The sequence below is a fragment of the Leopardus geoffroyi genome, chromosome B1, assembly GCF_018350155.1.
Source record: "Leopardus geoffroyi isolate Oge1 chromosome B1, O.geoffroyi_Oge1_pat1.0, whole genome shotgun sequence".
Classification (NCBI taxonomy): Eukaryota; Metazoa; Chordata; class Mammalia; order Carnivora; family Felidae; genus Leopardus; species Leopardus geoffroyi.
The window spans coordinates 20084875-20138495 of NC_059327.1; the positions used below are offsets into that span (position 1 = coordinate 20084875).

The 53621-nt window shown below is 36.9% G+C and overlaps 1 protein-coding gene across 1 annotated transcript; it reads left to right on the top strand.

Moving 5' to 3' along the window:
• Positions 1-21904: 21904 nt before the first annotated feature.
• FRG1 (FSHD region gene 1) lies at positions 21905-43737 on the top strand. Its single transcript, XM_045454261.1, has 10 exons — positions 21905-21997; positions 22113-22187; positions 24430-24500; positions 32068-32193; positions 33437-33494; positions 34909-35023; positions 39041-39145; positions 41744-41835; positions 42330-42440; positions 43631-43737. Exons 2-10 carry the CDS (start codon positions 22126-22128, stop codon positions 43665-43667), a joined length of 777 nt encoding a protein of 258 aa, XP_045310217.1. The 5' UTR covers positions 21905-21997; positions 22113-22125; the 3' UTR covers positions 43668-43737.
• The last annotated feature ends 9884 nt before the right edge of the window (positions 43738-53621 follow it).

The window sequence follows — 53621 nt, forward strand, 5'->3', positions numbered from 1 at the left end:
CCCACATCTGAAGAGTCTGTCTCTGCTCCTCTGGGGTGCTTCTGTCTAACATAGACAACCAAAGAATGTTTGTTAGGGAAAGAAAACATCTCCATGCTCCTCACCCCAGCATCCGTAGATAGCACCTCTAAGACTGCTTAACCACGCCCATCAGAATGAGATCACAGAGTCACCAGAAAGTCCAGACTGTGGGTCAGCCCTGCCCTCAGGATGTACATAAGCATCGTGGTTAGCACTGAGCACTGAACATCTGGCCATAACGTCTGGCCAGTGAGAGGCCTCTCTCTCCATGTTCTGATGCCAGTCAGCCTGATGCCCAGTCGGCCTTGGCCTTCACTGAGTTCCAGTCCTGCTGTGACTCCGTCAAAGTCAGAACATGATCTGCTAGCTCCGAATCCAGGGTTTCCCTTCAACTCCATCAGTACATATATTAAACAACTAGGCTTGCTTTATTTTCGCTTTCTCACTCTGCTACTTCTTAGAATTCTACATTTCGAGAACCCTGACCTCCCTACATTCCATAATCCTCTGGAAAGTGACACAGCAAACATGCTGCATTCACAGTGCAAACAGAAGCTGATTTCATTTTTCCATCATCTGAAAAGCACATAAGGTAATTTCTAAACCAGCAGTAAAATCTATTTATAAAGAAAGCTGATTTGTTTTCTGCACTTTCTAGCACAGTGGTTCAATTTATTTCCTTACCATAAAAAGAGCCATTACTTTTTTTAAACAATCATAGTTAGTGCATTTTAGAAATGTTTTAATTTCAAAAAAAAAAATCAACTTGCAAATTACAGTGTAAATAGCTTTCTTAAAATGGTCCCATTTTAGACCCAGTTTGCTGATTGATGATTTTGCTATGCTTCAAGGCAGATGATTTCACAGTCATTGGGTATATAATATAATGATGTTTTTATAAGTCTGTTAGTATCACTAAAAACATAATAATTATAAATGAAATTATAAGGCAAAAAGGCATACCCTCACTCTAACAATGCTGAATTTGGGGCTAACTTATTGCTAAAATTTGTGTTTCTACAAGAAAAATCCTACACATTCTTTCTATGGGACAAACCTAATAGCACCCTGAAAACTAAATAACTATAAAACAGGAACTATGGCAATTTTTTAGAGTACCTTGGGTTCTTGGGATCTGCTGCCTTGTGTTACTGGAAAGGAAACAGCAGCCCCTTGTGGACAAATAAGAAAGTGGATACATTTTACTCCAGTAGTATCAGGTTGTATTTAAATTCCCATTTTTTACACGTGTGTAGTCCTTTCTCCAAGAGATGTAGGTCATATTTATATTTAAAGGGTAGCATAGGGGCGCCTGGGTGGCTCTGTTGGTTAGGCAGCCGACTTCGGCTCAGGTCATATCTCGCGGTCCGTGAGTTTGAGCCCCGCGTCGGGCTCTGTGCTGACAGCTCAGAGCCTGGAGCCTGTTTCAGATTCTGTGTCTCCCTCTCTCTGACCCTACCCCGTTCATGCTCTGTCTCTCTCTGTCTCAAAAATAAATAAACGTTAAAAAAAAATTATAAAAAAAAAAAAAAGGGTAGCATAGCGTTGCTTATAGATTTATAAATGATCCTAAAATGTATTCAGGGGGACACATCACCTGAATGTAGCTACATGGACTGTCTAAATTCCAAATTTGGGAGGGGAAAAAACAATACAGATTTCTTTGAATATACCGAAACTTAGACGACAGGAAAGAAAGACTAATTACTCAGACCCAGTGATGCCTATTCCCACAATTCCTAGTTTATGATAATATTATAATCTAAAAAGCAAATTCTAGCAACAACAGCACAAAAGGAAAGGGAAGGAAATGACAGCTGAAACTCCAACTGCACCCTCCTAAACTCTTCCTCCCCTCCCCCACCCCACAGTCAACAACAACAAAGCCCCCAACCTCCCCTTTACCCCTCATCTCCCCTCCCCTCTGTGCACATGCAGGCGGGGGAACACTGAGTGACTGGTCAGAACATTTGGAAGTTGCTTTCTAACCGAGGCATGAAAGAACGCTACCCTCCTGTCCAGTGGGAATTGCCCGTTACGTCATACCTTTAATAAGACATTCCCCTCAGCCTGACTAAACTTGAGACAGACTTCTTCCCGACACTAGGCCCCTGACCTCCCTTCTCTTAGAACGTTCACGTTAGAAAACTTGTCACTATAAATTATTTCTGTCCTTTTGAGATACAAATCATTTTTAAAGCTTCCTGCCACTTTTACAACCCAGGAATGTCTTTCTCAAGGATCTGGGAGCCATTCCTTTGAAATCTAATCCTCACAGGAGTATTTCTATCTCCCAGTCTCTGTGGAGAGTATGAGTCTAACTTTGGAGGTGCCTTGATCCATGTTATAAAACTACCTCCTGTTATGGAGATACAAGAAAGCTTGTGTTTTCCTTTGGTTAAACTCAATTAGCAAACACAGATGGCCCATGATCTCCCTTGCACCCTACCTCTTAAAATCCCCAAAACCCTTTGTTCCAGTGAGATGGAATTCAGACTGGATTCTCATGTCTCTCCCTTACTGCAATAGCCTTGCATAAAGTCTTCCTTACTGGTTTAGCTCTGATGCCATATTTTCTTTGACACCTTCCACCCTCTCCAACTAAAATTTATAATCCAATCTTTATAGGATGCTATGCAACCAACCTTGACTCTTGAACATGTGAAAAGTATCTTTTAGGCTTTTAAAAACCAGATCAACCTCAGTAAGTTGTTTCTCAGAACTATCATCAGGTTATGGGTTTCAAGTTCTTATCTTGGAATTGATAAGAACACTGATTTTTAATAAGTTCCTACCTACTTTTAATTTCTGCTATCATACTCCTAATGCTTTCCATGGCAATGGATGCCTTGAGTTGAGCAACAGAAAAGTCAGAACAGAGCACAGAAAAAAATCTCACCAATATATTTCAAAAAGTTACCTTCATTTAATATGGAAAGCTTCACTTAACATTCTTAACATTCCTATGAGGTATATGCTATTATTATCCCTATTTTACAGGAAGTTAAGATTTATAGTTTGTAAATAGCCAGGTTAAGGTCATGTAGCATGATACATATGGCAGGAACGCAAAGAAGCAGTTGCACTAGAAGTGGGGGAAGGAAAAGGGTTGATGGGATTTATCTAGGTTGGTTAGGAAAGGGAAAAAAAACAAAACAAAACTAGGAGGAGCCATATTCTTGTTACAAAAAGGAATTGTCAGAATCCTGGGGACTCAAAAAGATAGAGGAGAAGGTGAATTGACAGTAAGAAAAGCAAGAGTGGAAAAGAACAGGGACATTAGAGACCTCAACATTGGAAGTAGGTTTCGGTTATAGAAGAGTTAAGTTTATAGCCAAGGGAGCGTGTGGTTCAATTGAAGAGGAAGTAAAAGTCAATGGAGGATTAAATTATAAAGCATAATACATTGCTCGACATATGGTAGATTCTCCAGAAATGTTAATAACCTTAAGAAAATCAGGAACTTCAAGTCTACTTACAGATAGTAAGCCATTTTCATCATATTCACATACATGGACATATTCGTATTCTCTCTAATGGGGGAAATCATTCAACAACTTTGATTACAGGCTATTAAAAGGATACCTCAGATCATGACTCGTTAACCACAATGTATTAGAATTGCCAGAGCAAAATATTATAGGGAAAAATTGTGAAAAAATTTCAAATGGACCAAAGAGATTAACCAGATGTCTTTGGTGGCAAACTCCACCTTGGATAGCAAAATCTTTAGGGTTATCTGATTCTATGGGGTCCCTGAGCCTTTCTTGTGTTTGAGGTATTTGTAATTCTGTAAATTGCAGACCACTGATGGCAATATAAATGATTCTTTTTTTTTAATGTCTATTTATTTATTTTTGAGAGAGAGAGAGAGAGTGAGAACACAGGCGAGGGAAGGGCAGAGAGAAAGAGGGAGACACAGAATCCAAAGCAGGCTACCATCTCTGAGCTATCAGCACAGAGCTTGATGTGGGCCTCGAACCCACAAACTGTGAGATCATGGCCTGAGGGAGAGTTGGACGCTCAACTGACTGAGCCACCCAGGTGTCCCGCAAGACAAATGATTCTTGTGTATAGACAAGAAAATGACTGACTTCTGATGGAAATATAATTAATTTTTTTCTTCCCTCCACCTTGCATCAGGAAGTCACTTTTAACTCTATGGAAGCAAATCTATTTCAGTGTTCCTTACTGCGTAGATATGTGTAGACTTTTGAATTCTTCATAGAACTCATTGTAACATCCTATTAGATTGTTCATTAATTACTGAGTTAAATAAAAACCTTTTACAAGTGTTGTTGTATATATAAATATACACAATTTTTATTATTCTTTTATTTTTTCTTTAGTATAAATGGCTGAATTTTATTTTTTTATTTTTTTAATATAATTTATTGTCAAATTGGTTTCCATACAACACCCAATGCTCATTCCAACAAGTGCCCTCCTCAATGCCCATCACCCACTTTCCCCTCTCCCTCACCCCCATCAGTTTGTTCTCTGTATTTAAGAGTCTCTTATGGTTTGCCTCCCTCCCTCTCTGTTTGTAACTTTTTTTTTGGCCCCTTCCCCTCCCCCATGGTCTTCTGTTAAGTTTCTCAAGATCCACATATGAGTGAAAACATATGATATCTGTCTTTCTCTGACTTATTTCACTTAGCATAATACCCTCCAGTTCCATCCACATTGCTGCAAATGGCCAGATTTCATTCCTTCTCATTGCCAAGTAGTATTTCATTGTATATATAAACCACATCTTCTTTTCCATTCGTCCGTTGATGGACATTTAGGCTCTTTCCATAATTTGCCTATTGTTGAAAGCACTGCTATAAACATTGGGGTACATGTGCCCCTCTTCATCAGCACTCCTGTATCCCTTGTATTACCCACTTTTAAACAATTGCTCTCATTTAAACAATGATTATCCTCTTTTAAACAACATTCCTTTAATGTTACTAAAAATGTAATTCCTGTTCCCCACTGGACCTATTGAATTAAAATCTCAGCCTTAAAACCCAAGAATGTGTATTGTTAGTAAGCTCTTCAAGAGATTTTAGGCATACTAAAGTTTGTTCACTGCTGAGGTCTATTAATATAATCCCTTAGGATCAAACAAATTATTATATTTATAAATCCATTCTCACCAAAGTATATTTTTGGTTAGCAAAAAATGGAAAAAAACCTTTTATTCAATAAGAGTGAGATCAGTAATGGGTAGCTTAATCAAACATTTCAGTTAAGAGGAGGAATCATTAAAAGTATTACATGTATACCTACAAAACTTATTTTTAACTTAAAAGCTACCTGTGTAAATAAATTTGCCAATATTTTGATACAGGTTCAAAGCTTTGTATAGATTCACTGGAGTTTCTTCTTCCAGAAACCATGCCAATGATGCATTGTCCTTGCTTTCTAGCTTCACGTTCTATAAAGTGAAAACTGGGGCAAAGCAATCCAAGAACTGAGTCACAGATTTTACAGTTTTTTCCCATTTGTTTCCAGTTGTTTGCCTACAATTTAATCTAGCAGCAACTGTTTTATTGTCTCATCTTTCCAATGTATCCAGCTTATTTTTTAGAGAAACAACAGTACTCTTATTATATTCATTTTCTCAGCTTATATACTATTTAATTAAATTATCTAATTATCTAATCATCTAATCATGGTAGCAGGAACAAATGACATAAATACATTTGCAACAAACAGAACTGTGTTTTAGAAAATATACAAGGTGTATTATGGGAGCAGAAATATATGGGCATAAGAGATAAAAAAAAATGAAGAGTACCTCAAGAGTTTTCAGTTTGCAGTGGACATTAGTTAGTACGCTTTATAGGAATACCAGAGAACATTGGTTTGTTGGGTGAATCAGTTAGTGGAGCTCAACTAAAGGAGTACCTACTGTGTCCCAATTTTTGAAGGAGATACTCTAGGACAGGAAGTTGTTTGAAAATCTTTTTTAAAGAAAGTATATTTACTTAGTTACCTACTTTATTTTTAATTAATCAAAGATTTATAAGGCTATGCATTAGAGATTCTAATCAGTATGAGATAACCAACATTAATATACTGTGTTGACTTCATACTGAATAGAATTAAAGAAAATCATCCATAGTTTAAAAATCTGTATAGCTTTATCTTTTATGAATGTATAATTTGTTGACATTCTAAAAATATTAAATACAACTTTTGGATATCGCCAGACCTGACTTCCCATTCTTACATTAAAGGATTCCTTAGGAGTTTGGGACAAACAATAAATATGGACACAATGGACTTGAACTACACTTCAGACCAACAGATATTCCATACATACTTTAGACTTAGTAGACATACACAGAACATCCATCCAACAGCAGCAGAATGTTTATTCTTTTCAAGCACACAGAACATTCTCCAGACAGATCAAAAGACATAGCAAATTTAAGAAGATTGAAATCAACTATCTTTTCTGACCAAAATGGTATTAAACTAGAAATAAATACAAGAAGAAATCTGAAAAATTCACAAATTTATGGAAATTAGGCAACACACTCTTAAATAACCAATGAGTCAAAGCAAGAATAAAAAGATAAATTGAAAATATCTTGAAGCAAACAAAAATGAAAATACAACATACCAAAACCTATGGAGGTAGCAAAAGCAGTTCTAAGAAGGAAGTGTATAGTGATAAACGCCTACATTAAGAAAAAAAGAAAGATCTCAAATAAAGATCCTAACTTTACATCTGAAGGAACTAGAAAAAGAAGAACAAATTAAGCCCAAAGTTTTCTGAAGGAAGAAAATTACAAAGATCAGACCAAAAGTAAATGAAATACAGACCAGAGAAACATTAGAAAACAACAAAAAAAACTAAGATCTGGTTTTTTTTAAAGATAAATAAAATTGACAAACCTTTAGACAGACTAATAAAGAGAAAGAAAATTCAAATAAATAAAATCATAAATTAAAGAGGAGACATTGCATCTGACCACAGAAATACAAAGGATCATAAAAATCACTGCAATTATATGCCAACAAATTGGATGACCTAGAAGAAATGGCCAAATTCCCAAAAACATACAACCAACCAAGACTAAATCATGAAAAAATAGGAAACCTGAATAGTCCAATAATAAGATTCAATCAGTAATCAAAAATCTCCCAACAAAGAAAAGGCAAACACCAGATGGTTTCCCTGGTGAATTCTACCAGAAATTTAAATAACTAACACCAATCCTTGTCAAACTCTTACAAAGAATTGAAGAGGGGGGAATACTGCCAAAGTCATTTTGTGAGGCCACAATTACCCTGCATCAAAGTCAGATAAAGACACTACAAGAAAAGAAAACTATAGGCCAACATCTCTGATGAATACAAATACAAAATTCTTAACGAAATATTAGCAAACTGAATTCAACAATACATTAAGAGAATCACATGTCATGATCAAGTAAGATTTATCTCTGGTATGCAAGAATGTGTTAACATACAAAAATCAATATATGTGATATACCACTTTAGTAGAATGAAAAATAAAAATCAAATAATCATGTCAGTAAGATGAAGAAAAAGCATTTGACAAAATACATCCTTTCATGACAAAAACTCTTGATAAATTAGCTATAGAAGGAATGTACCTCAGATAAATAAGCCCACAGTGAACATCAGTCACAAAGGTGAAGGTAGAAAGCTTTTCCTCTAAGACCAGGAACAAGATAAGGGCTCTCACTCTTGCCACTGCTATTAAGCATACATAGTACTTGAAATCCTCACCAGAGCAATTAGACAAGAAAAAGAAATAAAAGGCATCTAAATCCGAAAGGAAGAAGCAAAACTGTCTTTGTTTGTAGATGACATCATCTTATATATAAAAAACATACAGAAATCAGTTGCATTTCTATATGCTAACAACAAAATATCTGAAAAAGAAATTTTTAAAAATCCTACTCACAATAGCATCAAAAATAATAAAATACTTTGGAATAAATTTAACCAAGGTGAAAGATCTATGTGTATACTGAAAACTACGAGACTTTGATGAAGGACATTGAAGAAGACACAAACAGGGGAGCCCGGGTGGCTCAGTTGGTTGATCATCCAACTCTTGATTTTGGCTCAGGTCATGATCTCATGGTAGTGGGATGGAGCCCTATGACAGACTCTGTGCTGAGTGTGGAGCCTGATTGGGATTCTCTCTCTCTCTCTGCCTCTCTCTCCTTCTCTCTCTCTCTTTCTCAAAATAAATAAAAAAGCATTTAAAAAATTTTTTTTAATTTAAAAAGAAAACACAGGGCACTTGGGTGGCTCAGTCAGTTAATTGCCTGACTCTCGATTTCAGCTCAGGTCATGATCTCATGGTTCATGAGATCAAGCCCCATGTCAAGCTCTGATCTGCACACTGATGATGCAGAGCCTGCTTAGAATCCTCTCACTCCCTTTTTTTCTCTCTGTCTCTCCTCCTCTCACACTGTCTCTCTCAAAATAAATAAATAAACTTTTTAAATTAAAAAAAAATTTTAATTAAAGAAGATACAAACAAATGGAAAGAAATCCTGTGTTCATGGAGCAGAAGAATTAATATTGTTAAATGTCTATACTACACCAAAGCCATCTATAGATTCCATGCAATCCCTATCAAAATTCCAATAGCATTTTTCACAGAAATATTTTTAAAAATCCTAAAATTCATATGGAACGACAAAAGACACCAAAGAGCCAAAGCAATCCTGAGAAAGGAATAAACCTGGAGATATCATACTTCTTCATTTCCAACTGTACTACAAAGCTATAGTAATCAAAACAATATGGTACTGGCATAAAACAGATGTAGACCAATGGTACATAATTGAGAGCTCAGTAGGAAACCTTTGCATATACTACGGTCAACCAAAGTTTCGCAAGTGAGTCAAAAAAATTCAGGATAAAAGGATAATCTCTCCAATAAATGATGCTGGGAAAACTGTATAATCAGATGCAAAAGAATGAAATTGGACCCCCATCTTATGTCATTCACAAAATCAACTTGAAAGAAATTAAAAAATTAAACATAAGACCCGAAGCCAAAAAACTTAGGGAAAATATAGTAAAAAGCTCCTCAACATTGAGCTTGGTAATGACTTTTTGGATATGACATGACACCAAAAGCACAAACAACAAAAGCAAAATAAATGGGTGAGATTATATCAAACTAAACAGTTTGTGCACAGCAAAAGAAACAATCAACAAAATGAAAGGGCAATCTAAAGAGAGAAAGAAAAATATTCGTAAATTGTATATCTAATAAAAGGTTAATATCCAAATATATAAGGAACAAAATATATAAGGAACTCATAAAATTCAATAGCATGTAAAAAAATAAATAAAATCCTATTAAGTGGGCAGAGAAACTAAATAGACATTTTTCCAAAGAAGACATACAGATGGCCAACCGGTACATGAAAAGATGCCCAACATGTCTAGCCATCAGGGAAATATAAATTGAAAGCATAATGAGATACCATTTCACACTTTTTAAATGGCTATTATCAAAAAGACAAAAAATAACAAGTGTTGGGGAGGAAGTAGAAGAAAGGAAACCCTTGTGCTCTGTCAGTGGGAATGTTTTCCACTATAGAAAACAGTATGGAAGTTCCTGAAAAAATTAAAAATAGAATTACCATATGATCCAGCAATGCTGCTTCTGAGTATATACCCAAAGGCAATCAGTATCTCAGAGATATCTGCACTCCATGTTCATTGCAACATTATTCATAATAGCCAAGATATGGAAATAACCTAAGTGTCCATCTGTGGATGAATGGATAAATAAGATGTGATATATATACACACATACACAATGGAATATTTACACATACACAGTGGGATATTATTCAAGCCATGAGAAAGAAAGAAATCTCCCGTCTTCAACAACATGGATGGGTCTTGAGGGCATTACGTTAAGTGAAGTAAGTCAGACAGAGAAGACAAATACTGTATCATCCAACTTATTTGTGGAATTTTTTTAAAAAGCAAACTCATAGCAACAGCAGCATGGTGGTTATCAGGGGCTGGGAGAGTGAGGGAAATGGGGAGATGCTGGTCAAAGTGTACAAACTTCCAGTGATATGATATAAATAAGTTCTGGGGATCTAATGTACGGCATGGTGATTATGGTCAACAATAGTGTATCATCTCCTTGCAAGTTACTAAGAAAGTATATCTTAAATGATCTCACTGCAAAAAACAAAAACAAAAAACGTAATTATGTGAGGTGTTGGAGGTCTTAACTAGTGATACTGTGGTAATAATTTATCAAAATATAAGTGTGTCAAACCAACAACTTAAACCTCTACAATGTTGTATGTCAACTACATCTTAATAAAGTTGGATGGATGGATAAATAAATAAATAAATAAATAAATAAATAAATAAATAAATAGCAATGTTGCTGTGATGCTTTAATGAGAAACAAAAATAACAGAGACTTTGAGAATAGATTAACACCAACAAAAAAAGTCTTCAGGAGCCTCAGGATCTTAGATTGGAAGCCACTGCTCCATGTAAACAAATGAATAAACAGACGAATAAATGAAAGCCGGAGGGAAGAAGGATGAGCACATCTAAAAACTGTAAACTCATCAATGGAAGCATATTTTATTAAGTAATTTGTCAACTTTGGGGTGCCAGATCCAACAAGATACCAAAATGGATTCATGGTGATACCACATTTAGTAAGATTTTATTATATCTCACTGACCAAATTACCAACATCATCCTGAAATGTTCTGAACATCTGACTTAATTCTGTGAGCAATTCTCTTACCAGTCACCCTACACACTCCTTAATAGAAGGAATGATGCTGGGAAGGAAAAAAATTACAGAATAAAAGTTGTTTATTGTTGTTTTGGGCTCAGATGAGACAAAAGTAAACAATATTTCTTAAAGGATTCTGAAAATCAGGATGTCAGAAAAAACTTAATATAACTACAGATGTAAATTGAATGGATGCTATTTCCTGGTAGCAGCAGGATGTATAACAACTATAGCTTTAATTTCATTAAATAGAGTGAAAAGTCACTATAGACTTGTAGCCATTATGGGCTACCTTCATGTAGTCTTTTTTTTTTTTCCTTCTCAGTAAAAAAACTTAGCTAATCCAATTTTAAAAACATAGTATTTTTTGTTTGGTTGGTTCTTTTTATCATTTTATTTATTTTTTTAATTTACATCCAAGTTAGTTAGCATATACTGCAACAATGATTTCAGGAGTATATTTCTTAATGTCCCTTACCCATTTAGCTCACCCCCCCCCACAAGCCCTCCAGTAACCCTCAGTTTGTTCTCCACATTTATGAGTCTCTTCTGTTTTGTTCCCCTCCCTGTTTTTATATTATTTTTGCTTCCCTTCCCTTGTGTTCATCTGTTTTATATCTTAAAGTCCTCATATGAGTGAAGTCATATGATATTTGTCTTTCTCTGACTAATTTCACTTAGCATAATACCCTCTAGTTCCATCCACATAGTTGCAAATGGCAAGATTTCATTCTTCTTTGATTGCTGAGTAATACTCCACTGTGTGTGTGTATATGTGGGTGTGTATATATATATATATATATATATATATATATATATATATATATCCAAAGGCAAGGAAATTAGTATCTCAAAGAGATATCTGCACTCCATGTTCATTGCAACATTATTCATAATAGCCAAGATATGGAAATAACCTAAGTGTCCATCTGTGGATGAATGGATAAATAAGATATGATATATATACACACATACACAATGGAATATTTACACATACAGTGGGATATTATTCAAGCCATGAGAAAGAAAGAAATCTCCCGTCTGCAACAACATGGATGGGTCTTGAGGGTATATATATATATATATATATATATATATATATATACACATATACACACACACACATACATACCACATCTTCTTTATCCATCCATCCATCGATGGACATTTGGGCTCTTTCCATACTTTGGCTACTGTTGATAGTGTTAAAAACATAGTATTTGTAACAGTCCCATGGCTTTTGACATAATTATTGCCTATCAATTCCAATAATCTCAGCTCTATTTCCTCCATTTTTCCTTCTGCATCATAAATACTTGCTGATTTTTTTTTTTTTTTTTTTTTTTTTTTTTGTATCAGATCTAAATGTTTCTCCTCTGGGCGCCTGGTTGGCTCAGTCAGTTAAGCGCCCGACTCTCGGTTTTGGCTCAGGCCGTGATCTTGTGGTTTCGTGAGTTCAAGCCCCACATTGGGCTCTTCACTGACAGTGAGAAGCCTGCTTGGGATTCTGTCTTTTTCCTTCTCTCTCTGCCCCTCTCCCACTTGTGCTGTCTCTCTCAAAAAACAATAAACTTAAAAAAAAATTTTTAATAAAAAATAAAAAATAAATGTTTCTCCTCTGTTTTTCTTTTAATCCAAACAACAGAACGGGATTTTAATGAAGTTAAAGGAACTGATCTGGACCCAATGCAGACTTTACTGCTCTCATGCCGATTTCACTATTAAATGTAATCTTTTGCCACCAGAAAACTGAGGGAGAAAGTCCAGTATCCCTTGTCGAATGAATTGTTTTACCTTGCTTTTAAAAAATCAATGGAGTAGTTTATTCCTTCCAGAAAAATCAAGAGATAAAAACTTGGAAATGTGAAACATGTTGTTCGGTCTCTGCATAAGGATGCTAATAGAGCATAAATAACAACTTAAATTTTCATTTCAAATGAAAGATCGTTTTTAAGAGGAGAAGGGTTAGTAATTTGTTAAAAGCCTTCGATTTAAATTGCTGCAGCCACATACAAGGATTTTCATTCACTTAAAGCCTTTTACAAGAACACTTTAAAGCATAATTGGTTTCTCCCCTAAATCTAGTCCGAAGACACCGTTTACAACTGAACATCAAAGAAGATTTCAGACATGATTCTGAAGCTCTTGCACTTTATAAAATGCTGTTTGCAACATTAGATTTCTAACATTTTGGCTTCCTGTTTTATCGCAGCAGTAGGCTGCATCTCTCCACCCCTACACACTCCTCTTCTCATTTAATATACAATTTGTCTGACTATTCTTACCTATCTTTAGTTATAAATATGACAGAAGTATACAATACATATAATATATGTATAAATATTTTATCTAGTCATATTTTCCTTTTAAAAAATATTTTATTTTTAGGAGGGATAGAAGTTTGGGAAACAGGCTTCTCCAGCTGCCAGCAATGAATACACAAAAGTAGGTCAGTGTTTCCCAATTTGCGTGACCATAAGAATCACTTTTGACATTTGTCAAAAAATAGGGGCGCCTGGGTGGCTCAGTCAACTAAATGTCCAACTTTGGCTCAGGTCATGATCTCACAGTTCGTGAGTTTGAGCCCCGCGTCAGGCTCTGCGCTGACAGCCCAGAGCCTGGAGCCTGCTTTGGATTCTGTGTCTCCCTCTCTCTCTGCCCCTCTGCACTTGTGCTCTCTTTCTCTCTTAAATACTAAATAAACATAAAAAATAAATAAATATAAATACATGTTCCTGGATCCCAAGGGTGATCTTCTGAGTAAGAATCGCTAAGTGAAGGCCCTGGGAATCAGTATCTTAAACAAATATCTTCAGTGGTTCTTACCAGTGAAGTTTGGAAAATTGCGCAAGGATCCCTGTCATTGAATAACCTTGAAAACTTGGAACTGTTACTGAAAAACACGTGAACAGAATTTCAAAATCCTCCCTGTGCTGAAAACAGTGTTTCTTCACACCTCCTCACCCTCCTCAACTCATCAAGAACCTAGAAGACTTACTGAAAACCACTGACACTTGGGAGGAGCTGAAAATGACATTAATGAAGAAGAAAAGCAGCTGTTTAACTTAAAAACTGAGGATGAGAGTAGAAGAGTCATGAATTTATCTTGATTTTCGGGTAAAGTATTGTCTCAGGTTTCCACAAATGAAGTTGGTCTCATTTTGTTTTTCTGTAACTGTGTGCTGTACCTCTATGCATATATAGTGGCTGAGCAAGACCGAATGAAATCCAGAAGTGCAGAATGTACCATCCCTTACTTACCTCCTGTGCAGCCGAACAGTCAACAGCAAACTGCTCATACCTCCTCTCCACCTACTCTCTAGGTCAAGCCAACTTCCCTCTCCACTGCTCTGCTGAAAACGCTTCCCCACACATCACTTGTAGGTTAACTCAGGGGCCGTCCCTCCATCCTGCTCTCCTGAACACCTTCAATATTAAGTAATATTGTTCTTTCTGGAGTTTTTGATTTCTGTCATTTTACTGTAACCCTGTTATTTCCTTCTTTTTCATCTTCCTCTCTTCATTTTTCTTTCTCCCCCCTTGCTATATGGTTGTATGGCTCAGTTCCTGCTCTTCTGGTTTCTCCACATTCATTCCCTCAGAACAGGCATCCATTCCATGCTCCCAACATTCCTGAGAATGTGATGACAACCACATAATAACAGGCTGGTGACAGTCACAACTAATATCTACTGAGTGCTTGTAACCACTCTACATGGATTACACCATCAAATCCTCATAACCTTCAGAGGTACTATTACTAACCCAAGTTTTAAGAGATGAGGAAATTGAGGTTTTGCCAAATGTCACTTAGAAAAGCCAACATGAGCACCCTCTTATCCTGTCTCTTCTGTTCATGGCTCTGGGAACTTTTTCATCACGACACAGATTGTTATGGTATAAGACAAAGGGAAGTATTGTGAAAATATTGGAAAAGATGTGATAATAGTACACAAGGATACTAACCTACTAAATTATTGGCTGTGGTTTTGTTTTCTGAGTCAGGTAAGATGGACCCATCCTGAATCTATGGTGCCACCAGGAATCATGAGTTTAACTATGTCTCCTAAGATTTTGAAGCCAACTGGAGCCCTACATTATGTAAAGAGCCACAGCTCCAGTGAGAAGGTTTCGGTATCACTTACACAACTCGTCACTGCTTTGAGCTGGTCTCAGCCTATCAACAACCAATGTTGTTTTGGAGCGGCCCTTGTGCTTTCTATTATGATTGCTAGATGCCCTTCAACAACAACAGGAAACTTTGAAAAAAAACTAGAAGTTTATTATTTATAAGACTGGAAATTACACAGCACATCTGGGGCACACAGCGAGGTCCCACAGGGTAGGGGGAGTGGGGATGGTGAGCACGCACATATGTACAGGTCAAGGGATTCTGCTTTTATTGGAGTCAGGGGTGGCAGCCTAGGGTTTTTGTAGGCTCCCTCTTTGTTGGAGAATTTAAAACCTAAGAGTTCAAATTTCAAGAGCAGGAAGAGAAAAGGAAAGTGGCCCAAGTGATCAGTTATTGAAATCAACCAAGATCATAAAGGAGTCTCAGTGGGGGGCCATGGCATGGCTCTTTATCTGGTCTTGTGGCTGTCAATGTGTTTATGTGAGATAACTGTCTTTTCTCAGTTATTTGTATTACCAAAAAAAAAAAAAAAAAAAAAAAAAAAGGCCAAGGCTCAGGGCTTGCACTACACATGCTGAGTGTTGCAGAATAACCATCCTGCAGTACTGCTCTATTCATCTCACCCCCTTTATTTAATCCCCCATGACTGCTTTCTGATTTCCTGCAAATTCTTTAGCTACAAAATGACCCCAGTCTGCCCTCTCACTTCTGGCTCCCACCATGGTACTCTGCAAGTCCCGTGCTCCGATCAGCAAGGCCACTGACTGCTCCTTTCACAGCCCTGCACTATTCCAGCTCCATGCCTTTGTCCTTACTGTTGCCCCTATCAGACATGCCTATCCTCTCCCGTCTCCATCTGTTAAAATCTCACCCGCACTTCTCAGATGTCACTTTGACTATTAAGCTTCTTCTGAACCCTAGAACAAGATAGGAGCACCTAACTCCTGCAACATGTGGCCACTACATCCTGCTATAGTATTTTGTTTGTCTTTCTCAGGGCACTTGGATAGCTAATAACAGCTAACATTTGTGATGCAGTTACTATTTTTATCTGGAACTTTGAAAAGGGTTTTACTGACTCTCTTAATCTTCATCATAATTCCAGCAGGTATCATCCCATTTTATAGCAGAAGAAATGGAGATACGTGGAAGTTAAATAACTTACCCAAAGTCTCATAGAAAGCCAGGTATGACTACCTGATCCGTCTGCCTCCAGAAGCTATACTACATGCTACACTGCTTCTTGTTGCATAGTATTTACTTCAATGAAGGCCCTGAAGACCAGGCCTTCCTCTGAAAGAAGGAAGAAATGTCTCAAATACACAGCCTAACCTTACAGGAAAAAGAACAGCAAATAAATCCCAAAACCAGCAGGAGAAGGGAAACAATAAAGATTAGAGCAGAAATCAATGATATTGAAATTAAAAAAAAATAGATTGATGAAACTAGGAGATTGTTTTTGAAAAAAATTAACAAAATTGATAAACCCCTAGGCAGGTTTATCAAAAAGAAAAAGGAAAGGACCCAAATAAATAAAATCACGAATGAAAGAGGAGCGATCACAACAAACACTGCAGAAATACAAACACTATTAAGAGAATATTATGAGCGATGATATGCCAACAAACTGGGCAATCTAGAAGAAATGGATAAATTCCTAGAAACATATAAACCACCAAAACTGAAACGGAAAGAAATAGAAAATTTGAACACACCCATAACCAGTAAAGAAAATTGAATCAGTAATCAAAAGTCTCCCAACAAACTGAAGTCCAGGGCCAGATGACCTCCCAGGGGAATTCTACTAAACATTTAAAAAAGAATTAACACATATTCTTTTGAAGCTGTTCCAAAAATTAGAAATGGAAGGAAAACTTCCAAACTCGTTCTATGAACCCAGTATTAGCTTGATTCCAAAACCAGACAAAGACCTTGCTAAAAAGGAGAACTACAGACCAATTTCCCTGATGAACATGGATGCAAAAATTCTCAAAATACCATCAAATCAAATCCAACCATACATTAAAAGAATTATTCACCACGATCAAGTGGGATTTATTCCTGGGATGCAGGGGTGTTTCAATAGCCGGAAATCAATCAACGTGACACATCACATTAATAAAAGAAAGCGTGAGAACCACATGATCCTCTCAACAGATGCAGAAAAAGCATTTGACAAAATACAGCATCTTTTCTTGATAAAAACCTTCAAGAAAGTAAGAACAGAAAGAGCAGACCTCAACATCATAAAGGCCATATATGAAAGGCCCACAGCTAATATCATTCTCAATGGGAAAAAAACTGAGAACTTTACCGCTAAGGACAGGAACATGACAGAGATATTCACTTTCACCACTTTTGTTCAACATGGTACTGGAAGTTCTAGCCTCAGCAATCAGACAACACAAAGAAATAAAAGGCATCCAAATTGGCAAGGAAGAAGTCTTTGCAAACAACATGATACTCTACATGGAAAACCCAAAGGATTCCACCAAAAACCTACTAGAACTGATACATGAATTCAGCAAAGTCTCAGGATATAAAATCAGTGTACAGAAATCAGTTGGAATTTTACACACCAATAATGAAGCAGAAGAAGGAGAGATCAATCGATCCCATTTACAATTGCACCAAAAACCATAAAATACCTAGGAATAAACCTAACCACAGAAGTAAAAGACCTGTAAACTGAAGACTGTAGAAAGCAAATTAAACAAGTTGAAGAAGACTCAAAAAAATGGAAAAACATTCCATGCTCATGCATTGGAAGAACAAACGTTGTTAAAATGTCTATACTACCCAAAGCATTCTACATATTCAAAGCAATCCCTATCAAAATAACACCAGCATTCTTCCCAGAGCTAGAACAAACAATTCTAAAATTTGTATGGGATCCAGAAAAGACTCCCAAATATACAAAGTAATGTTGAAAAAGAAAACCAAAGCTGAGGGATCACAATTATGGACTTCAAGATGTATTACAAAGCTGTAATCATCAAGACAGTCCAGTACTGGCACAAAAACACACATATAGGGGTGCCTGGGTGGCTCAGTCGGTTAACCATCAACGCTTGATTTCAGCTCAGGTCATGATCTCATGGTTCATGAGTTCAAGCCCCATGTCAGGCTCCATGCTGAGACCACAGGGCCTGCTTGGGATTCTCTGTCTCCCTCTCACTCTTTGCCTCTCCCTCTCTCTCTTTCAAAATAAATAAACTTAAAAACAAACAAAGGAGGGGCGCCTGGGTGGCTCAGTCGTTAAGCCGCTGACTTTGGCTCAGGTCATGATCCCATGGTCCGTGGGTTTGAGCCCCACGTCGGGCTCTGTGCTGACAGCTCAGAGCCTGGAGCCTGCTTCAGATTCTGTGTCTCCCTCTCTCTTTGACCCCCCGCCCCCGTTCATGGTTCATGCTCTGTCTCTCTCTGTCTCAAAAATAAATAAACATTAAAAAAAATTAAAAAAAAAAAAAACAAAGGAAAAAAAAAAACAGACACAGCGATCAATGGAAAAGATTAGACAACCCAGAATTAAACCCACAACTGTATGGTCAACTAATCTTTGACAAAACAGGAAAGAATATCCAATGTAAAACAGTCAGTCTCTTCAGCAAATGGTATTGGGAAAACTGGACAGCGACATGTAGAAGAATGAACCTGGACCACTTTCTTACACCAGACACAAAAATAAACTCAAAATGGATGAAAGACCTAAATGTAAGACAGAAGCCATCAAAATCCTAGAGAAGATAACAGGCAACAACCTCTTTGAAAAAGCAAGCATGAACTATTGGGACCTCATCAAGGTAAAAAGCTTCTGCACAGCAAAGGAAACAATCAACAAAATTAAAAGGCAACTGATGGAATGGGAGAAGATATTTTCAAATGATATATCGGATAAAGGGTTAGTATCCAAAATCTATAAAGAACCAAAAAACAAATAATCCAGTGAAGAAATGAGTAAAAGACACGGAAACTTCTCCAAAGACATCCAGATGGCTAACACACACATGAAAAGATGCTCAACATCACTCATCATCAGGGGAATACAAATCAAAACCACAATGAGATACCACCTGACACCTGTCAGAATGGCTAAAATTAACAAACTCAGGAAACAACAAATGTTGGTGAGGACGCAGAGCAAAGGGAACACTTTGCACTGCTGGTGGGAAGGCAGACTGAAATGCAAACTGGTGCATCCACTCTGGAAAACAGTTTGGAGATGCCTCAAAACATTAAAATAGAGCTATCCTATGACTCGGCAATTGCACTATTAGGTATTTATCCAAAGCATACAAAAATGCTGACTCAAAGGGGCCCATGCACCCCGATATTTACAGCAGCACTATCAATAATAGCCAAATTATGGAAAGAGCCCAAATGTCCATCAATGGATGAATGGATAAAGAATATGTGGTATATATATACAATGGAATATTACTCGGCAATCAGAAAGAATGAAGTCTTGCCTCTTGCAACGATGTGGATAGAACTAGACTATATTATGCTACGCGAAATCAGTCAATCTAAGACAGATAAATATCATATATTTTTACTCATAGGTGGAATTTAAGAAACAAAGCAGATGAATATAGGGGAAGGGAAGGAAAAATAAGATAAAAACATAGAGGAAGGCAAACCATAAAAGCCTCTTAAATACAGTGAACAAACTGAGGGTTGCTGGAGGGGGTTTGGGTGGGGGGGTGCTAAATGGGTTCTGGACATTAAGGAGGGCACTTGTTGGGATGAGCACTAGGTGTTACATATAAGTGATGAATCACTAAATTCTATTCCTGAAACCATTATTACGCTATATGTTAACTAACTTGGATTTAAATTTTTAAAAATCAAGTATGAATTATACATATTTAGATATATGACATAGACTATGATAACCCATAAGAATGTTGATATTTAATCTAGTTATTAATCATCTTTAATAATTTGTTTTAGTGGGAAGTCGTTTCTGGCATATTGAAATTCAGTAACTCGATAAGAATTGTCTATCACATATAGGTATACTGAGATAATTTTGCTAACTTCAGTTTATCACTATTTACTGATATAATTGAATAGTAAATAGTATCTAATTATGCATTTTTATAGGCACACTGTTTAAGTAATCTGTTACTAGCTAATAATTTTATTATGGAAACCAACTATCCAAACATTACAAACTATAAGATATAAAATTATAGATTTGACTTTGAAAAAAAAGATCAGGCCTTGAGTCGAAGCATCTTTTGTATTCTCTATCACCAAGCACACAGTGTCTTTGCATCGATGGCTGATATATAAATAAGTAATGGCCCTCCAGTGGCCTCCATGATATGATATTCTTTACCCATCGAATTTTCTTCCTCCTGTTTTTCTACCACAACCCCTCCTAAGTAGTCAAGTCTAACTCCTAAATGCTCCACTCTCTTCATTATCCCACAGCTAAACTTCAGGCTTCAGAATCTTAACACGTTAACAGACATTTACATAGGGTCTACTCTGAAGCAGGCATTGGGAGGGGTATAGGTGAAACAAAGATGGATAAGCTACATATGTTCCTGCCCTGAAAAAGCACACAATTAGCTACAGAACGAGTAATGCAGGAGATCATTCGAAGATGGTTTTTGGGAGTGTTAATCTGAAAAATAAAAATGGATTTATTCAATAATAATTTATTCAAGAATTGCAATTTGGGGTACACAAGCTATGGCAAAACCATGGGCAAGTCCAACAAGCAGAGAAGAGGAACACTATTTTGTGCAGAAGGAGGAAGCTGGAAGGCATTGTTCTGAACAAAAGGCCACTGGGGGAAAAAAGCAGAAGTCCTGGTGATGATGGTTTCTAATGGGCTGAGTTGCAGGGGTAGTGATATCTTGTAGGAGATGCAAAGTACATCTTTCCCTTGCTGGGGCCTATAAGTGGTGATCTTTCCTGCTGATGATTCTTCTTTTGGGTTCTGTAATTGACAATTCTTCCTGTAATTGAAGTCGAGGGGTAAGGCTTCCCCTTCTAACTTGCTCTACTCTCCTCCTTTTTCCATTTTAGTGAGGCTTATCTTTATTAATATTCACAGGAACAAATAATGCCTGAGTTCGTCTTAAAGACTGAAAAACAAGGCCAAGGGAAGAGTGTGGGAAAAGAGGAAAGGGCAGCATTCGAAGCAAACAGAAGTAAACACAGAGCGTTCAGACATTTCCAAGGATTTGCTGTAACCTGAACTAAGATGGCAAAAGGTTAAGTGGTGGGAAAAGAGGCCAGACTGTCAATAGTTTATTGAGTGATTCCAGGATTTTCCCTCCCAACGGTAATAGGCTGCCTTAAATAGATTTCAGATAGGAGAATAAGCAGCTTTTTCTCTAGAAAGATCATTCGGGTAGCATTATAGGAGATGGTTTGAAAGCGGGAGAAAATGGAATCAGAGAGGTGAACTATAGAACTGTCGAAGAGATTGGAGCAGGCCGGAGAACTAGTGACAGACACTGTGAAAACATCTCTCAAGACCCACCCTACACAGAAAGACTTCTATGATTCTGTTAGTTTTCAGCGTCCACCTCCCACCCCACCTCCACCCACATTCCTACAGCGCTTGTGAAATCTGTGGGCCAAATTTATGTACGTGATTATCTTTTATTTTACTCCCTATTTCCTGTACATTACTCAAGTCTCCCTAGTTAATACAAGAAAAGTTTATGGAATTGAAATGGCTTGTAAGTCGTCCAAGGCCCAAAAATGCATTCTGCCGCGCCAGATAGTCAGGCCCAGTTCATAGCTAGTAGAAAGAGGAGCACTGATTGAGTCATTTCACCCTCTTACCCATCAAACTGTCGCCCACCCGGGTGACCTAGCAGGAGAAAACCACAAGAGGAGCTGAGGTGCCAACCACAGCTATTAGACCCTTTTCGCCCACCAGAGGGCGCTCTCTCCTGGCGCTCTTACTTCGAGAAGCCCCAAGTAAACGAACCCTGACGTATTTCGGCCCTCTGCAGTTGCCGTAGTCCCAGAGAGTAAACAGGAAGTAGAATTCAATGGTCGGGTGAAAAACACCGAGGACTCAGAAGGGATTCACTCCCGCGGTAACTTGCGCTTTCCAGGGAGTCTACCCTCTGTTTCTATTTTTGGCACTCCCGCGCACGTGCCTACTCCAGTGTAGGTATTTTGCCCTGAGCCCGCTCTCACCTCTTTATACAGTGTCCCCAGAACCATGGCCGAATACTCCTATGTGAAGTCCACCAAACTCGTGCTCAAGGGAACCAAGGCTAAGAGGTAAGACCAAAGTTTGTGCGGGAGTTTGTGCGTACTCCGCCCTCCCCTCCCCCGCGGAGACTCTTGCGGAAGCCTTAAGAGATCTGTTATTCATGCTCCCAGCCCCTGGGCCTGGCCCCTGGTCCCACAGGGATTGATGCTGCGACTCCGTTCCTGGCACCTGGACAGACCTGGACAGACGCCGCCCCAGAGACGCGCCATGACTGTCGCGCCTTCAAAAGGGAGGAGACAGGAGAGCGAGACCCAGGAGCCACGAGTTTGGGTGCCTTGATAAGGTTCCCCTCCAGACCTCCGCATGATGGGGTCTTAGTCTTATGATGTAGGCCATAACAATGAATTCCTTTATTAAAAGCCATTATTTTCACTCTTGTCTCCCGCTTCCCCCAAAAGATTAATTTTTTTTAATTTTTTTTTAACGTTTATTTATCTTTGAGACTGAGAGAGACAGAGCATGAACAGGGGAGGGGCAGAGGGAGAGGGAGACACAGAATCCGAAACAGGCTCCAGGCTCTGAGCGGTCAGCCCAGAGCCCGTCACGGGGCTCGAACTCACGGACCGCGAGATCGTGACCTGAGCCGAAGTGGGCCGCCCAACCGACCAAGCCACCCAGGCGCCCAGATTCTTAATTAATTTAATACAATATGCAGATGTGCGTTTTGAGAGGGATATGGGCTCACATCTCGACTGCCACCAGTTGCGACTGGCACCAGTTTTGCGATTTGTGGCAAGTTCGTTAACATTCTTGAACTTCCATTTACTCATTTATTAGGAAATATTAGTGGTACTATAAAAGAATTCTTAGGATTAGATACCATGTACAGTAACTGGAGCCAAATGCAAGCAAAGGTTGTAGTGATTTATAATTAGTAGATTTTTAGGAAAAGGTATCTGCCCATTCCAATCTCCACCTCTCTTTTTACCTGGCCGACTTGCTCAGGATTGATTATTCATACAAGCGTAAAGCATTTCATCCTGTCTCAGGGACAGTGTTTGGTACTTTCAGGTAAGATGAAAGTGTCAAGGAGCAAGCTGAAACCTCTGCCGTTGGGAACTCTGCCTCGGAGTCTGGAATCACAAAGAATTTATCCGGAATAAATCTGAAACTTGTACTCTCTGATTTTACAGGAGAGATGGGAGTTAACTTCTGAAAGTTTATGTTATGGTGAAAATACAAACAAGTGTATCTTATAATTATCACAATTCTATCTTAACACACATACAGCACTTACTATGTGCCAGGAACTATTCTAAGCACTTTGCTTATAACTTTTTTTTTAACCACCCCTGGATTTTTTTCTTTCTTATTACTGAGATATAATAGATATACCATAAAATTCACCTTTTAAAGTACGGTTTTGTGGTCTTCACTGTGTTCACAAAGTTCACCACTATCAAGTCGCAGAACATTTTCATCATCTTAGAAGGAAACCCCATAATCATTAGCCGTCACTCTCCATTTCACTCTTCCCCTAATCTGCTTTCTGTCCATATCAGTTTGTCTGTTCAGAATATCTCATATAAATAGAGTCCTACAGTATGCGGCCGTTTGTATCTGACTTCATCCACATTGTAGCATGTATCACTACTCTTATTTTTATGGCTGAATAATATTCCACTGTATAGATACAACACATTTTGTTTATTCATTAGTTGATGGACATTGGGTTGTTTCTACTTTTTGGCATTATGAATAATGCTGCTATGAATATTGTTATAAAATTTTCGTGTCGACATGTGTTTTCATTTCTCTTAGGTATATACCTAGGAGTAAATTGTTAGGTCATATGGTAACTCTGTATTTAACTTTTTGAAGAACCCCAAACTGTTTCCTAAAGTGGTTATGCCATTTTACATTTTTACCAGCAATATATGAAGGTATGAGTTAACTCTCAGTCCTCACGGTAACCTTAAGAGCAGTTAAATTATTATCCTCATTTTATAGGTGAGAAACTGACAAGAGATTAAATAGTTTTCCAAAAGTCAGAGAGCTCAGAAATGACAGTATCAGGATTAAAAAGGCAGTCTGGTTCCAGAGTCTGTTCTCTTAACTATAACACAATACATACAGGATCAGAAGTGAGTTCTCAGGATTAGAAGTAAGAGGTATATCAGTGTAGATAACTGTAAATCAATAACTCATAAATCTATGGTCAGCTTAAAAGATTCCTCTATGATTCCATTTTGTGATACTTAACATCAAATTCATATTTCTAAACTCATCTGTATGAATTATCTCCTGCAGTAAGAAGAAAAAGAGCAAAGAGAAGAAGAGAAAAAGAGAAGAGGATGAAGAAACTCAGCTTGATATTGTTGGTAAGTTTTCTCTACTTTTTAAAAATTTTTTACGTTTAGATTTACTTTTGAGACAGAAAGAGACAGAGCATGAGTGGGGGAGGGGCAGAGAGAGGGAGACACAGAATCCCAAGCAGGCTCCAGGCTCTGAGCTGCCAGCACAGAGCCCGACACGGGGCTTGAACCCATGACCACGAGATCATGACCTGAGCCGAAGACTGACGCTCAACCGACTGAGCCACCCAGGCGCCCCATCTACTTTTTTTTTGAGAGAGAGCGAGAGAGAGAGAGAGAGAGAGGGAGAGAGAGGGTACGAGCAGGGGAGGGGCAGAGAGAGAATCCGTGGGCTTGATACCACTAACCGTGAGATCATGACCTGAGTCAAAATCAAGAGTCAGATGCTTAACTGACTGAGCCACCCAGGTCCCCGAGTTTTCTATACTTTACTCTGCAAAAAGTTAACACAGGTTGAGATGCCTTTAAAAATATTTTCTTAGGGACACCTGGGCGGCTCATTCAGTTGAGCATCCAACTCCGGCTCAGGTCACGATCTCTCAGTCTGGAAGTTCGAGCCCCGCATCGGGCTCTGTGCCGACAGCTCAGAGCCTGGAGCCTGTTTCAGATGCTGTGTCGCCCTCTCTCTCTGACCCTCCCCCATTCATGCTCTGTCTCTCTCTCTGTCTCAACAAAATGGATAAACATTAAAAAAAAAAAAAAAAAATTCTTAGTTAGGGATTAAGTAGTATAAAGAAAGTCAAAAGAACTTATGACCTGTTTATAGTTTTCTTAAAGTGTTCAATATTATTTACAGTTGTGGATCCCTTTTATTGTCTGCCACAGTAGATGTCACTGATGCCTTTTTTTCATCATCAGAACAAAACACAGAGAAAGGAAACGCAGCTCTCTGATTTAAAATAACGATAATGCCATAATATCCTAGAGATTCTGAACATAATTTTAAAGACCTGCTATAAATATTATCTAATCAAATATATTTCACAAATTATTTTCTTTGAACGTCCATGCATTTTAATTGTAGAAGCCAGTGATATGCATGTCCCTAAAGGAACAGTAATGGATAGCAAAAGTGATTATTTTGTATACCGTGAAATGAATGAAAATTTTAATTGAACAGAACAGAGCATCTCAGTGGCCTGTAAATGGTACCAGAGATAAACTGACCCAAACACATTTAACCAGCCTGTTTTCTATTCAGTCCTTCTATCCTTTCCACATCTATACTTTAAGGCAGTTTTTTTCCTCTTTTAAAACTGGGCCAGTTGCATTTTGAAATTTCATAAATTATGGCTCCTTTACATTTTATATGAAATGGTATAAAGCTAATATTCTAGAAAATCTCACTTTATTTTGAAATAGCAAATCAACAATTCTCAAATTAGAGTAAATATTTTGGCTAGATATCTAGACATGGAGCTGCTATGTCAAAAGATAGGTGAATATTTAACTGTATAAGAAACCACCAAGAATTTTTGAAAGTGGTTGCGCCATTTTATACCCCTCACCAAGAATTAATACAGTTCTGTTATCAGTCTTTGCTCCCAGTCTGTGGTTTGACTTTTAATTTGCTGAAATGGAATTTTTCTAAAGGCAAAAGTTAGAAATTTTTTTCAACTGTAATAAAATTCACACGTAACATTGTGTTAGTGTTAGGTGTACACATCATGATTTGATATATATATATATATATATACATATATATATATGTTTTTAGTTTTTATAAAACTTTATTACCTTTTTTTTTCTATTATGGCTACCACCTTATGTCTTCAGTCTAAGAAATTAACACTTACCCCAAAGTCATGAAGAAATTCTTACATATTTTCTTTAAAAATCTTCATAGTTTTAGCTTTTACATTAGATCTGTGATCGATTTCAAATTAATTTTTGGTATGGTGTAAGGAGTCAGGGTTCTTTTTTTTATGTTTATTTATTTATTTTGAGGGGGGTGGTGCAGAGAGCGAGGAAGAGAAAGAGAATCCTAAGCAGGCTCCACACTCTCAGCACATTGCCAAACCTGGGGCTTGAACTCACAAACTGAGATCATGACCTGAGCTGAAATCAAGAATTGGATGCTTACTTAGCTGTGCCACCCAGGCGCCCCAGAGGTTCTTTTTTCATTTTTTCATATTGATATCCAATTGTTCCAGCACCACTGTTGAACACTTTCCTTTTCCATTAAACTTCTTTGATATATTTGTCAAAAATAAGTTGACTTTATATGTGTTGACATATTTCTGTTCCATTGATTCGTCTGTTATTCTACTGATAGGTTTGTCTTGATTACTGTCACTTCATAATGTTTTGAAATCAGGTGATATCTTCAAGGTTTATCCATATTGTAGCATGTGTCAGAATTTCCTTCATTTTTAAGACTGAATAATACTCCATTGTGCACATTGACCACATTTCGTTTATCCATTCATCTTTCAATGGACACATGGGTTGCTTCCACTTTTTGACTGTTGTGAATAATTCTGCGATGAATATGGCTGTACAGATACCTCTTCAAAGCAAAGCTTTCAATTCTTTTGGTCATATATCTGGAAGTGGAATTGCTGGATTATATGGTAGTTCCGTTTTCAGTTTTTTGAGGAAACTCCATACTGTTTGCATAGTGGTTGTACCATTTGACATTCCCACCGACAGTGCATGGGGGTTCCATTTTCTCCATATCCTCACCAACACTTATTATTTCTGGTTTCATGATAATACCCATCATAATGGGTATGAAATGGTACCTCATTATGGTTTCAGTTTGCATTTCCCTAGTGATTAGCAATATCAAGCAATTTCCATGTGCTCATTGGCCATTTGTATATCTTCTTTGGAGAAATATCTATTCAAGTCCTTTGCCCATTTTTTGAACTGAGTTTCAAGTGTTCTTTATATATTCTGGATATTAATCCCTTATAATTCTGGATAGATATGTGATTTACAAATATTTTCTCCTATTCTGTGGGTTGTCTTTTTACTCTGTTAATAGTGTCCTGTGGTGCACAAAAGATTTTCATTTTGATGAGTCTAATTTGTCTTAGTTTTCTTTTGTTGTTTGTGCCTTTGGTGTCCTATGAAAGAAATGATTGCCAAATCTAATATCATGAGGCTTCTACCATATGTTTTCTTTTAAGAGTTTTATAGTTTTAACTCATAAATTTAGGTCTTTGATCCATCTTGAATTAATTTGTATATATGATATCAGGTAAAGTCCAACTTCATATAAGTGAAAATTTTACTAATTTTTTTATTGGTTACAAAAAGTCTTCCCTGTTTAGATGAATAGGAAATCTTGTGCAGTGTGATAAATTCAATTTTTAAAAACTTTGTTGTAGGGAAATTTTCAAACTAATACATAAGTAGAAAAAAATAATGAATTTCCCATGTGCCCATACCCCCGTCATTAGTAATGATCATTATTTTGACAGTCTTGTTTTATTTACATACTTTACCACTCTGAAATAATACCCTATACGCACTTCTTTCTGGAGAATTTTTATTTTATTTTATTTTATTTTATTTTGTTTTGTTTTCTTTTGTTTTCTTTTTTTAAATGTTTTATTTATTTATTTTGGGAGAGAGAGAGTACGCACGAGCAGAGGGAGGGGCAAAGAGAGGGAGAGAGAGAATCCCAAGCAGGCTGTACACCATCAGCGTGGAGCTTGACACAGGGCTCTGTCTCATGAACCATGAGATCATGACCTGAACTGAAATTAAGAGTTGGACAACCAACTAACTAAACCACGCTGGCATCCCCTGGAGAATTTTAAAGTAAAACACAAGTATTATGTCATTCTATCCATGTATATACATAAATGTACATTGCTTATAAAGTCAGTCTCTCTCTTCTGTTTTGCTCTGCCTTTTAATACATAAGAGTATGTCATTATCAGACCTAACAAAATTAATAAGAATTCCTTAATGTCCATCTAACATCTAATGACTGATACATTTCTTCTTTAGCTAAAGTACAATTTAGTTTCATACTCAACAGAGAAAATGTGAAAGCTTTTCCTCTGAGACCAGGAACAAGACAAGGATATCTACTCTTGCCGCTTGTATCCAACACAGTATTGGAAATCCTAGCCAAAGCAAGCAGGCAAAAAAGAAAAAAGAAAGAAAAAGCATCTAGATCAGAAAGGAAGAAATAAAACTGTCACTATAGACTGATGATATGATCTTATATATAGAAAACCCTAAAGACTCTACCAAAAAACTGTTAGAACTAATAAATGAATTCAGTAAAGTTGCAGGATACAAAATAAACATACAGAAATCTGTTGCATTTCTGTATGTTAATAATGAATTACCAGAAAGAGAAATTAATCCCATTTACAATTGCACCAAAAAGAATAAAATACCTAGGTATAAATTTAACCAATGTGAAAGACCTGTACTTGAAAACTATGACAGTGATAAAAGAAATTGAAGAGAACAGATAAATGGAGAGATCCCATGCTCATGGATCAGAAGAATTAAACTGTTAAAAGCAATTACCCCAAGGCAATCTGCAAATTCACTGCAATCCCTATCAAATTTCCAGTGGCATTTTTAACAAATAATGAATAAACAATCCTAAAATTTGTATGAAACCACAAAGACCCCAGATAGCTAACAAGCTAGAGAAAGAATAAGGCTGGAGGAACCGTACTTCCTGATTTCAAACTATTACAAAGCTGTACTAATCAAAAAGGTTGTGTATTAGCATAAAAACAATACATAGATCAATAGAACAGAAAGAACAAAAAGCCCAGAAACAAACTCATACAATAAACATAGAAATGCATGTATCTTATTGAATTAGTGTTTTTGTTTTCTTTGAGTAAATACCCAGTGGTGGAATTCCTGGATGGCATGGTAATTGTATTTTTAAGTTTTTGAGGAAACCCCATACTCTTTTCCACAGTGGTTGCTCCACTTCGCATTCCCACCAACAATGCGCAAGGGTTCATTTTTCTCCACATCTTTGCCAACACTTGTTATTTCTTGTCTTTTTTAGTTTAGCCATTCTAACCGGTGTTAAAATCCTATCTCATTGTGGTTTTAATTTGCGTTTCCCTCATGATTAGCGATGTTAAGCATTTTCTGCGTGTCTGTTGGCCATCTTTATGTCTTATTTGGAAAATTTTCTATTCAGGTCCTCTGCCTATTTTTTAATTGGATTATTTGGATTTTTTTGGTGTTCACTTGTGTAAGTTCTTTTTTTTTTTTTTTAATTTTGTTTTTTAAGGTTTATTTTTTGTTTTTGAGACAGAGAGAGAGCATGAACAGGGGAGGGTCAGAGAGAGAGGGAGACACAGAATCTGAAACAGGCTCCAGGCTCTGAGCTGTCAGCACAGAGCCCGACGCGGGGCTAGAACTCAGACCGCGAGATCATCACCTGAGCCAAAGTCAGATGCTTAACAGACTGAGCCACCCAGGTGCCCCCCCCCTTTTCTTTTTTAATCTTTTTAAGGTTTATTTTTTAATTTTTAGACAGAGACAGAGCATGAATGGGAGAGGGTCAGAAAGAGAGGGAGACACAGAATCTGAAACAGGTTCCAGGCTCTGAGCTGTCAGCACAGAGCCCGTTGTGTAAGTTCTTTATACAGTTTGGATATTAACCCCTTACTGGATGTATCACTTGCAACTAGTTTCCCCCATTCAGTAGATTGCCTTTTTTGTTTCGTCGATGGTTTCCTTCACTGTGCAAAAGCTTTTCATTTTGGTATAGTCTCAATAGTTTAATTGTGCTCTTGTTTCTTTTGCCAGAGGAGACATCTCTAGAAAAACGTATCTATGACTGATGTCAAAGAATCAGGAGGGATGGATACTTGCCTGTGTTTTCTTGTAGGAATTTTATGGATTCGGGTCTCACATTTAGGTCTTTATTTTGAATTTATTTTTGTATATGGTGTAAGAAAGAGGTCCAGTTTCCCTAGTATCGTTTGTTGAAGATTGTCTTCCCCATTCTATATTCTTGCCTTCTTTGTCATAAATTAATTTACCATAAAAGTGTGGCTTATTTCTGGACTCTATTTTGTTCCATTGATCTATGTGTCTGTTTTGATGCCAGTGTCATGTTTTTATTACCACAGCTTTGTAATATATCTTAAAATCTAGGATTGTGATACCTCCAGCTTTGTTCTTCTTTTTCAAGATTGCTTTGGCTCTTCAGGATCTTTTGTGGTTCCATAAATTTTAAGATTATTCTAATTCTGTGAAAAATGTTAGTATTTTGATAGGGATTGCATTTATGTGCAGCATGGATAGGGGAATAGGTGAAAGAGAATTAAAAGTACACTTACCTTGGGGCATCTGGGTGGTTCAGTCGGTTGAGCGTCCAACTCTTGATTTCGGCTTAGGTCATGATCCCACAGTTTGTGAATTCAAGCCCCACATTGGGCCTCTGTGTTGACGGTGTGGAGTCTGCTTTGGATTCTCTGCCTTCCTTTCTCTCTGCTCTCTCTCTCTGCTCATTCGTACTCTGTCTCTCAAAATAAATAAACATTAAAAAATTTTAAAAAAATAGTACACTTATCTTGATAAGCACTGAGAAATGTATAGAATTACTGAATTATTATAGTGTACATATGAAACTAATGCAACACTGTATATTAATTACACTTGAATTTTAAAATGAATAAAAAAAACCCATTTCTATTTGTATATCTAGTGTATATAGCTTCTCATTTTGTTTCTAATCTAAAATCTTGGTTAAGAATACTGTGCTAGACCATAAAAAAAAGAATGAAGTCTTGCGATTTGCAACCATGTGAATGGAGCTAGAGAGTATCATGTTAAGCCTAGTAAGTCAGAGAAAGACAGATACCATATGATTTCACTCATATATGGAATTTAAGAAACAAAACAGATGAACACGGGGAAAAAAGAGAAAGGGAGAAGCCAGAAAACAGTCTCTTTAACTATAGAGGACAAACTGAGGGTTGCTGGAAGGGAGGTGGGTGGGGGCATGGTGACAGGTATTAAGGAGGGCACTTGTTGTGATGAGCACTGGGTGTTGTATGTAAGTGATGAATCACTAATTTATACACCTGAAATGAAGATTACACTGTATGTTAACTAACTGGAATTTAAATAGAAACTTGAAAAAAAAATACTGTGCTGGGAAGTCTTTCTGGAGGGTTACATAAGAAACAGGTTATAACAGTCATTGCCTCTGAAAAGTAATCATGGATGACTGGGGGATGGAATGAAAGAGACTATTCTCTATCATTTTGTGTCTTCACATGCTCTACTATTTTATGTTAGAAAAAAAAAATGTAATCTTCATTGTGGTGGTAGTCATATCTATACACATACATATATAAACACCCAGATGAGTATGTGTAAAACTGATGAAATCTGAATAAGGCTCATGGTTTGTATAAAGGGTAATCTCCTGGTTTTGATATTGTACTACATAGTCATACAAGGTGTTACCACTGGGAGAAATGAATAAAGGGTATAGAGATTGTTCTGTATTGTTTCTTACAACTGCAAAGTCGAAAGTTTTAAAAAATGAGTTACAACAGCAAGAACAAATAACTCGTATCAAATCTAACAAATTTAAAATACTGATTTTACTTTTTAGGAATCTGGTGGACAGTAACAAACTTTGGTGAAATTTCAGGAACCATAGCAATTGAAATGGATAAAGGAACCTATATACACGCACTTGACAATGGACTTTTTACACTGGGAGCTCCACATAAAGAAGGTTTGTGTCTAGTAGAGGCAATGAAAGGGAAAATACCACTGACACTATATATTTTATGACATTCATTCACTTAGGCCAAATTCTAACTAATATCCAGTATATTCCAAAGAAACAAATCCATTGCATTTGACTTTTCACCTTTTTTCCTTCCTTAATATTTACCACATATTGACAGATCCTTCTTTTTTAGTTATAAGCATTTGAAAACATTCTATATGGTTCCAGAAGAGTATCTCTAGAAATTGAAAACAATATGAATAATTGAAATTGAAAGGGAAACCTGGTTGAGTCAAAGCTTTGATTCCTTTATTCTTTAGATCTTTTACCAAAACTAACCTGGAGCATTATTGACAACTTAAAGTTTTGTTATTCCTTCTAGCACATCAGAATAAGCACTAATGAGATATGAAGTAACTGAAGATAAAAAGCAGTATGTTTTGGTCTGAATGTCCATCCCTTGAATAAGTTAAAGCATTTACTTTTTTAAATATTAAGTGCTTATTTGTCTATGTACTGAGTGCATTTTATATATATATATTTTTAAGTTTATTTATTTTGAGAGAGAGAGAGCACACAAGCAGGGGAAGGGCAGAGAGAAAGAGAGACAGAATCCCAAGCAGGCTCCACATCGTCCATGCAGAGCCTGATGCGGGGCTCGAACTCACTAACTGCAAGATCATGACCTGAGCTGAGATCAAGAGCCAGACACTTTTTCTTTATTTATTTAGGAGCCGGACACTTAACCAACCATGCCACCCAGGCATCCCTGTACTGAGTGCATTTTAAAACACAAAAAGAAAATAACTTTTTTTAATGTGTATTTATTCTTAGAGCACGATGTGGGAGGGACAGAGAGAGAGGGAGACACAGAATCCAAAGTAGGCTCCAGGCTCTGAGCTGTCAGAGCCCAACACAGGGCTCAGACTCATGAACTGTGAGATTATGACCTGAACTGAAGTTGGATGCTTAACGCATTGAGCCACCCAGGTGCCCCAAAAAGAAAATATCTTATAAGCCTAAGCATCATGCTGACTTACCTATTCAGGATGTAAAACTATTATTGTAGTTATAAGGAGATAAAGTAGATCTTGATACTTTGAATCTGAATAGTATATTGTATCAAAATATCAAAATACTCTTAATTTAATTTTAAGAGAAAATATTTTTTTTAAGCTGAAGAATATCTTTACATGTATATTTGTAACAAATGTCAAATTATTTCAAAATGCTTTTTTCTCCATAGTTGATGAGGGCCCTAGTCCTCCAGAGCAGTTTACAGCTGTCAAATTGTCTGATTCCAGGTAACTAAGTTGAACTATAATTAATAACCTTTTATTTTTTTTCATTTTATTCACTGGAAAATTCCAATATATAGCTAATTAATTAAGTCAACTTAATTCCACAGAGTAATTTTGAGGTAAAAAACAAAACAATCTTTTTGAAGTGTATTTTGTGAAATTTTAAACTTTCAATATGTATATATCCCATATTTAGGTATTATTAAATTTCATTTGCAGTTACTGTGTCTTCGAAAGAGAATTAAAGCTCCAAATAAAAGCATACACGATGATTCCTAGCAATATATAATATTAGGCTAGAAAAAAATGAAGATTAATACTGTCACAGGCCAAATAAGATGTAGATTAGAAGAAAGATCATGTGAAGAAAACAGATATAAGACACAACGGAGTCTGATGTTGCCGTGATACGTAAACTCACTGGTCAGAAGTCAAGAGATAAACAGGAAGATAGAAGAAAGGAATATTGTTAAAACCAGTAGAGAATGTTACATAGTCATAAAGGGCAAAAGAATATTTTACTCACTAGTTTTACAACCATTTCATAAGCTGACTTTTTATATTCTCATAGTGCAAAAGTACAGAATGATACTTTGGGTAGTACACGCAGAAATGGAATTTCAGTATTCTAATAATTAGCTGCATCAACATGATGATTCGTATTATATTAACTATAAGTGAATATAAAATCAATCCCTTGGCATCATAAAGGATTGGTAAACTAAGAAGTTAGAAACCATATTTTTTTCTTTAAAAAAATCACATTATTACTTCTATACTTTCAGTGGCACATAAGTATGGTGGAAGAATAAAAGCAGAAGAATAATCAATAAACACTAACTTCTTTACAATTGGGGGAAAAAACATAAAAAGGGCAAACGAAAATATTTGCAATAACCTTAACAAGCAATGAATTTTTATTCTTCACATGTGTGTACAGGATTCATAATACTAAGAAAAAAAATAGACACCAATAGAAAAATGAACAAAAAGATAAAAACTAAAAAGGAAAGAAAAAGAAGTACAAATGTCACTTACAATGATTAAAATATAAAATAGGATACCACTTTTCCTATATCTGGTATTCCAGTTTTTTTAAAGTTATAATATTAAAAGATCTGTGGTAAAACAATACTCTCCTCTTTTGAGGTGAGAATGTTAAGTTGATAGAATTTTTTTTCTGGGAAGTGATTTGATAGCATGCAACGGGAGCTTTATAATTAGAATATAAAATTATGTCAAGAGAACTACATTTTCTGATATGGTAGTCACTAGGCACATATGCTTTTGATAATTTTCATTTTTAAATTTTTGGATTTTTCTGGAATTTTATTATACACACCCACATTTATTTTTATGTTCCATATTTAATTTTCTTTTTCTTAGTCTGTAACATTTCTTTTCTGTTAATCTAAAGAATTGCCCTGAAATCTGGCTATGGAAAATACCTTGGTATTAATTCAGATGGACTTGTTGTGGGGCGTTCGGATGCAATTGGACCAAGAGAACAATGGGAACCAGTCTTTCAAGATGTAAGTGCTATTGTTGTTTATAATAAAGCTTCTTGTCAAGGTAAGATACAGTCTTTAACAGTCAGTGAGAGTATATATTCTAAAAAACAACAAAAAAAGAATGTAATAATATACATTAAATTGGAGAAAACCAATATGAACTCATAACCTTAAAAAGATGTCACAAAAAAAGATGTCAAAAAATAGTACAACACAGCAAAAGAAATAATCAACAAAATGAAAAGACAACCTATAAAATGAGAAAATGTATTTGCAAACTGTATTTCTGATAAGGGATTGATATCCAAAATATATTAAGAACTGATGTAACTCAATATCAAAAAAACAACCCAGTTTTTAAAAATGAGCAAAAGACCTGACTAGACTTTTTTTTCCCAAAAAAGATACATGAAAAGCCAACAGGTATATGAAAAGATGCTCAACATCGCTAGTTGTTAGGGAAATGCGAACCAAAAGCACAGTAAGATGTCACTTCATGACCCTTAGCATGGCTATCTTCAAAAAGACGAGAGATAAATGCTTTTGAGGATGTGGAGAAAAGGGAACCTTTGTGCATTGTTGGTGGGATTGTAAACTAGTACAGCCAAATGGAAAACAGTGTGGAGGCTCCTCAAAAAATTAAAAATAGAATTACCACATAATCCAACAATCTTGTGTCTGAGAATATATCCAAAGGAAACAAAAAGACTAACTTGAAAAGGTATCTGCACCACCATGTTCATAGGGGTATTATTTACAAGAGCCAAGACATGGAGACAAGTTAGGCATCCACTGACAGACGAATGGATAAAGAAGTTGTGGTGTATATATATATATACACATATATACATACGTACACACAATGGAATAGTATTCAGCCATAAAAGATGAGTAAATCTTGCCATGTGCAACAGCATGGGTGGACCTTGAGGACGTTATGCTAAGTGAAATAAGTCAGACAGAGAAAGACAACTGTAGGATCTCCTTTACATGTGGGATCTTAAATAATAATAATAACAATAATAAAATAAATAAATCACTTAAACTCAGAAAAAGACGTTGGACTTGTGGTTACCAGAGTGAGAGGTGCTGGGAGCAAGAATTAGAGGAGGAAGGTGGCCAAAAGGTACAGACTTAAAGTTACAAGATAAATACAATAAGTGCCAGGGATGTAATGTGTAGCATGAGGACCACAGCTGACCTTGCTATATAATAAAGTGGAAAGTTAAGAGAGTAAATCCTGAGTTCTCATCATAAGGAAAATTTTTTTTTTCCATTTTATGCTTTCTTTTTTTGTAACTGCAGGAGATGATGGGTCTAACTAAACTTACTGAAATAATCATTTCACAACATGCCTAAGTCAAACCATTTTGCTGTATACCTTAAACTTATACACAGTGATTTTGTCAGTTATATCTCAATAAAACTGGGGGGGAAATAGTGTAACCAAAATAGCAAAAATACTTTTGCCCACCATCATTTCTGTATACCCTTGGTGCCTGGATTCAGTTCTTATTTTTCATTAAAGATTCCAGATTTCTCAGAGGATAGCCCATTTTATGTCTTGGGGCAGGAAAATAGGATAGTTCAGGAATACCTTCTTAGGAGAAATTATGGATGCTTTCAAAAACATTAGAAACTGTGGTAAGAGAACAGTGGAGCAAGCTTATGGCCAGCTTGTGACAATCTGTGCATAAAATAGTAAATAGTGATAATAATGGTTCACTGAAATCAAATTAGTCTATGAACATCTGAGTTCATGGTAAAACTCAAAAACAAATAGTGTACAAAAAGTTTTAGTACAAAAGAAGCATGAAGATAATATATTAATTTTTATTGATCTTAGTAAATAGGCACTTAGCAATGGAAGGATATTTTGTTAAGTCTATGTCTGTTTATTCAGAATACCTAAGTTCCAAAAAAAAATAATAATATATAAGTTCCTTTTTCTGTTTGTGTAAGGAGTAAGCATTGAACAAAAATATACCAGAGCTAAAACAGTCTCCTAGCTAAAGGAGATACTATATCAAGCTCTATACAGAGTTCTATATAGCTCTATATATTTAGATCTATACAGAGCTAAAAGGAGATACTGTATTGAGAACAGGAAGGATAGGTAGCCACCAGTAGAAGAGGAGTTTGGTAACTGGGTAGAACCATTGGGAATAGACAATAACGAATTCAAAATAGGATCCCACGGTGTTTCCATATGCCAAACATCCCCCCAAAAGAGAGAATTATTTATTTTTTTTATTTATTTTTTTTTTTTATTTTTTTTTTTTTAACGTTTATTTATTTTTGAGACAGAGAGACAGAGCATGAACGGGGGAGGGTCAGAGAGAGGGAGACACAGAATCTGAAACAGGCTCCAGGCTCTGAGCTGTCAGCACAGAGCCCGACGCGGGGCTTGAACTCACGGAGCGCGAGATCATGACCTGAGCCGAAGTCGGCCGCTCAACCGACTGAGCCACCCAGGTGCCCCAAGAGAGAATTATTTAGACTCATTCCCTCATCCCCTAGGATAAAATCTCTGGGTCAGTAACTTTCAAACTTTTTTTGACCTCAGTCCAGTGAGAAAAACATTTTTACATTGCAGCCCAGTACACACATTGTACTTAATACCTATTTAATCTTCGTGTTGTGCACCTCAATATTTTCTATTCTGTTGTACTTTGTGTCTTTTTTTTTTTTTTTTTTGTAAATACTGGGTAGAACCCACTAAACTGATTTCATGAACCACTTATGGATTGCAACCTCTTCTAGGTGATCTTACCACTATAATAAGGTACTTTCAATAAAAATTATATCAACAGAAAAGACCCGTGTATCATCAGGCCAGCGTGATGATAACCCAGATACTACCACTCATACAGAATGTTTGGGAAGTTCATTGCACTTTGTTTTGGGGAAAGACACTAACTTTTAATATTTAAATGAAAAAGACACATTAAAGTTCCTGATGGAACAAGGAAAACTTGATTGCTAAGAGGGATTCAGCTTTAAATTACGAGTTTAAATTACACTGGACGATACAGCCATACCCCGCACACCAAGAGTCGTCCAGATGGTAGAAAGCCCAGCCCTGGCCACCTTAATAAGAAAATCAATCACATCCACTGTTACTAGCCCTTTTGTAACTGAGTGTGATATAAAGTTATTAATACATTTTGTAATGATTGTATTTGTAAATATTTTGTCTGTTTAAGGTACTCAAAGTTTTGCAAGTCATAATTAAGCCTTATATTTGTTAAGGAAATTTAATTAAATCTCGGTTTAGATACACGAGAAAATTCGTTTTCACATTTTGCCTTTTAGAATCTGTATAACACAGTGGGCATTGAACAACTGAAAAGAGTATGACAAGGCGTGTGGGTGGCTCAGTCGGTTAAGCGGCCAACTTCGGCTTGGGTTATGATCTTGTATTTGAACCGCGCATGGGGCTGTCAGCACGGAGCCCACTTCAGATCCTCTGTCTTCTCTCTCTGCCCCTTTCCTGTTCATGCACTCTCTCTCTCTGTCTCTCTCAAAAATAAACATTAAAAAAAATAAAAAGAGTATGAATATTTCTGGCCACATAAAAAAGTCCCTCAGACATTAATTCTTAACATTCTGAGCAGTAAATTCAAAGGCACCAAAAGTTAGCTTTTATTTTTATATTTTCTAATTATGAAGAAAATTTTACTTAAAACAGTACTATTTGAGTAAACTACTGTGAATTTTATAACTTGTATTTTAAAAACTATTTTTCAAGCTGAACTAAATCATTTATATTCTCAATAGATCTTTGAGGCCAAAGGAAACAATTCTATTTCATCTTATTAACAGAATGAATATACTAAAAATGTTTATTGTGGTTATCTTTGAATAGTAAGATTATAGGTGATTTGGTTTTCTTTTCTGTATGTCTTTATTTTCTATGTTTTCTCCAAATTCTTTTTGCTGATTACTTTTAGACTTGGGGGTAAGAGTAGAATTTCATTCTCAAGGTATAAGAATTATTTTGTAGGTATTCCTGTGACTTTTTTTTTTGTTTTACAGGGGAAAATGGCCCTATTGGCCTCAAATAGCTGTTTTATTAGATGCAACGAAGCAGGTGATATAGAAGCGAAAAGTAAAACAGCAGGAGAAGAAGAGATGATAAAGGTAATCATGACTTTTTATACATTAATACATGTCACATATATATCTCGTTAAAATGTTGAATAGTCATTTGCCATCACTTTTAAAGATGTAATGCATAGTTTTTTATACTATGATCCAAATAACCTTTATTTTTAATTATAAATCCCATAACTGGTGGCTGGTTTGTACCATGCGGTAGAAAAATTACTCTGTATCTTACCCCCATGTATTAGTATTTTGCCACATGCTTTTTATAAAGGCCTATATTTTCTTTTTAAAGCCTGAATTTTAAAATTTAGTTTTTTAAATAGGTACGTTCACATGGTTCACAATTTTTAAAATACAAACATATTAAGACATCACTGCTATCCTTCTGTACCTTCCAGAGTTTATAAAAATATGGATATGTTTATAATTTTCTACCTTTTTACACTAACGTAAGCCTCCAATACATACTCCTTTGGAACTTGAGTTTTTTCCTTAACATTGTCTCTTGCAAATTTTCCCTTATCATGATGTATAAAATTTTTTCTTGCTTTTTTAAAAATTAATTAATTTTATTTATTATTATTGAGAAACCGAGTGTGAGTGGGGGAGGGGCAGAGAGCAAGGGAGACACAGAATCCAAAGCAGGCTGCAGGCTCTGAGCTGTCAGCACAGAGCCCGACACGGGGCTCAAACTCACAAACCATGAGCTCATGACCTGAGCTGAAGTCGGGCACTTAACCGACTGAGCCACCCAGGCACCCCTTCTCTTGCTTTTTTAACAACTACATGATATTCCATTTTAGGGATGTACCATAATTGATTTAATCAGTTCCTTATAAATGCAAATTTAGGTTCCCTCCAGTCTTTTGCTCCTTCACACAGTGCTGTAACACACAAAACTTTGAGTATTCATCCTTCTTTAGTTGTGCAAGTGTATCTGAGGACACATTCCCACAAGCAGAATTACAAGGTATATGAAAAGCGTTAGTCCTAACACTTTGCAGTTACGTAAACAAAACAAAAACAAAGCCGAAGCAAGTAGCTGCAGGCACTCTGCTGAAGGTGGCACATGCATCATCTTGAATCTTCCTTGTGCTCCTGCGAGGTAGCTAGTCACCTTACCTCAGAGGGGATGGCCTGTAGCCCTCCTTATATCCTTACCTATTTTGATCAGTCACTTCATGAAAGTCACACAGCTAGCTACAATGAGACAGGGATATGTACCCAGACCCAGCTGACTGGAAACTGACATTCCATACCACACCACCTCTCCAGAAATAGGTCGTGAGAAAAATACTGGTGGATTTCTCACTTACCTAAAAGTATGATTTTTGAAGAGAAACGATGTAAATAAAATGCAGTAACTCTGCACTTCATGGAAAAAACAATACTGTGCCGTATTTGTCACTAATTACAACTGTTTTTAAATATTTAATTTTTTTTTATGTTTATTTTTGAGAAAGCATGAGTGGGGGAGGGGCAGAGAGAGGGGGAGACACAGAATCCAAAGCAGGTTCCAGGCTCTGAGCTGTCAGCACAGAGCCCATCGCAGGGTTCGAATTCACGAACTGTGAGATGATGACCTCATCCAAAGTCGTACACTTAACCAACTGAGCCACCCAGGAGCCCCAACAACTGTTTTTAAATGAAGTACTTGTCATATTTCCCTGGGTTCATTTGGTTAGTCAAGTATCTAGAAGCCCTGAGCAGTGATAATCCAAAACTCTTCCCACCTTGCATTTTATTTCGCAGGTTCTGCTAGTCTGTATCATCCATCCACCTTTGTAGCCTAACCTTATTGACCAGAGCACATTCCCTTCTGCCGAAAGTAGTATTGTAGTATTGTCACATGCACTGGCCAGTAATCTCCCCAGATCTGTAAGGACCCCACTAAGCAGACCTGTCACACACGTGGCATTGGTGCATGCTTTATTGGCCACTGCTTTCTAAGCAGTCTTGGAATTGGGCTCGGGGCCACAAAGCTCACTTCAGAGATGTAAATCCTTGGAGATAGAATCCCAGTCCTTCAGGTTGCAAATTGCCAATTTCAAGGGCCTGACTTCTGTCCCCTTCTTGCCCCATTCCATAGATGCCACTTGCTGTATCAGTTTATGGCATGTGATAGTAAATATCTGTCACAATTTATGAGGACATAAGGAAGATTTAGAAGGAGTGTATTCCAATTAGGTAAAAATGAGTTGTGTAATGTTACAAATTTTAATGGATTTGTGAATAGCCTATGCAGAGTAAAGTAACTACTATCTTAAATTTTCAGTGTTATAAAATAAACACTACAGAATAATTTGAATATTTACTTTGATGCCACCATTAAATTAAATTATTGCCTAAATGCTCAGCAGGATCTGATCTATAAAATGTTTTTCTAAATAAATTTCTCCATGTCTGATGCAAGGGCTCTAGAGAAACATATAATAGCAATTATTTATATAAATCATATATATATATATAAACATATATTCAAACATATTTAGAACCTGTCTTTTTCTGAATCTAATTGCTAAGTTGATTGTTTTCTTCTTTTGCATAAAAAATCATCTAGAGCGTTCTTAAGAAATAAGTGGGGAAGGGGAAGATTCATGTATAACCTGTTGAGTTCTCTCCATTGTCCAGATTAGATCCTGTGCTGAAAGAGAAACTAAGAAAAAAGATGATATTCCAGAAGAAGACAAAGGAAATGTTAAACAGTGTGAAATCAATTATGTGTACGTATTATTTTCCTTTTCAACCTTACAGATTAGACGGGTCCTTCTCAAGGCCTGAAAGACACGAGGCATAACAGACTTCTAGGACAAAGAACTAGGCTGAATGCTTTTCTTTTCTCAAAGCTTCAGTTTTCCTAATTATCCTGCTGGCTTTCAAAGCTAAAGTCACTTGGGTTAGTCTGTACTCCCTGTTCATTAACAGAATGACTATAGCTTATTAGTACATGATGCTGACCCAGTGTTCCAGAGCCAGCACTCCGGACCCCGGCCAACACCCCTCAGTGAAAGGGAGGCCTTGTAGTGCTGCGCAGGCCACTGCCCTCTGCGGGGAGGAGCGCTGAGGTCATCTCTGCAGCTGAAAAGCTGTATGTCATTAAAGAAATACAATTAATTTTTTAAATAAATGAAAAACTTTTAAAATATTTGTAATTTCATGAGTAAACATGTATGATCAAAGTTTGAGGTGATTTTCAAGAAAGGCATTTTCTTAACAGAAAGAAATTTCAGAGCTTCCAAGACCACAAACTTAAAATTAGTAAAGAAGACAGTAAAATTCTCAAAAAGGCCCGGAAGGATGGATTTTTACATGAAACACTTCTGGACAGGTAGGTATATTTTTACTTATTTCCAGCCATTTTCAGGATCCAGTAGAAATGGCCTATGTGTAACCAGTGTTCTTTTTCAGTTATTACACTTCTTAAGTTTTCATCTTCTAATTTGTGAACATGGTAATGTTACTTACAAAGGACATCATAAGTCTAGGAAAAGATTACCAATAAAGAATATCTAAAAATAGCCAGGTTTCAAAAACTTATATATTTTGTGGTAAGAAATTCAGGTTTGACTGAAACTCCTTCATGAATTTATTTATCATCATCTTTTTATAACTATTAGAAAGAAGTAGTTAAATTTCAAAACTCAGTGGGTTCTAGTAGAGTAGTACAGCTTCCTAAAAATGAAGTAAAAATGAATCAGTTTAAAAATTATCAAGTATAAAATGAAATAAATGAAATGGAAGCACTTTTACCAAGTTGAATTTAGAAGTGTGCAGGATATTTATCAGAGCACATTATTAATATTTATCTATTGCTATTCCTTTTTAGGTAAGTAATGTCCTAGATTTATAACATAAAAAAATGAGTAGAGAAGGTTGGCTGTACATTTAGAACTGTAAATCAACTAAGCACCAGAAGGAAAGAGAATGTGGTAATCTGCCACTCCTTCGAGTCCTGTGTTGCAAAATTAGTCTTAAAACATCTCTTTACATTACTTGATAAAGATGATGCTTCATCATATATTTCCTGTTAACTGAGTTGATCATGTTGTTATCTGAAGTTAGTAAGTGATGTAAGAATTTTTCCTGCTGAGAAAGCATGTATCTGGTTTTAAGAAGTAAGAATAGGATGTAAAAAAACAATACCAGAATGTGGACACAAAAGACATAAGGTCCGTGTGTTGTAACTTTTACCGCTTATGAAAATAGAAGATTGCCACCCTGTTAAATAGAAGTTTAGGGCATGCTTAAATTCAGAGGCAATTAAAATTCTATTATGGATTAAAAAAGCTCTTAGGCAACATTTCTTCAAGATTAGGAAAGGCTTTCATAAGAGCAGAATGCATTTAGTACGAAACCTAACATTGAAAAGTTAAATTTTAATTAAAATATTTTGATATAAGTGGGATGGTGATATAAAAACCAAATTGAGAACACAATTTGAGTTTGAGTATATATTTAGTAGCTGACTATATATGGAATGTTTTACATAATTTTTATCATTTGTCTTTGTTCAAACAGGAGAGCCAAATTGAAGGCTGATAGATACTGCAAATGACCAGAATTTTTGTTTCTGTCTCCCCCTATTGTTTTTTTTCTGAATAAAATAATCAATGGAAGTGTTTTTACAGAGGTCTTGGACTATTATGGAATTACTGCTGAAATCGTAGCTAGTTTAAATAAGATTAATCAAGTTTAATTGAGATCTTCATGGATGTACTTTTTAGTTAACTGCATTGTTTCACATGGAATTGAAACATTGAGTACGTACTCAACATGCCACAGAATTTTTTTTTCTTTTCTACATTTTCTGCCCTAAAGCATGAGGTGCTACTCTATGAACCTCATGTTTCCTGTGAAGCTTATGGAATGAATCTCTTACTGCTTTACAGTATTAGTTTATATTACTTACTTTCTACCACCAGTGCTCCATTGGTACCTTTAAAAGGAAGCTAGAAACTCCCAATCCAGTCAACAAGGCTTTGATTCTGCTTTCTAAATATTGCCCGAATCACACAAACCAAACAGATTATTAGAGGCGTTGGGAGGAGAGAAAGAAATCAGGTATTAGGCAGTGAAATGGGAACAGGAAACATTACAAAAAAGCAAGTAGGCCCAGATTGGAGGATAAGAGTAAAATTGGGAAAATTCCCTTCTTAGAACAGTTTACCCACAGTGCTTCGGGTATTATGCTTTTGTCCTCACCTGTGGGATGGGATGGGATGGGAGCTGAGCTATTAAAGATATTCAGACACTACACATTGCTGATGTCTGCAGTGCTGAGACATCTTTATTCTTAGCCTCTTTCTGAATTCCTGAACACAGTATTCCAGATGTCCTCTAACTCTGTGAGTATTCCAAAATCCAGGTTGTGTATCAGATGCCTGGACTTCACCACTGGAAATTCTGCTTCAGAAGGACCAAGGTTGGCTGACGCATCTGTATGTTTTTAGGATTCCCCGATGATAATACACAGCCAGGGTTGAGACCTGACTTAAGCTGCCAAACCCTGTCTAGTTCTCAGCCTTTATCTTCCATCTGTCACCAGCTCTCGGGTAACACGGCTCCTCCATAGCAAGGAAGCTAAGCTACCAATATCAACCTCATAAAGGAGCTCTTGCTGTAGAACTAGCCCTAACTTGCCACTCCATTTCCAAGAGCTGGACATCCACCCATCTTGTGTTTTCCTTCTTCCTCTGATCTTTAGGTTGGGAACATCTCTTACTACTTGGGTCCCCCAAAGCAGTAGTTCTCAACAAGGGGTTATTTTGCCTCCCAGGGGACATTGTGCAGTGTCTGGAGACAATCTCAACTGAGAGAGGGGGTGCTACTGGCATCTAGAGGGCTAGAGACTAGGGATGCTGCTAACCATCTGACAGTGAACAGGACAGCAGCCCCTACAACAAGGAATTTTCCCCAAGATGCTAACAGTGCCAGGGTTCTGACACCTGCCTCGGACTCAGTCTGTTCCTTGCCTTTGCCAGCCCCAACCCCTAGAAATAAGAATTGCATAGGGTACCTGCAGATTTCCAAGACCTACCCTTGCCTGCTTAGCAAGTCTAGAATTATGTCCCAAAATTGACATTTTAACCAAAAGTCCAGGTAATTCTGAAGCAGGTGATCTGAACTACACTTTCAGAAACACTCACTCAAGAAATTAAAGTCTTGCCTCCAATAGTGTCTTGGTACCTGAGACTGGATTCCCTGTCACCGTGCTCACCCTCATGCTTCCCCCAGTCCAGAGAGCAGAACTAGTTACAGGTCCTGGCAACTGGGAAGGAAGGTACAGGTTAAAAATATACACTGGCTGCCCTCATGGAGGTTATACGCTCCTGAAGGAGGACAGCGGTGATTCTCAGGCAACTGATAAGTGTTCTTTCCTATTTGTGTCATTGTATTATATTCATCTCCCTGTTACAGGACTGAAGTCAATCTGGCAGAGTGGCAGGGGTCAAGAATAAATGCATCTAAATATTGTCATCTGCTCCACATTCAAAGTCAAGTGCACTGTAAAAATCAAGATGCGTTCTGGCCAAGCATTCCCCTGATTTATCAGCCTAGTAGCCTTATCAAAAAGGTTATATATAATAAAAAATAAAAATATTGACCAAAGAAAAAGCTCCCCACATCCAATTTTTTTTTGACTGCTCACATTTAAGATTAGATTATTTCAATTTTTCTATCTTCAAGTTCACTGACTCACTTTTTTACCGTCTCCAAATTGCTGTCACACACATCGGTTCAGGTCATGATCTCACGGTTCATGGGTTCAAGCCCTGCATTGGGCTCTGTGCTTAATTCAGAAACTGGAGCCTGCTTTGGATTTTGTGTCTCCCTTTCTCTCTGCCTCTCTCCTGCTTTATCTCTCTCTATATATAAAATAAATAAAACATTTAAAAAATCCTTTTAAAGATATTTTTCCAGAGTGCATAGCCAGCACTTTTAAATTAAAATCTTCAGGTGTTCATTTCTCTTAGAGTGTTTCGCAAATCTAATGAGGTTTTGCAATCCTGTTCTGAGTGCTGCTAGTAGAGAAAAAGGGGTGTAGCCCTACTTGTTAGTGTTTATTTTTCCATCATGCAATTTCCTAATTCTGGTCCTTAGATACTAAGTGGAACTGTAAGGAAAAAAACAAAGCATACCTCTTTATTCCTTTAAAAAGTTGGAAACCTGAATAAAAGTAGATGCCATGGTAGGGAATCAAGTCATGACTTCTAACCTTAGTTCCCTAACTGCCACTTGACAAAATTAAGTTGTATGGCTACAGTCAATCACATAGGAGGGGAGAAAAAAAAAAAAAAGCAGTGCTTTAAGCTCCTAATGTCTTGTTTTTTCTTTTTCTGTATTATACTTTATGTTTGTAAAAATATTCATCCCTGTTTTCTTATTCTGCTACTAAATATATTCCACCAAGGGTTTTTTGTTCGTTTGCTTTTTAACTGATAGCAAAAAAACCCCAGGGATATACCTAGGTTTAGGAGAACTTAAAACTAAGGTAACAGTTTAGCAGCCAACCAGCATTCATTCAGTTTGGTTTCACCTGTATGTGTAAAGTGACTTTCTCAAGTGTGGTGCTTATGTAGGAAAGACCAGTAGACTGGAGTCCAACCTAGGCTGTTCTACAGCACCTCGATCCTAAATGCTAGTTTAAATCAGCTTGCACAGCAGCAGGAATGTTTTTCAATATATTCCTTCCTCATGTTGTTTAGAAAAATAATTTCCCCAACTGCCTACACAAACAGAACATTCTGGCACATTCCCTTGTTCTTCATTTTAAGTCCAGAAATCCTCTCCAGCAGGCCCTCTATGTATCCCAGCCCTGCTGCTTTTACCTCTCCACCTGTGACTACCAACTTTGTTTTCCCACATTCCTTTTACTCCTGTAGCTTCATTCCATACCATTCTGTGTGTCCTTTCCAGAATACAGGAAAATGGACAAAGACTTAAGCATTTAGTAGAAGGGTAAACCAAAGTTTCCACTTAATTCTCCCATGAAAATGCCCCTTCTGGTTTTTCCCAAGCTGAATTCAGCTTTCATTCCAGCGCACCCATAGTTGGAGAATCATATACCATGGCCCCAAGTATCAGTTTTGAAACTTCTCATTTCCCCACCATCAACTCAGGCTGTGAAGGGCATACCATCCACACCCATTATCATTGCAGTTCCCCTCTGCTCTTAAGCGTCCAGACCCACCTGAAACCTGGCTCACAGTCTGTCTTCATGGGGTCACCCATCTTGGTTTCACTGACTCCAGCATTCACGTTGCCACCTTTCTTTCATCTGCCTTAAAAATTCTGTCCTCGGGGTGCCTGGGTGGCTCAGTCGGGTAAGTGTCCGACTTCAGCTCAGGTCACGAACTCGCGGTCCGTGAGTTCGAGCCCCGCGTCGGGCTCTGGGCTGATGGCTCAGAGCCTGGAGCCTGCTTCCGATTCTGTGTCTCCCTCTCTCTCTGCCCCTCCCCCGTTCATGCTCTGTCTCTCTCTGTCTCAAAAATAAACATTAAAAAAAAATTAAAAAAAAAAATTCTGTCCTCTCGGCACAGCTGAACTCTCACTCCACTTTAACTGCAGCCCAGCTGGGTTAAACATTGCGCTTTTGCTTCACTGTCTTCTGAGATTGGAAATCCTGATCTCTATCTGAGTGACCCTCCAAGAGCATCCCTTTACCCAGTGCACTTTTCATTTAAAATGTTTTGCAATATACTTTCTCAGTGCCATGCCCTCTGCTATTAATAGATTTAATTTTCTTTTCTTGAATTTAGTGTCTTATTTCTAAATCTAATTGTTTTCTTTTTAATACATTGTATTATTTAAGTTCCTGCATTCAAAGAACTATAAAGTACCATTTTTCAACCCAGTGCTAACATTTTCTTTTCTAACAAATATATTATGTCTTAGAAATTTGAAATCTCGCCCAGTTCCTACTGTAATAAGGATCCAAAGTTTCCTCTTTAATATTAGAAAACTACTGACAAATTTGCCATATGGTGTAAATGCAATGAAAGATGAAACGTCCTCTTACCGTGCCTACGAACACTCTCACTATTCTTTCTTCTCTTCCCCAGCCCCACTCTTGCAGCTCCTACCCAGGAGCCGAGGGGAGTGGTGCTCATCTACCTACCACTGAACTACACAGGGTCTGAAACTAATAAGTACTAAATGCACAGACTTCTTTCTTCCTTTCTCTTTCTCTCTCTTTCCTGGGATTTTTCATCTCCCTCATGTTAAACCCAAGAGAAGGGGAAGTGTTTCACCTTGATTTTACAAAACATGGGCTGCCACTTTCAGAAGTATGATAGCTGAGATACCATGAATGGCACTCCTTAGTAAAACAACTAATGCAGTGGATAAAATATTTTTGTGTATCTTTCTTTAAGTTTATACATTTTTGAGAGAGAGCACAAGCAGAGGAGGGGCAGAGAGAGAGAGAGACACAGAATCCAAAGCAGGCTCCAGGCTCTGAGCTGTCAATAAAGAGCCCAACGCGGGGCTCGAACCCACTAACTGTGAGATCATGACCTGAGCCGATGTTGGACACTCAACTGACTGAGCCACTCAGGGGCCGCTAATATCTTTTTAAACGTCACTCATCCATATCAAAGAAAGGAATCTATAGATGATACCAAACAAAGAAAAAGCAGGAACATCAGAGAAGAATGTATACCAAGCCCACTCTGACCTGAAAGTTGTACCAATTCCTGGAGACGTTGGGCTTTTCCCTCGACAAGAGCCCAAGATATGGGATGTAGGTGCCTGTATTCATCCAAGAGGGAATCTATAACTACAAAGGACTGTACCTTCAAAGGTAACAGCCAATGAGAAACCTTATTGCACAAACAGGGATACAAAGAAATGTTTTGTTTGGCACTGAGTAGAATGGAAGGAAAAAGTGTCTTGAGATGTAACCATAAGCTGACTTCAGATGGGTCTGTGACTCTGAATCACACTACTACTTATTTTAAAAGAGAACAAAAATCTCAAGGAGAGAATTCAATTTAAAATACTCAGTTGGTTCTGTTTTTCTGATCTTAAATCGTACCAAAACATTTTTTTCAAAGAAAATAAGCTCACAGTCAAAATTAAACATACACAGAGAAGCAAAATACCATTAGACCCAAGAGAAACAAAAAGAACAATTAAAAATACCAAATGTAGAATATTAAATATACTTACATGTTTAAAGAAGTAAAACTCCCAAATATAAGTAGGAAATATGACATAATAAAAAGACTAAGCAGATATAAAAAAATAATAACATCAAAAAATAAAAAACAACTAAAAATTCAGCAATGCGTTAAACATCAAAGCCAGACAGAATCAACTAGGATATATCTGAATAATCGGCCCCAAGTACAGCTCACAGACAAGGACATGGCCTATATGATGAAGTAAAGATCAAGAGACACACAGAATATAATGAAAATGTCTAATATATGTCCAATTGAAGTATAAAAAGATGGTAACAGAATGGGAAAGAGGTAATAGAGATAATAACAGAATTTTTCAGACACCAGATCTTGGAATCCCCGTGAATGATATTAACAAAGATACATGCTTAAACACACTGTGGTGAAACTGCAGAACTACATAGAAAAAAGTTTTGTCTTAAAAACAGCTAGAAAGTAAGGAGTAATCACCCAAAAAGAATGGCCAATCAGCGGATTGCTGGCTTCTCACCAGCAGATAGGAAGCCAAAAGACAGTGGAAGAGTATCTTCTGTGAGCTGAGACAAATAATTGTCAACCTAGAATGATATCCTTTATTAAATTATCTCAATAATAAGGCAAAAAACCCTAAAGCAAAATAAAGACATTCTTGACATTAAAACAATTTATCACCAATAGATCACTATTAAAAGAAATTACAACAGAGAAAATCTAGGCATAAGAAAAATGATCCCAGAAGGAAGGTCAGAGATGTGAGACGAAATGACAAGCAAAGATATCAAAGATACGGGTGAGGCTAAGCAAAATGTATTAAAAACAATAATAGTTAGAGACACCTGGATGGCACTCAGTCGGTTAAGCATCCAACTCTTGATTTCAGTTCAGGTCATGATCTTGATTTTGGCTAAGGGTGGTGAGATTGAGCCCAGTGTCAGTCTCATTAGTGCAGAGCCTGCTTGGGATTCTCTCTCTCTCTCTCTCTCTCTCTCTCTCTCTGCCCCTCCCTTGCTCTCTCTCCCTCTTTCAAAAATAAACATTTAAAAACATAATAATTTGTAGAAGGGATGTTAAAACTAAAAATTAGACAAAAATAGGATGTTATTGACAGGGAGAGGGGCACTGGACAAACTATTACAAGGTCTTAGATATGTTTAAGAGATGAAAAAAAAAATGTTAACTTTATACTCTGTTAAGTAGGCAAATTAAAATACTTAGGGTCACCAGTGAAAGAAGAGGCAAAGAATATATATTCTCCAACAAAAAGGGGAAAAAATTAATCCAAAAGAAATTTAAAAAGGAAAAGAAAAATAGGAGAAATCACGTAATGTGTTACATTCACAATGAATGTAAATTTGCCAAGCACTCCAAAATTTTTCAAATGGATTTTTAAATGTGAAGCAAAAATTGCTTAAAGGGACATAAGAATTCATAAAATCAAATAATGGAAAAAAGATATTCTAACATTTTTGGCTGTGATAACTACAAATTCAAAAGAAATTACTGTATAAATAAATCAGGTTACTATACAGTGATAAAGCGTCTTTTCACTTTGAAGATAAAATGGTTCTAAACTTATACACATCTAATAACAGCCTTAAAATCTATAAGCAAAACTTGAGAGCCACAAAGGGAAACTGGAAAATCTACTGTAGCATACCTCTCTAAATAATTAATAAATCAAGCAGACAAAACTCTGAGAATTGAATGGAATGATCATAAAGTGTGATCTATGGGATATGTAAATACCACTTTACATAACAGGATTCATACTCTTTCAGGAATTTAGAACATGCAAAAATTAGACTCATGCTTAGCCATAAAGTTGGCCTCCAAAAATAAAAAAAGGGAACAAAGACCATATATTCTGTAAAATGCAGTGAATTATTTAGAACTACAACAAAAGATAATTTACAGAGTTAACTGATACCTAGTGAGGGATACCTCTTATCCACATGGAGTTGCCTCCGTTAGATTTTATAAAAGAGTACTAATTTCTTTGCCATCTTCTAATACACTTACCATAAGAGAGATATATACCATACAGAGAAAAACAAAAAATGCAGAAACTATTCCTTCTTGGAATTTATTTCTAGAAATTAACACAGAACTAAGGAAGATAGAATATTCAAGCACAAGTGGAGTGTTTTTAAAAGATAAATCTGGAAGCGCCAGGGTGGCTCAGCCAGTTAAACGTCCACCTTTGGCTCAGGTCATGATCTCATGGTTCATGAGGTCGAGCCCAGCATTGGGCTGTGTGCTGACAGCTCCAGAGCCTGGAGCCTGCTTTGAATTCTGTGTCTCCCTCTCTTTCTGACCCTGCCCTGCTAGTGCTCTGACTCTCTCTTGAAAATTAAAAAAAAAAAAGAAAAAAAGAAAAGATCTAAGATTTTACATATTTGGAAAGTGTAAGACAATTCTTAGAAGGAGAAAATTGGTAATTTTGACCCAACATATAGATGGCTATACGGGTAGACGAGGGCAGCATTAACTTATTTGTTTCCTATTTTACCACAAATGCATAAAAATCTCCTGACAGTCTGGTACTTGTCTAGGGATCAGTGTCTGGGAATTTCCAGTGTAGTACTCTTTTGAGGACTTTGACTACAAATGGAGGAGAGTGAGATTAGCACAGGATCCAAGGGAGACTTTATTCTTAACGTAGAGGAGATTTGAGTATGTTTAAATGCTAATGTCAAGAAGCCAAGAGAGAAGAAGTTGGAAATGCAAGAGAGAAGGCATAATTTATCGCATCATATTCCTAAAAAGGAAGTGAGAACTTAGAAGGCAAGTAAAAAGATTGGACTTAAATAAGAGGGACAACCTTCCCACTGTGACAGAAGAGAAGCAGAAAGGTCGGGGGTAGGTACAGACCTGTATGGAGATTTGGTGGCAGAGAAGTGAGGTCGTTCCCTTCTGAAATTTAGATTTTCATTATGAAGAAGATAAGGTAACCTAAGAATAATGGAAGAAATAGTAGATGATCAAAGTTTCAGGAAAAGGGTTTGAAAGAGTTGTTAAGGGACAGATAAAGTACATGAGATCACAGACTTGCTATATAGTATTAGGGACTCAGAAGATTTATATAGTGATTTTATAATGATACTTAATTGGTCAAGCAGAACTCAGCAGGCCTGGTGCGGACGCACAGTACAGATAGTTGTATTCATCCAGAGCTGGGGTTTTACAGGACAGGTAATGAAAGGACAAAAAGCAAAAACATCTCATATATTGGCAAGTGAGTAGTTGAAATGATGGACCATGGGCTCAAAGCTGGAGAGGAGAGGATAGCAAGAAAGCAATAAGGCTGATGAAGGCAAAGACCATCAAGGAATGGGGGCAATTGAGTGAACCATCTAGAGAGCTGGGAGGTCAATCCAGGCCCTGGGTACAGCTGTTTGTGTATAAGATAGATGTCTTCCATTGTAGTTCTTCCTTTTTATAGAATATATCAGAACTATGGGATGTACATATTGGTTTTGTGATCTGGCCTGGGAATTTAGTGTAGTGGTTAGGTGTACTTGGAATAGGAAAAACCTAAGCACAGTTACTTATCCTAAGTCTCAGATTTTTCAACCATAAGATGGGAATAAATAATAACAGCACTTCCTTCATATCTGCATGGAAAATGCATATTGATTTCCAAATGCCCAACTTAAAAGCTTCTGGGGAAACAAATCCATTTGTAATTTGGTGATGCCTTACATTATTTTAGACACCACTTGGTATATGATATTAATGCAGTTCCTTTATTCAACAACTATTAGTTATAGAGTGTTATTATGTGTCAGACACTGTTCTAAGTGCTGAGACTAAGCAGTAAACAAAAGAAAATCCCTGCCCTCATGAGGCTTACATTCTGGCCAGGAGACAGAAACTAAACAAAAAGAAAATATGTGTAACAGCAGGTGGTGATGATGTTTGGAGTCAGGTTAAGTGGGAAAAAGGAGGGGGTGCCTGGTGGCTCAGTCCGTTAAGCATCGACTTTGGCTCAGGTCATGATCTCACAGTTAGTGAGTTCGAGCCCTGCGTCGGGCTCTGTGCTGTCAGCTCAGAGCCTGGAGCCTGCTTCAGATTCTGTCTCTCCCTCTCTCTCTGCCCTTCCCCTGCTCACACTCTGTCTCTCTCTCTCTCTCAAAATTAAATTTAAAAAAAATTTAATTTAAAAAAAGTGGGAAAAAGAATACCTGCGAATTCTTATACATGATGCTGTGGGAAGGCTTCCCTCATAAAGGACTATTTGAGCATTTGTGTGAACCACACAAGTATCTGGGAAAGAACACTCTACACAGAGGGAGAAGTTAGTACCAAGTTTCTCAAATGAAGCATACTTGACATGTTTAAAGTCT

What these genes read in the sequence shown, in the direction of transcription:
- FRG1 (XM_045454261.1), top strand. Translation starts at nt 22,126, where the DNA reads ATGGCCGAATACTCCTATGTGAAGTCCACCAAACTCGTGCTCAAGGGA. An exon ending in AACTCAGCTTGATATTGTTG is followed by an intron (nt 24,501 to 32,067) that starts GTAAGTTTTCTC and finishes TTTACTTTTTAG; the next exon opens with GAATCTGGTGGACAGTAACA. An exon ending in GAGAAGAAGAGATGATAAAG is followed by an intron (nt 39,146 to 41,743) that starts GTAATCATGACT and finishes TCCATTGTCCAG; the next exon opens with ATTAGATCCTGTGCTGAAAG.